Below are 72,089 nucleotides of genomic sequence, written 5' to 3'. Positions count from 1 at the left end.
AATGGATTGATATGTTTCAGAAGTTGTTCTTGCTTTCCTGTTTAAACCTTAACCCTGCTTTTTCAGGATGTGGCATGTGCCACTTGCATTCTTCAAAGAAATCCATTCTTCAGGAACCAGTCAGTTTAAGAAAGTTATGTTAAGGTCTTTCAATATTCCTTGCTTACTCTGGTTATTTTAATGAGAATGGTCCCTAACGGCTCATATATTTGGATGCTTGGTCCTAGTTTGGGAAGAATTAAGAAGTATGGCCTTGTTGGAGGAGGTGTGCCATTCCCACACCTCTTCCCTCTCCTTCCCCTGCCTACTGCCTGAGGAGCAGATATAAGCTCTCAGCTACTGCTCCACTGGCACGCCTGTCTGCTTGTTTCCATGCTCTCTGCCATGGATGGTCGTGAACTTTAACCCTCTGGAACTGTAAGCCCCCAAATTAAATGCTGTCTTTTACAAGTGACCTTGGTCATGTTTCCATGACAATGGAAAAGTAAGTAAAAAAACCTACACGTACTACATTCTGCAGTAGGTGAGGACAATTTTATACATTGCCTGTCCAACCAAGGATGAAAAACAGCACTTGAAATGAAGCCATTAATAGAGTCTCTCTACTTCTATTTACCTGTTTTTGATTTGCTTTTAATAATTATCACTCCAGCAGAATTCCTTCTGTCTTCGTGATTCTCTTGATCTATGCAAGGATGCTTATTTAATAAAACTGGACTCCCCTTTGACTGATGGCCCCATTTTATTTGTTTACTTTGCATATATTTTTTAAATAGGGCTGTCTTAGTTTTGATTTCTACTGCTGTGATAAACAATTTGATGAAATTCATGTTGAGCAGGAAAGGGTTTATTTGGTTTATAGATTACAGTCCATCATCAGAGGAAGCCAAGGCAGGAACTCAACTCAGGGCAGGGACTCAGGGCAGGGCCTGGAAGCAGGAATGAAAGCAGAGACCACAGAGGAATTCTGCTTATTGGCTTCCTCCTCATGTGATAGTCAGCTTGTTTTTTCATACAGCCAAAGTCCACCTGCCCACGGATAGCATCAGCCACAGTGGGCTGGGATCTCTACATCAATTGTTAATAAAGAAAATACCCAAAGACGTGCCTACAGACAATCTGATGGAGGCATTTTCTCAGTTATGGTTCCTTTTCCCAGATGAAAATGGCTTATGTTAAGTTGGAAACAAACAAACACACACAAAACCATGACATTTGAGATGTAAATTATGTGCATCTACACTAAGGTAGTCTCAACATGTTTCTTCTATATGCATGTGAACTCCTCCCCAAACAAATGTAAAAGAAAATTTAATCTTAAGAAGTATCTTAGAGTTGGGCTAGACTTCTAAAGTGGCACAGACTTCTAAAGCCAGTCATTCTAATTATGGGGGAGGGGGCTGGGTAAAAAAAAAATCAGCATTTTAAGGTCAACCTTTGCTACATAAAGAGTTCCATAAGGCTGACTTGAGATATACGAAATTGTGCATAAAAACAAACAAACTAAAACAATAAAGAGAGGAGGGATGAAGAAGATGTGGAGGAAAAAGAGGAGGAAGAAGAGAAGAAGGAGGAAGATGTGGTGGAGGAGAAGGGGGAGGAGCAGAAGAGGAGGAGGAAGAGGAAAAGGAGGAGGAGGAGGAGGATTGAGACTGGGTGGTAGCTAAGACCTTGGGTTCAGTCCCAACATGAGAATGATGATAAAAATCTCCAGGTATATTTGAAAGCAGTGCATGCACACTTGTCAGTGGGAACATGACCTGAGTAAAAAGATGGTGCTTATTAGTAAAGACCAGCCTGCAAAAAATATAATTGTGAGAACAAAAGTTATTAGTAGGAACAGAAGAAAAACTTAAATGTGTAAAGGAAGATAATTCTCTGCATTGTTTTGAAGAAAGGAAACTGTAGCAGTCAGATGCCACAAACCCTGATCTGTGCTAGAACAAACTCTTTTGCCTAGGTTGTAATATCTCACCATTCTAGGCTATGTAAGTTTCATTCTCCTGCTTAACCAGTTCATCATTACTGGCCAAACTCAATTTCTAACAGTTTAATATTTTCCCTAAAAGTCACTTAAAGGTTAATTTCATTTTGTGATAATTTAAATGTCATGCCAGAAGATGAAAGTGTGCCTATCTTGACCCTTAGACATCATGTTTCTGTGCTAGGCTGCATTGGAAAAAAATATTTTTAAAAAATGTTTATGTGTATGAGTATTTTGCCTGCATGTATGTAAGTATGTGTACCATATGTATGCACGGTACCCACAGGAGCCAGGAGAGGGCACTTGATTCCCTCATACTGGAGTTATAGATGGTTGTGAGCTGTCTTGTGGGTGCTAGGAATCGAACCTAGGTCTTTTCAAAGAGCAGTCAGTGATTTTATGAACTGGGCCACCTCTCCAGACCTAATAGGCTGAAATTGTAATACTGCCTGCAATGGTTGTATCTTGATGGCTTTGTGTTTATACATGTTCCTCTTAACACTCATGGCATTAACTGAGAGGTAAGGGAATAAAACTTTTGTTTACTGTTGTTTCTTTTAAAATAAAATTGCAGTCTCTGCTTCCACCATTGCACTCTGAGTGAGCTGCTTGCAGAGCTTACATGATTGTTTAAAACCCTGTGCTTTCTTCCCAAGTAATCAGGACAGTCAAAAATCCATACCCAAACTGATGTTTTTTGAAATACTGTTCAAACACAGTTCCACTTCTGTGTCTTTTCCAAACCAGCTAGGGGTCTGAACTGGCTATGGGCTGTGGGCTGCGGGCTGTGGGCTTGGGGCTGAACGCTCCTGCCTGAAGGGAACCAACTCTGTTCCTCGCCTGGGGCTCCAGGATTCATTCCAGTATCCAAGAGCCTGGCGGAAAGCACTCTTGTCCTGCTCAAAGGTCCACCTTCTTTCCAGGTGAGCTTGGGTTTTTCCGGGTCCCTGCTCTCAGTGCACAGGTGTCCGGACTTGTTCTAGCGTCCCAGCCCGGCGGGGGAGGAGGAAAAGAAAGGCTGCTGTGTGCAGAGCTGGGATTTTGAGTTCAGACAGGGCGCTCGGCCACGCGGGCTGTTCATTGTTGAGAATCGGGACCTGTTGCAACTCGCCGCCCCCTGGTGACACGCTCGGCACCGCCCGGGAGGTGCGGCCAGCTCCCGCCCTCGCAGGTGCGCCTCCCTCCGCCCGGCTTCCTGGGCGCCACCTTCGCAGCGGCGCGGCGGCGGCGGCGGTGGCGGTGGTGGAGGGTGAGTCTGAAGTGCGGGGTACCGAAGAGGCCTGCGGAGCGAGGGGTTGCTATCCCGGGTTCTTCCTTCTTTATTGACTTGGGGAAGAGGGAGTTGGAAAGTTTGAAAAGTGAAGTCTCTGACTTAGGAGGTGCGGTCTAGAGGACAGGCACCGCCCACCGGGATCGGTTGGTGTATTTCCTGCTGAAGAGAAGGACCCTTGGGGAGGATTGGAGAGGACGAGGGTCTGGGGGTCCTGGGGAGAGCGAGGGAGGAGGGTGGAAGTGGCAGGGCCAGGGGTCCCAGGAAGCCCAGAGCTGGGCTGCAGAGAGCTCAAAGGCCAAGCAGAAGTTGAAGAGGAAGCGTTTTGTAAGATCCACTTTCTGCTGGGTGATAAACCAGTACTTTTTTGATTCCAGTTGGCATGCCTTGGGTATTTGACCTCACGGAGCTCTCCAAGATGATTCTGATACATGGGAATCTGCTCCTGTAGGCTGTAACTTTAAGAGGAAAATGTTGCTGCAGGAGATGGCTCCTGGAAGCCGTCTTGGAGACTTCAGGCCTGTTTTGTCTGATGTCTTTCCTGTGATTGAGGGCAGTGGAGAGGGTTTGCTAATTGTTGGAATTGTGAGTGTGTTAATAGTGCTTCTCAGGACAGAGACAGGAGGTTATGGCAATGCTGGTGGCATGTTGGCTACGTTTAGTGTGATAAGGTTATAGACTTCAAGGTCTCTGATCTAGAGGTGGAGACTAAATAAATACATATCAAGAGACCAGGACACTGACAAGAAGACGCTCTAGTTGCCAGCAGTTGAGGCGAGACTATAATTTCCCACAGCCCATTTTCAGACTCAACCCACTAAAATCATTCCAGGTTACTGGCAGGCACCTCCCTTCTTTCCCTTTCTCATCCCAACAAGCCCAAGAGCCCAAGGACATCTGAGTGATGCTGAATCAGTGCTGACAGGCAGCAGGGAAAGGAGACAGGTGATGAGAGGTGCTTAGCAGAGAAAGCACTTTGTAGTTTTCCAAAGTAAAGAATGGGGGTGATTGCAAGGTGGGGCGGAGATCTATCTGCCTTCTCCTGGCTTCCACTGTTAGTTCCAAGCATGGTAGCTGTCCCCACACCTTCAGATTGTTAATTCCACCCGTTTGCTTTTGGGGCTAGGGCATTAGGGGTGTACACGCCTATTAAGAGTGCTTGGTGCATCCTGCAGAGCCTGCCCAAAGGGATGGGTGGATCTCCTTTTTAAGCCTGGCAGGTGGAGACTGCAGTTGCCCAGAATTTACTGTGGGAAGGAGCTCAGTTGAACAGTTGGCGAAAGGGATTGCACAGATGCAGAGACAGACCACACCCCTGGTGCTGACTCAGTGATGCCTTTTGCGATTGTGCTTGAGGTTATTTCATAATTTACAAAATTCTTGGGGTGAAATAATTAATTTATATGATTTTTTTCTCTTTGTCTGTTCCTGTAGTCGCATTTCTTACAGTGTATGGTGCGGCTTGTTCACTGAAAGTATTTATTTTATTGTATATGCGTGTGTGCTACAATGTGTAGAGGGGAGGGGACAGCTCTGGGGAAGTGGTTCCTGAATAAACTCAGGTAGTCCAGGCTTGCACCGCAAGACTTTTGCTGGCTAAGATGTCTCACGGCCCATGAGTGTTTTCTCAAGATGACATTCTTACCTTGCAGCCCTCCCCTGCTTACACCCTAATCAACTATGCTAAATCATAACAAGTTTCTAACATGTAACATTATTCTGCATTGACCTAGAGAATACTGTGGAGGGAGAAACTCCGGCCCCAGTAAAGCAGAGCTCTCCAAAGCGTGAATCTGGTCATAGAACACCTTTCAAGAAGTGCCCACTTAATTGAATTTGACTAATTATTTGTAAAATGACAAGTTACCCTTGTCTAGCTAGTTGGGTAAGTGTGCTTGTCTGCCCCTTTGCAGTTTGTCAGATGTGAGTGTCTGCAAAGAAGCTCTGTTAAATACAGTATCACTGACGGATGTGAAATGTACTTCTGGCCCATGAGTTTACTCTGTGCGTTGTGTTTTAGAGCTTTATTGGTGAATTTCTTATCTGCAGATCAGAATCAGTCTCTTTCTCATCAAACACCTCTAAACAGAAAACAAGGCTTGAGGATGCTATGAATAAAATTTTATACAAATATCACTTAAGTCCAATTAAAATCAAACTCAGCATTTTTTTTTTCTGAGAAAATGTATTGGAGCCTTCAGAGGCAGTGCGATTCTCTATGATATTGGTGGTCTCTGTCTTGAAGTAACCCAGGCCCCATAAGTAGAGTTCTTCAGCACCTCCCAGAGAGGAGGGTACTGCCAGTCATTTGCCAGGCTGTTTGCTGTGCTCACCTGAGACAGGAGCTGTGGCAATAGAGGCTCCAGTGGCAGGAGTTATGTGTGGAGACAGAGTGGAGGGACAAGCTGGGGAGGGTTTGCATTAAGAAACCAGGAAGTCTAACATATATAGAGGGAGACAAAACGGGGTTGGGAAGGATCTTCAGTGGCTGTGATTCTGTGGAAGGTGAATGGAGGTGAAAAGATCGCGCTTGTGTGTGTGCACCCTTGGGTGCTGTATTCCACCTTGCGAATTGCATGTTCACACGGAGAACAGAGGTAAATGTCGGGTATCTCCCCTCTTGATTTTCACCTTATTTTTCATATAAGATTTCTCACTTAACCTGAAGCTCATAAATTGTGCTCGACTGTCTGACCAGAAAGTTCTGAGGATCCCATTGCCCAGCATGGTGGTTTCAGGGTCTCTACTACACTTGGCTAATATTTTGGTGCTGGGAATCCTGCTTGGTGGCAGGTACTTGACCCTAACCAATGGATAATCTTCCTACCACCAGGTGAAAAGACGCTAACAGCAGGGATATTCGCTGGGCATGTCTATGCTGGGGAATTCTTTAGTTACATGATCATAGATGATTTTAGGAAATTTTTCCTCTGGGGACATCTAATTATTGTGTGATTTTTATTTTGTTTTATTGTCTCATTGCCCCTAGAAGAGGGGTAAGATACCCCCTGGGGCACTTGGTGTTTATCATTTGAGTTGTATATCCTATAGCTTTTAGACTGCTCATCCCTGGTGAAAGTAAAGTAGAAATTAATGATTAGCTTTCCATGAATACTAGCATAGTATCAAGTGTAGTCTCCTGTCCTGGCAGGCATAGATTCTAAAGAGTTTATACAAACATCTTACAGCGATGATGACATTAAATGGATAATATTTGTGCTCTTCACACTGTCCATTGATTAAAAATATTCACCATTGTATTCCAAGCGGTCCAATCCCACCGAGAACTAGAAGCAAGACATCAACAATTCTTGGATATCAGGGCCCTCCCAGTTGACAGACCTGAGAGTGACGGTGCATACACACAGATGAGTGCTGCAGGTGCTTGTGGGTATTTATGGATTCACCAATCACTCTCCAAGTGACCATTCACAGATTTGGATCAAGTATTTAATTCTACTGACTTTCAGTTTTTCTACGGCTGTGTAATATTTGTGCCATGTGATCACTCCTTTGCCCCACTGTGCTCTGAAGTGCTCTGTGGTCACTTCCCGCTGAGGACACACTGGAATGTTGTGAGCAGTCCCCTGACAGTGTCACCAGGGTGCTCATGATTTCTCTTTTTCGTGTCATATATTCATTTCGGAAGGTTTCGGTGCTAGCTAATCTCAGCTTGCTTCTGTGGTAGCATGAACATTGTTCACTGGGGAAGGAAAGGGAAGTTTGGGAGCATCAAAGAGTGGCATCTCCCACCCCAGGGCTTGTGATAGGATCATCCAACATGGGATTTTGTTCTGGGCTGCCACTGACACAGAGAATCATGACTTTATTTTTTTGCAGCTCAGTGCTCTGCGTAGTCACTCCACATAGTCTCGTCTGACTCATTTAGCAGCTGTTTCTTGATGTTTTGAAAGAACTGTGTTTCCTTGAATAAATGAAATTTCTGCTTTGTTTGCTGGGGAAATGTGTAGCATAGCTGTGTTGCTGCGTCCCCTGTGGTTTGTTCTCAGTCACCACACTCTTTTCCCATTTTCTCCCTCTATAGCTCATAAAAATAGCTTCTTGTCTTTCTTGCTCCTTTTGTTCTTTCTGTTCTGCTCCTTTCTCATGCTTTTCCTATTTCTCTCATTTCTTGTTCTATCCTGTCTGTTGTTTTCCCCCTTGCTCCATCTGATGCCTGTCTGTCCTCTCTATCAGAAGATGATATAGGTTTTCAAAAGTCTACAACATTGTACAGAAGTCAAATGCAAAGCAAATTTTGAAAATTGAATTTTGCCCATAGAATCTATAATATATTATATAAAAAAGAGCTGTTCTTTGAATGTTAATTAAATATTAAACAAAATATTTACAGCATTTTGCATATTTAAAATGGTGATTCCTTTCTTTCCCAGTAGAAAGTATCCACAATGACTTTCTGATTAGAATTAAGGCTCTGCTTCATTTGGCATGGCCAGCCAATTCTCTCTGTGTTTAAATTATATTCAACTTATGAGGTGAATATTACTAAAATATGGACTTTGGTTTTTCCATTCCCCCAAAGCTTAAAAGTTCTCCTTGCATTATAATACTCAAATAATTGTGGAACTAAGACAATGAAAGCAAATGATTGGGAAAGACACAGCATGGCATGCCCACAGCCTAGTGTGCAGTGAGTTAAAATATTTGGCAATCGAATTATATGAAATAAAAAGTATTTTATGTGTCAGTGTTTATGTGAAAGAGTCCAGGCTGTTCACAGGTAATTTACTGAGGCGCTATTAGCTGTTGAAGGAAGGGAGATCCATTCTTTTATGAATATGTGGTCACTGGTAGATTTCACATGCTCCATTGTAGGACCCTGTACCCAGGCATTTGTAGATGGCAACTAATTAGACTTAGGGGGTTGTCAAAAAAAGAAACAAAAACAAAAGAAATAAAAGAAAAGGAGAGGTCAAGAGGGGGCCATTTTGGAGAAGAAGGTTGGAAATGGAAGTGAGGATCAGATCATGTTTCATTGTAATCATTTATAAAATTCTCAAGAATGATGAAAAATTAATACATATTAATATATATGTTTAAAGTGACAAGCCGTAAAGGATATAAGGATAGTTCATTTGTATCTATTGTTTAGCCTTTAATATTCATCACAACAAGCCGGGCGGTGGTGGCGCACGCCTTTAATCCCAGCACCCGGGAGGCAGAGGCAGGCGGATCTCTGTGAGTTCGAGACCAGCCTGGTCTACAGAGCTAGTTCCAGGACAGGCTCCCAAACCACAGAGAAGCCCTGTCTCGAAAAAACCAAAAAAAAAAAAAAAAAAAAAATTCATCACAACAGTAGAACAATGATGAAATAATTCAAAGTTTTAATATATATGTTCAATTTCTGTGTTAAGCCAAGAGAAGAAAGAGACTTCTGACTCTCCATTGGAAGAAGAGCTCTGTGGAAAGTTTTGGTCTTGCAGCAGTGGACCTGTTCTTACTCTCTGGGAAATCCAAAGCCGTGACTCAATTCTGCTGTTAATGTCGAATCCTCCAACAGCCTGACATTGCAGCCTCTGTGGAGTAGAGTCACTCCACTCTGCATGTTAAATCTTGTGTGTCAAAGAGCTGAAATATGAAATGCAAGAGAAAAAAAACATGAAGGAAACCTTTCCAAGGTCATGTGCTGCAAAATGAAAATTCCAAAATATGTGACCAGAGCCTCTGAGAATGCTAATTAGGTGTGCTGCATGCACATGACCTGGTTGTGAAATCAGAGCTTTGAGTGGCAAAAAAGTAAACAGAAAAGCAAGGCTTGACACATTTGCATAAAAATGTATTCACCTAGGCAAGGTGTACAGAACAACAGCAAGGATCCAGAGCTAGAGAACTATTTAAGTTCTCCTCTCCATCACTGCCAGTCCGACCTGGGCATGGAAGCAGTCAGAAGTAAAGCAGCAGCATCCAGATGCTTTTTCTATTGTGGATGGTTTAGATCTGTGACATGAGTCTACGAGCCCCAGCTTGGTTACTCTTTGGTCTCCTGGGGCTACTCTCCAATCAGGGACTCGCAGGCCTACACATCCAAGCTCAGCACCAGTTTACACACTTGGGCTGTAGTTTATTGTCTAACACCTATGTGTGTGCGAGTAGACAATAGACAGATGAAAGAAGCCAATAAGGTTGTTGAGAAAACAGGTCTGAAAACAAGAGGAAGCTAGTTCTCAGATTTTCGTTGAGAGTTTCTGGGGGTAAAAAGTCAAATGAAAGCCACTTTATTTCAATTATGGCATATACGCCTCAGCAAGCTTGATTAAAAGTCAGTTTTGAGATCAGTGACTAGGTAGGAGCAGTAGACCCTGGCTGATGTCCCTGTTACATGTATGATCAGTTTCCCATGTCTTACTGTGGGAAACTTAACATTAACATTGATACTTTTCTTGGCTTTTTAGTTGTCTAAATTTGTCTTCACTGACATAATTTCCATGATTTATATCCATTTCAAGTTTCTTTTTAAGAGCCTGAGGTTGGGTTAGGGGGATGGATCAGCAGCTAAGGTTACTGGCTGCTCTTCCAGAGGACCAGGGTTCAATTTCTAGCATCCACAGGTGACTCACAATTATCTGTATCCAATTCCAAGAGATCCAACAACCTCTTCGGGACTCTGCAGGCAACAGACACATGCTGCCCAACTCTACATGCGTCTAAAACACTCTTGTTCTGATGAGCCTATGCAGGTGACAACTGTTTCCCATATTTCAAAAAGTGAGGTGATCAGAGTAAACATGGAATCAAGATGGGTCCCCTTTAAAAAAGGGGTCTAGGGGACCCCTCTAAGGAGATTGGTAATGGTCACTAAGAAAGCATTGTAAACACAAAGCATTCCAGGCACATGGAAAAACTGGTGCAAAAATAGTGATTAGCTGGGGTGGTAAATAGAAGGAATTTATTGGATATCCAGGAAGGTGCCCACAAGTCAAGGAACATATGGGTGGGAGCTCAGTGGAACAGACAGCTACAAAAGTTTTGCCAGCAGTCCATGGACCTAACACTGGGTGAGGTTTTTCTGGGGTGAACAGTGAGATGAGAGAAAACAGGTAAGCAGAACTCCTTCACCTAAACATTGGCAACTGGGAAACAGGTACCTCTGATGAGCTTTGAGGGAATCCTTAACCTTTTCCAGAACCCAGCTTTAGGATATGTGTCAGTGGCTTCCAGAGACCTTTGGCACTCTTGATTATCACCATCATAAAATCATTTCCCCACACCTGCAGTGTCTCAGGGGAAAAATGTCCTTCATCCTGTTCTCATCTTTGCCTGTTTTCATTTTAGAGAGAGACATGTTTCTTAACCTCCAATCTGGATTCATAACTGGAGGATTGATTTATCTGATAACTCAAAACATCACTTGCTATTTCCTCAAGTTGCAAACTAGTCTTTTGTTTCCTTTTGGATTGTGTATTGGGATTATGTTTCCTACCCATGATCCTCTAGTACCATCCTTCCCCCTCCACACCCCAAACAAACTCCTTCATACCTAGTACTCTGGTGACTACACCATTAAAGACAAAGACATTCCCTTCTCCAGCAACCATCAACTTTCATATGCTCCTCCGGAGAGGATGGGGCTTAGTGGTCAGCTTCTCTGCCAGTAGTGGAAGACTAGTGCGCACAGTCCTGCACAGATAGCCATAGCTGCCATGTGTTCGTGGCTTACACAGCAATGTCACATCTGGATGATGGCTTTTCATGTCACTCTACCCCATCCTCCAGCTCCTAAATTCTTTCTGCCTTTTGCGGGGCCACCATACTGTGCCTTAGTATGTGGTGGGGGTGGGGGAGGGATGAGTATTGATAGAGATAGATTGCTTAATACTCAACCTTCATCAGTCTCTTATTCTTAGCGTGTTAACCAGGTTGGAGTTTCCGCATTGACCATCCTTTGCAAAGAGGACTGCTTCAGGCTGAGAGTTTGATTAGTTTGTAAATGTAAACATAAGTATTTAGAAGGCCGCTTAGTAGCAAAGCAGTTGGTTATCTCTAAAAGGATTGTGCCACTATGGCACCAATGGGCATACTTTGCACGGTGAGTAGGTATTGCAGTACTTGTATTCCACAGCTAGGCAAGAGCCCTGATAAGTTTTCTGTCCCCCAGCATTCTGCACGACATCTTTGACACCAGGAAAACTAGGCAGTAGAGGGTTTCTGTCCTACCCAGTCCCACAGTCATTCAGTCCCAAAGAAACACACAGAGGCTTATATTAATTATAAACTGTCTGGCCTAGTAGCTCAGGCTTATTATTAACTAGTTCTTACAACTTAAATTAACACATAATTCTTATCTATGTTTAGCCACGTGGCTTGGTACCTTTTCTCAGTGAGGCAGTCTCATTTTGCTTCCTCTGCATCTGGCTGGTGACTTCTCTGTGTCCTATGACCAAAGGGTGTGGTGAGAAATTAGAATCTGAACTCCAATACAGCTTTCTCCAATTAATGATACACCAAACTACAAAACTGTAATTAATTTTAATACTCACTCTTCCTTAGGAAATAATTTTATAAGAAGCAAAACCCATACAAGACACAAAAAATGACTCATCCTGACACCTCTTGAGAATCCCTACTTGTATTGAAAGCAGAGTTTAGAACTTTCATTATGATTAACATAAATGTACAAAAGCTGTTTTCATAAAGACTTTAATTAAGACATGAAAATACAAGATTTCAGGAGCCCCCCCCCCAAATATGCAATATCTCTATTTTTCTAACAAGGTGAAGTTGCAACTAATACTTGCCTTTTGAGACCACCCTATTGATTGCTTTTGAGTGCCCAGTGTGTCTGCATTGTTCTTTTGGAAGCTGTGTGTTTTGTATTACTTCAACACCTCCACTTAATAAGCTGTGTGCTTGAATCTTAAGAAGTTCTGCATCGATGGTTCAATGTTTAAATTTGGCTGCAGTATTTTCTAATGTGTCACACTTGAGTCTCTAAGGTAGTGTGTTATTATTCTAGTATATATCATTAGCCTAGCATTTAGCAGTTATGTAGTGAGCATTAAGAATTTTGCTGGACAGACACAATTGTTGCCCTCACAAAGCACGCTGAAGAGGACAGTTGGGATGTTGCTGATGGGTAGGGAGGGCAGTGGCAACTCTGTGCCTGGAGTTCCTTGCTAAGTTCCAGGGAAGCGCAGCTCTTTCTTTCCTCCCTGTCTCCGTCTCTCTCTTCCTCCCTCCCTCTCTCCTTCCCTTATCCTCTCCTTCTTTCTCCCTGCCCCCTCCTTCCTTTCCTTCCTTCTTTTTATTTTTTGGATTTGGTATATCCCAATAGCTTTAGCTTTTGGACACTCTGCACTGTTTGCATCACTGTATAAGAATTATTTAACAGCTTTATATGTAGAGTTCTGAATCACAGATTACCATCAGATAAATGCCTGAGTTAGTTCAAAATAACTTCTGAGGTACTTCTTTTAAAATGTATTTTTCTTCAGTGCAAAAATAATGTATATTCATTAATAAACGTTTTGAATTATAAAAAAAAGTGGAGAGGGGTTTTGAAAAATAAAATCTCCTGTAGAGAATTTAGAGAAATTCTCCCATACCACTTAAAGAAAACCTCCTTTGTGAGCTGGGTGTGCTGCTACATGTCTGCAGACTTACAAAATAGGAGCTATAAATTGGAGGACCCTGAGTTCAAGGCCAGCCTCTGCTTAATAGCAGGTTCTATATCACAAAGTCAGCCTGGACTACTTGATGTTAGCTGTGATCTAGCAACTATATATATATATATACATACATACACACACACACACACACACACACACACACACACACACACACACACACATATATATATATATATATATATATATATATATATATAAATAGAGCATATTTCCGGAAGTCAGCCTTACAGATAGCAGCAGTTGCTTTGCCAGCAAGAAGTCTTTCCCTCTGTGGCAGACTCCCAGGACAAAGGTACTTCAGGGGAGGAATACTATCTCCCACAGGCCAAGGAAACTTATCTCCCTATCTCCAGCAGCTGGTCCTTCCTGTAGATTCTGGGCTGTGTTCTCTGTCTCTACAGGGAGAGGTAAGCAGTCTACCTGAGTTTTTAAATCAAAAGTCTAATTCTTGGAGAATGACAGGCACATAAGAACTTAGAGGCCTCAGATACCAAAGGGCTGAGGCTTATCTTTGGACTGTCCAGTGAAGACACCTAAGGTTTTCTTCCTCCATACTCCACCCCCCACACACACACAAATATTCCTTAAACACTTTCCCAAAGGGCAAGACAACCCCTGCCCCCTTCTCCAAACACCGTAGTATATATTCCCTCATTTTTTCAGGGTAGTCCTGTTACCTTGGAAGGGTCAAGATTTGAGGGGCACAGGGGAAGGGCATCCAAAGATGGAGGCCGAGGCTGAGATTACAAGTCCCAGAAATTCTCCTTCATCCTCCACACCCTGCCACACTCTCTCTGGCATTAACTAATCCTTGTCCAAAAGAGCCTTCTGGTTTATTGTCCTCTATCACATATGAGACCTGTTACATTAGAGCCTTCCTCAAAAAAAGAAACAAAGTGAAAACCCACCTTCATTTTGAGAATTATCTATTGGGTTTTTAGAGAACTTTTCTTGAATTACAATTTTGCTTGTGTATGTGTGTGTGTGTGTGTGTTCTATTCAGCCCACTAATCTACAGCAAGCTTTTCTGAGTGTCATTAAAGGGCTTCATGCAGCTGCTGGCCTTCCTGTCTTGTCTTTGCATTCTGATGCTATGATGTTTGGTTAACATCCATAAACTAAGAAGCAGGCTAGAAGTGAAACTTGCGGCAATTCCTCTTTGGGAGGTGTTGACTTGCTAGGGGTAGAAGTGGAATGAGACAGGCCCCCAAGGCCTCGGAGCTCCCTTTCCTCATTGTCCCTTATCTTGCCCTGTGCATCTTTTTCATTTGGCCGTTCCTAAGTTCCTAAGTTGCATCCTTTGCGATAATTTAGTGTGAAAATTTTCAGGTTGATTTAAAAATACTTATGAAAATGTAAAAGGCCCAGAACATACTAAACAGTCTCGGAGAGAAAAGTGGAGAGCTCATATTATTTTACTTTAAGCGATAGCATCCAAAACCTCTGAAACTGACATACAGATCAACAAAGACATCCATGAAAGAGAAACAAACTCGGAAATTGATGGTCTTTTATGCAGTATGGGATTTTCAATTGACAGATCAACATTGCATGCTTTGAAGAGTGTAGTGAGAAACATGTCTTTCCAGTAGTCCTAGAACAAATGGATACACATATAAAAACAAATACAGTCTTTTGTGTATACAAAGTTATTTCAAGATGATAGTAAACCTAAAATGTAGATGCTAGGCCATCATCTGCTTAGAAAGTGTTCTGCCCAGACGTAAAAGCCCATTCTGTGTCTTATGTCAGAATTCCTTGCCTTTTGGTCCATTTTCCTTGTCCTTGATGCCCTTCAGCTCATGAGGACACCAGAGCGGCTCATTTTATAGGCAGAACTTATTGCGTAAGCAATTAATATGTTATTCTCTAATATGTCCTGAAGTGTATAGAACAGGTTTTACAAAAAATCCAAAATTTATTAAATTCAGGGAGTGACAATCCACAAAATGATTGCTTGCATTCTTCTGATTGTAAATCTTGTGTACATTTTTAAAATGTTGAAGGAACTAATGCCTGCTGGGTGAAATGTCTTAGGTCTAGAAGCAGATGGCCTGAAATCTTATCTGAGGTCATGGGATTTAGAGGCCTCTGGTCTAGATAACAGGAGTGTTTGGGCCTGAATATTTAGGACACAGGGGAAGGCAACAGCTGAAGGAGGCCTAGCCCAGCCATGGAGGGTCACTGCATAGCACACACAGACGGAGGGAGAATCCAGCTTGCACCGTGAAGCTGGGATTGTGGGAGACCTCTAACTGGTCACTAACAGACCTGAGTTCTCACCGGCCATGAGTCACTGAGGTACTTTGAATCGGTGACACCGGCCAGTTCCCACAGAAAAAGAAAGGCCTTAGTAAGGAAAAAAAAAAAAACCCTGAAAGGTACGCACTAAATTTATATGTAGATTAATTTTCTATTTACAAAAATTCACTGTATAAAATGATGAGTTTTATTATTTCATTTTACTCTCTGTGTGGGTGTGTCTGTGTGTGCATATTTATGTGCTTGTTTGTGTGCAGTGTAGATCTTTCTTCAAGGAAGGCCCTCTACTACCACCACCACCACCATCATTATCATCATCATCACTGCTATTATTATTGACACAGTCTCTTCTGTGAAACTCTCCACAGGAGTTCAGATGGCTTCCATGAGCCCCAGAGGCCTGCTTGTCTTTGTCCCTGCCACGAAGATCACAGGCACAGGCTATGCTACTCAACAGTTTTTAGCATAATTTTTTAATACTGAGCTGTGATTGAGTTATCTCTCCACCCCTGTCATTTTGCTTTCTTATTACATGAAATTATTTCCAGGTTACTGCCTAACATGTTTAAACAGTGTTTGATGGCAGGTAAAATGGTGAGGAGTTCAATCTCATTTAATCTTTACGAACACTCTTTGAGGCTAAAACCATTAAATTTACCCATTTTCCTGGAGGCAACTTTCAGATTTCTAGCCCTTGCAACACTAATGTGAGGTTTTAGCAGAAGTCAGAGCTAAGCCACGTTACACATTGTGCCATTTCTATTTTCTTATTTGGTCCTTAAAATAATTCTGATTCTTTATTTCATATAATTGGTCACTTTCTGCATTAAACATTTTTAATTTTTAACTAGTCTACATTAAATAATGAACTTTACAGCTTGTATAGGCCTGTATTTGTGTAACTTTTGAATGTTGATTCACACCTCTGAATTTATTGTAGTTGACCTTGGTACTGTTTTATTGGGGCAAATGGGGACTTATATATGTTATGAAAATGTTCTATTACTGAATTAAACTCCACTCCAACCCACTACTGTTAATGTTTATTATTTTGCCATGTTAACACCATTTTTAAAAAATTTTTGAGTCTTATTCTGACATCTAGTTCTAAAGTTATATCACTATGTTTCTATTTATTCAAAGTTATATAACTATGCTAATATTTGTTCATTCAAATATTTCTACATTTACCAAGAACAGAGGACTTCAGCATAACACAACATATGATGGCATCAGGACGGCCATGTTCCATTCTTTGTAGTTGATGGAGCGCTCAAAGTTTGGTAGACAGAAATTCAGGAATGTTTTGGAAATGGGTAAAGGTTGGTTTACCTTACTTTCATTCTAAACTTTGTGTAGACAAATCCTGTGTGCCCTTTATGCAAGTGTTTGCTTTTTGTTTGTTGGCTTGCTTGCTTCTTGTATTTTTTAGGTTTTCGAGACAGGGTTTCTCTGTGTAACCCTGGCTGTCCTAGAACTCCCTCTATAGCCCAGGCTGGCCTTGAACTCACAGTGGATGGCCTGCCTCTGCCTCCTGAGTGCTGGGATTAATGTTGTGCACCACCACTGCCTACCTGGTTCATTGTTATTCTTATGAATGAATTGTGGGAATTCTTTAGTATAGACATGGACTTCCAAATATTGTTCATGTTTTAAAGTTATCAATATTTACTAAAGACTTTCGCCCCTAATATCTGAAATTGCTACATTGGATCAAGCATGGCAAATGTGCTGAATAACAGCCAATACTAATAAACCAGAAATTATATTGATGTAAAAGCGATATTGCTACCCCATCTTCCAATTAAAATACTTAAGGAAATTAAAAAATAATTAGGTATTGAGCCACTGGGATTTGCGTTGGCATGAATGAATTGATACTGAGATTCTCTTGCTTAATATTTCTGGGACCAGATGATAACAAATTCTACTCTTTGGGATGTTTGCTCCTAGCACCTGTGGCAGAGTAGGGTCTGCCTCTAGTGGTCCTGAGTGCTGATTAACCTGTGTTTTTGAGCTATTTCATCATAAGTGCAACAATAAAGCCACTTTCAAATATAATGACATTGGATGCCAGAAGTACAAATTGACTTATACTTGACAGCTTATTAAAATAAGTTCATAATTTAATTGCAGCATCTTGATGTTTTGTCATTCTAAAGTTCTAGTAGTCAAATTAGAAATGAAACACAACCCTTACAAATAAAGTTTTAAAGGCAGAAGGGTCTAAAATTTTCTTTTTATATTCTCCTTCATATAAAATTTATTGAATAGAAGACCATTGCTGGTTTTTGCTTGACAGAAAGATTGTTCAATATGAGTTGTCAGTCAAACAGAATTTGTGCATGGAATTACACAATACCAGGAATCATTTTTATCTATTAATATGAACTTTCTCTAAGTATAACATGAAAATATTATTTAATATTGTACTTAGAATATGTTCAATCTTATAATTTTTTTTAAAATACTCAAAACAATCATTGATATTAAGTTGTCAGAAGCATAAATACTGATAGATTTACATGTATTAATGGCTTTATATATTGGTTCTAAATAAACTTTAATATAAATGATTCTAAATAAAGCTAAATTTTCTTGCAATTGGTTTATGGTTAGAATTTGTCCAATAATACAAATGTGTGATTTCATCCAGCACTTTAGTCTATACAAATATGTTAATAGTTTAGAATAAAGTTGCAAAAGTTGATTTAAAGTTTGTCATTAGTTTTAAATCTACCTCTGTACAAGAAACAGGTTATTGTGTTATAGATTTAAAGGCGCATGTGTTCACGGCCTTCCCATTTTCGTGACACATCTAAGCTGGACCCGCCTTTATGAGAGCTGTGTAATAAAGAGCAGGTGGAACCCACTGGATCTTTCTTTCTGCTCGTTCTCATGTTGTCCTTTTTTTTAAAAAAAAAATTATTTATTTATTTACTATGTAAACAATATTCTGTCTGCGTGTATGCCTGCAGGCCAGAAGAGGACACCAGACCTCATTACGGATGATTGTAAGCCACCATGTGGTTTCTGGAATTGAACTCAGGACCTTTGGAAGAGCAGGCAATGGTCTTAACCCCTGAGCCATCTCTCCAGCTTCTCATGTTATCCTTCTTGTTAACTGTACAGTGCTTGCCTAAGTTCTCCCTTCTGAGTTCACCCATTTTGCACTCTTTGTAAACTTGCATTTCCATAAACTGTTTTACTTTTTTGGTTGATAGATCTTCAAATGTATTACAGCATCTCAAAGCTATAAGATGGGTATGCACCCACAGCTGCCATTTTTTCCCTTTTTGTTCACATGGCTGTAGGAATTCTTACTCCCATGTGTTTGTTTAGATATTTGTGCTTTTCCTTACCCCAGTTTTCTTTATCAGTACTCCCTTCCTACTTGAAAACCACCTCCAGACTGTAGCCATTTCTTCACTTAGTCTTCATCAAAATGCTCCATGCACCACAGAAAAGGATGAACAAAAAGCCTTTGGAACTTTAAAAATTTGATTTCAACATTCATATTTGTGTGTATGTGTGTGTTTTAACTGAAATTTCACACAATGTATTTAGCTAATGGTTTCCCTTCCCCATCCTCCCAGATCCTCCCACCTACCCACCCAACTCCAAGCCTTTGTTCTTTTTCTCTTTAAGAAAAAAAAAAAGAGAGGGGTAGGAACATCATGAAAAAGCACAGCACTCTCTCTCTCTCTCTCTCTCTCTCTCTCTCTCTCTCTCTCTCTCTTACACACACACACACCTGAAAAAACATGCAAACACAAAATCAGATCATAAAATATAAGCAAAAAGACCAAGAAGATAAAGAAAAATCAAAAACAAGCAACATGAAATAAAACATCTACAGAAAACACTACTGAGTTCATTTTATGGTGGCTTTCTACAACTGGGCATGGAGATTACCCTCATGTGTGGTTTATAAACCCAGTGAAATTCCATTAGAGACAACTAAATTTTCCCTTCCCAAACAGTTGTCAGTTGGAGATAGCATCTTGTTTGGAGATGGATGATCATGCCCATTTTCCCCTCTAGAGCTGGGATCCTGACTTGAACATGTATAGCCCTTGTGTGCGCTGCCACAGTCTCTGAGCTCTTATGTGCACCAGGCCTGTTGGGTCTGGAAGACAGGTTCTTGGTTCTTAAAATCTTTCTGCCTCCTCTTCTGCAAAGCTACCTGAGCCCAGAGAGAAGGGATTAAATGGGTACATCCATTTTTGTACTGGGGGTTCCAGGATCTCTCATTCTTTGCATGTAAACCAGCTGTGGGTCTCTGCATTACTACCCATCTACTGCAGGAGGATGCTTCTCTCATAATGGCTGAGTGGGATTTCCCAGAGTGACTTGTGAAATCTATTCTCTGGCTTATTTTATAGCCTTTGTATTAGCAGAATTTATATTTTGAATTTCTATTTGCTTGCCATAAATGACACTTCAAATATGATATCAAGAGTACTTAAGCTTTTTTGATGCATAGACTTTAAGGGTATGTTTTTCTAGAATGAATCACTTCACTAACAGTGAATCTCAATACTCAGTCTAGCTTTTCTGCCACATTGAGACTTATTTTTACCAACTCATTATTTCTATGTTAAAAGGATACATGCTTCCTAGCTGTTTTAATCATTATTAATAAAGTACTCTTCAGTTTTATGTTAGAGCCACACCTAATTAATTTTGTACTCTAATGAACCTTTCGAAATGTTCAGCAAAACTCTTCCAAATGAAATCCCGAGTCTGTAACTAAGCACAGGTGCTCTTTTGCTTCAGTTTGCATTTGTGGAAGTGATATTACTTTCTTATTTTCAGTTAAAATGGTTTGTAGCTATTCCCTTCAAGATTATTCCTTGTAAACAGCTCTTGTGATAAACTAGTATCATATACTCCAGTACCCATCTGCAGTATAACTGTTCTCAAAGAAGGATATCAAACATAGTATTATCCCTAGTCTTGTCTGTAATATCCAAACTCAGGTCACGTGACTTTTTGCACTTTCCCACAATGGCCTTCTACTTGGCATTTCATGTTAACTATTAGGCTAATCCCTAGCATTTCATGTTAACTGTCAGATTACATGTTAACTGTTAGATTAACCCCTAGCATTTCATATTAACTGGTAGATTAACCCTTAGCATTTCACTTTCCAGACTAGTTCATAGTGTGGTTTTGTTCCTTTATGCCTATCCTTCAATGTAAACGATAAATTACAGTTTTCTTTGTGGTCATTATCCTTTTAACCTCCGTAGCTTATCAGTGTACCTATAGTCCAGCAATTAATTTTGAACAATTGCAATATTTTCATATGCATAAAAAACAAGAAATGAATGATGTTTTTAAAGAACTTTATGTATTTTACCTCTGAAATGGGTAGCAGGCATCTATAATCTATCTACCTACCTACCTACCTATCTATCCATCATCTATCTATCTATCTATCTATCTATCTATCTATCTATCTATCTATCTATCATTTATCTGTCCATCTGTCAGTCCATCCATCCATCCATCCATCCATCCATCCATCCATCCATCCATCCATCCATCTCCTCACAATGAAAGTCTCTGCAGAGGGTGGATCTTTTGAGCCTTGCTCATCAGCCTGTATACTCACAACTCCTCTGTGTACCTGGCAGAGTGAATCTTGAGTGAGTATTATGAGCAAGGGTAATGGCTTCCAGACTTGCCCCTCACAGACTGAATTGGAGTGGGAGGGCAACTGAAAAGATCATTAAAGTATAGAATGTTAAAGTAGTTCAAAACCACAGCTAAAGCTGCTCTGGTGGGATCAGCTTTGTAGTTCTTGTAACCCAGGATGCAGCTGCTCTGTAAGCCCCACAATGAATATCAGGACTTCAAATAGCTGAGAAGCCCCTAATCTGACTGAGATGAAGCCCAGTGTCTCTTTCTGAGGAGCAGGAAACAAGGGAGTCTGATGTGGAGCCTTTTACCATTGGTTTGGCGGAACCGTGGCAGTCTCCTGATCTCCACACCTAACTCAGTTAGTCTTATCTTCTCAGCTCAGTCTCTCATTCCTACAGAAACCTGTTTTCCCGCATACCTAGATTTCCTCCCTGACTTCTGAATACCCTCTCCATTTCTACTTTGTTCTTCTGACTGTGCCTTTGGCCTTGTCCGGAATGAAAGTATCTTCTGCTGCAGGATTTTTCTTGTAGCTTTAGCTGCAGCTGCAACATGCCTCCTGCTCAGGGCTGCCCATAGCTTTTTTATTTTATACTGATCTCTGCTTGCTTTTATCTTAAACCAGTGACTACAACATGATTAATTAATGAGCATAAATACTAACCCATTTGGCCCTCTGTAATGCATGGCCTATAGTTTTATATGTATAACAGTTTTATATGTATATCTTTCTATGTACTTCAACTAAATAGTAAATTCCTGGAAGACAGATATTCTGTGCTTTTCTTGAATATTTCATTCAGCATATCAACATGTTTGTGTCAATGACTAGCCGGGCATTAATCCTATTCCAATACTATTTTAATGTCAAAAAATATCCTACCTCATCCAGCACACCCTGCTCTCACATATAAGTTGAGTGGATGTTCTGTATCATCAGAGAAGACAGGTCCATTATGTGACATGAGACACTTAATTTGGAAAGCCTTCAGTTTGCATAGGAGATCCATATAACTCACTGTGATCTGTGGTAGCTATTGAATTGTGACTCTATTAATGTCATTTTGGATATGAAGTGTGTCAGTTCAGTACGTAATGTAAATGTAAGAACTCAAACAGTACTTAACGTAAATGCAGTCAAAGTGATACATGACATATATCATAAACATCTGCGCATAGAATTCTAACTGACCTTGGCTTTCTTATCGCACACGTAGGAACCTCTGCACAGATGAACATTTGAAAGTATCATCGTCAAACATCTGCAACCATGGAGACCTCGTCAATGCTTTCCTCACTGAATGATGAATGGAGATCCGATAGCTACATCGAGCCCCACTACAAGGAGTGGTACCGTGTGGCCGTTGATGCTCTGATTGAACATGGGATAGACGCTTACCAAGAATTCCTCGTCAAGGAGAGAGCTTCAGATTTTCTAGCTGAGGAAGAAGTTAATTATATTTTGAAAAATGTCCAGAAGTTTGCACAAAACACAGAAAGTGGTTCTGATAGCTCCTGTGATGGTGCCTCATCGTCAGGGACTTACTGGCCCACACAGTCTGATGTGGAGGCTCCAAATCTTGATTTAGGCTGGCCATGTGTGATGCCCGGATTCTTAGGGAGTACGCATATAGACCTCCTCTTTCATCCACCAAGAGCGCATCTACTTACAATAAAGGAAACTATTCGGAAGATGATAAAAGAAGCAAGAAAGGTAGTAGAATATCTTTTTTTAAATGAAAAATATGAAATGTGGACAAGTGCAATGTTCTATGCACTTGTTCTATGATGGGCACATATGTTAACATAAAAATCTATGGGTGTGGCTCATTCCTGCTAATTTCAGAAAATAGACGTATAGATATATATAGGAAACTCACACACTCATCTCTTTCAAGATTTCTTTGTTTGTGTGTGTGTGTGTGTGTGTATGTATGAACACTTGTACCCATGTATGTGGGTACCCATAAAGGCCAAAGAAGGTGTCATATCCCCTTGCTAGAGTTACAACCTGTTGTGAGCTTCTCAGTACGAGTACTAGGAACTGAACTTGCGTCCTCTGAAACAGCAACAAATGTTCTTAACTATTCAGTCATCTCCCTACCCACTAGATCCCCATGTCTTATGTGTATCTGAGACAGTAACAAGAGGTACTTTAATAGAAAGATGTTTCCATTAAAGAAATAAAAAAAAAAGTAATTTCTCTCACAATGCACCTGAGAAGCCTTTTGCCATTGGAGATGAAGGTACATGGGCTGGAATAAGATAATTTTTGACATATTCATATGTTTTAAGCACTTAGAAACTTTTCTTACTCTTTGAAAAATATGTATATTGGTGAATCTTTGTTTGCTATAGAACTAAAAACAATTGTTTTGCTCTCAGAATGGTTCATTCTATTATTATATAAACTAGAGTTCTACTTAACTATTTTCTGAATTATACATTAATGTATAATATAAAATCAATATTATGACAATTTTTTTTCAAGCAAAGTTCTGAAGCACTTAGCAGTCTAGGGTCTTGTACTCTTTATCAGTTACTTATATTGCCTTATTAATCATATAAAATTTATTTTAGAATTCAGATAAAGCTACAGAAATATCTTTTTAATCAATGAAAATTATTAAGAGTTTCTTGTGTTTGTTTAAATGTGATGATCTCCATGAAAGATATTTTTAAGACTATGGCAGCAATTCTTATTGTAGGAGGCTACTTGTTTGTTTCCCTGCCACCTGGCAGCTCAGAGTCAAAATAACCACACAGAAACTGTATTAATTAAATCACTGCTTGGCCTATTAGCTCTAGAGTCTTATTGGCTAACTCTTACATATTAATTTAACTCATCTTCATTAATCTGTGTATCACCTCGAGGCTGTACCTTATCGGGAAAAGTTCCAGTGTCTGTCTCCAGTGGAGCTACATGGCTTTTCCTGACTCTGCCTTCTTTCTCCTAACATTCAGTTTAGTTTTCCCTGCCTACCCTATTCTGCCCTGTTCAGGCTTAAGACAATTTATTTATTAACCAGTGGTATTCACAGCATACAGAGGGGAACCCCATATCAAATTCCCAAGTTTAGCCGGGCGGTGGTGGCGCACGCCTTTAATCCCAGTACTCGGGAGGCAGAGGCAGAGGCAGGCTGATCTCTGTGAGTTTGAGGCCAGCCTGGTCTACAAGAGCTAGTTCCAGGGCAGGAACCAAAATGCTACGTAGAAACCTGTCTCGAAAATCAAAAAAAAAAAAAAAAAAAAAAAAATCCCAAGTTTAGAAGATGTAGGCCAGTCTGGGCATGGTGGCACATGTCTGTACTTTTGATACAAAAGAGACAGAGTCAACAAGACCTTAATACCATCTGTGGGGCCATCCTTATCTGTCTGGTAAATTCTGGATCAGACAGAGTTAGTCAAACACTGACTCAAGGTTTGTTTTGTTTAGGGAAAAATGGACAAAAATAATTTTATTTATAAGTTATCTATTAGGTCCATGCTGTATAATAGAGAAATTTAGGAAAGAAAAGGAATTGAGGAAACAAACAAACATTCTCATTTATTTTCTATGTTGACATGACATAAAACGGCTTGAAAAATAGTTTCATGAAGTATAAAATAATAAGGACCTCAGAGTTCTCAGTGACATTACAGTTTACAAGACATGTAACTAATACCTAAAAGTTGTACAAGGGAGACACATACCTGTCATCCCTACAACAGGAAATCATGCCCCATTCTTATCCTTTAGAAAACTGCTAATCAGTGATAAACTTTGTTTTGGATTTTTTCAAAGGATGAATTTTCTTTATTAGTAGCCAGTATATTGTCATAATATGGCGTTGGGATGACCTTTTATCGTAATTTTTTTTAATAAGATAGATTTAAGTGGTAGAAACAAATTTCTTGCTTCAGGCCTCCTTGGGAGAGACTTTCCAAATTTTATAGAAATACAATGCTAAATAAATAAGGCTGGGAAAAGGAACAGCAAAGCCAGGAAGTGGTCCCAAAGTAAGTTACATCCATGTTTACTATTCCATTTGTATTTAAGCTAAGACACTCCAAAGTGGAATTGTTTTGGGGGAGATTTTGTTTGTTTGTTTTTACTCTTTGAGGTCCTGCCACCCAGCTCCCAAATAAATACATGAAAACTTATCATTACTTATGAATGCCTGCCCTTAGCTTGGCTTGTTTGTACTCTCTTTTCTAACTTAAATTATTCTGTTTCTCTTCTTCTACATTTTGCCTCTGGGCTTTTTGCCTTTCTTTATTCTATATGTCTTTCTTTCCTTCTTACTCCACGGCTGGCTGGCTGGCTGGGCTCTGGTATCCTCCTTTCCTTCTCTTCCTCTGGCTCCTCCCTCTTCTTTCAAGCCTAGATTTCTTCTGTTTATTCGCTCTAACTGGCAGCCCCACTTGTCCTTCTCTTTTGCCTCTCTATTGGCCATTCAACTCTTTATTAGACCAATCATGTATTTTCGACAGGCAAACTGGCACAGCTTCAGAGTTAAACAAATACAACATAAAAAAATGTAACACATCTTTGAATCATTAAACAATTATTCCACAGTGTAAACAAATATAAAACATCTTAAACTGCTATTCCATAATAAATAAGTTACTTATTATGCAAAACATCTTACATTCAGGGAAAGCATGTAAATTCAGTGTCTGGCAGCTAAGGTCTTTATTCGAGACCAAGCTCACCTTCCCATTCTTGGATAAAGGGGTGATACTTCCACTGTATCTTGTCTGTCTTTACTCATAACAAATGTGTGTGCCTGTATGTGACTGTGTGTGTGAGACTCTGTGTATGTGTGTGTAATATATATTTACATACACTTTTATGATTATTTTTTCACTTCTTTTAGGCTTAGGATTGAACGCAGTGCCTCACATGCACTGAATGTTCACCATCTGCCATTGAGCTATTGATCCCTACTTCTGAGTGCTTTTGAATATTACTATTAAACTTTTCTAGCTTGTTATACAGTCTATGAATCACTTTGTTTTTCTAACTAGAATATTATTTTATAGCATTTAATAATCTAGATTTTTAAAATTTATGCATATCATTTCTTATCATTTATTGCTTAGAAGTTGTTTTATGATCCCTCTACTTTATTATTTTGTATTTGTTTATTTTGTTCTCTTCTGAATTTTCACTTTGGAAAAGACAGTTGGAGCTATTCTCATACATATTCTGTAAAGTAATGTATTTCAACTTCCTTCAACCCTTTCTATGCTTTTCTGTGTGGCTGGCATAGTTATATGTGTATTGTCTTCATATATTCTGATAGCGTCTAGCATGACTTTTCCCAGGCAATTATTAAGATCTACAGAAGTGTTCCCAAGATTATATATATGCATGTATGGTAATTACTGCGAACTCTTGTGAAACGTTCCTACTGATGACTTTAAGCAGTTATCTTTCATGGAGTGTATTTTCTACTTACTCTGTGGTATGCATCCAAGGAACTGTTAACTTCTGATGTTCTTGGATCTGGGTGTGTTTAGAAAGCTGTTTGCATCTCTGCTTCCTCCTGAGTCCTCATGCTAGGACCGCTTATTTCTTGAGATAGAAATCTTACTCCTAGGAATCTGGAATCAGGAAGACTCATGAGCAGAAGTGTAGTTTGAATGAGGGTGGAGTCATTCCTGCAGCACCACATCACTAAGGCTCAGGTCTCGGCTCCACCCTGAGTCACAGTTCCTGGGAGTGTTTGTTTGGCCTTGTTAGTTGTTAGTAATACATAAGAATATTGCTCATCCTTGGGCCCCACAGATGCAAAGGCAGAGGAGAGCAGATGATGGCTCTTGGAATGAAATGAGTGCTAAATGAGGTATTTGATCACCAGGACTCTGCTCTACATCAGTCAAGTATTATTCCTTTTCAGGATCAGTATTGTCACTTATTTCATAAAAGACATAAAACAAAATCTTTTTGTGCATTTGAAAATTCCAGTAGCCCTTTCTAAGCCTCTGACAGTTCTTACCAACTCAAGACGTTTCTAAAGTATAAACCTCCTGGCTGAGTTAGTATACAATGTGAGGGAGCGGCATTGTGTCACAGAGTTCTCCCCTTTGCGTCACTTTGCAAGCATGTCCTGTCTAGCTAAGCAGCTCTTAAGTATTTATCAGCACCTTCATTACACTAGGATCATCCCCCAGTGATCTCAGTCTCTGTTGAGAGCTTCCTTTCTGCCTGATCTCTGTTCCGACTCTCATTGTGAATCCTTTCATTGAATTTGACTCAAAATTAGTTCCTTCCTGAAAGTCATATTCTGCGTCGTCAGATTTAATGCCATCATTATTCAGTGGCTTTGAATTGAGTCTCTTTTCCTTGAATGAGGTGCATTCTGTAGAGGTGCATATTTATGTTTGAAGATATATGTGAAAGAAAAAGAGGAATGGAAAAAAGAGAGATGTGGTTTATGGAGACAGGGATTCTCTGTGTAGCACTGGCTGCCTTGGAAGTTGCTCTTTAGAAGGCTGGCCTTGAACTCAAAGATCTATTTTCATCTGCTTCTAGAATGCTGGAAGTAAAGGTATGTGCTACCACTATTGGTTGAGACTACATTTTATAGGAACAGATTTTTAGCAACTTTACAAAGTTAGATGTTTTCATGATAACAGCGACGACGACGATGACAATAATGATAATGATGATGATGATAAATAATGACAAAAAGTAAGAAGCAGGTGGCATTCCACCAGGGAATGAAAGAATATTGACAAAGAAGAGATAACATGTCCTGATTATAGGTAGTCCTCTTTAAAACACTACCGTTTTGATAAGCAAAAGACCTTTGTATTCACTGAGGCTTCATATCAAAGGTTAGTTTTCAGTCTGGGTGTGGTAGGATATATGTGTAATGGGCCTGTCTACATTGTGAATTCCAGACCAGGAAACACTGCACAACTAGACGCTAACAACCAAATCCAACAATAAAAGCAACAAAACAAAATGAACCACAACAGAAATAACTTGGTTGGCCTTCTTGATACTACAGGGCATGGCTTTATTTTGCCTGCCAGTTTTCTCAGTGAGACAGAGTGATGCAAGTGTGCAAGGGAGCCTTGCTGGGATGATAATGTGCAACATGACATTTTACATTGTAGGACTCTGCTATTCAGTTTTATCATTCAGCATATACTTTTATATCAATTATTGGGATCTTTTAAGTAGTAACTCCTAGTGATCTAGAAACACTTGAACTTTTACCATCAGGCCTGGAAATGACATTTTCTGAAAATTTAGAGTAGAAAAATTATGATCCAGCTATGTGTGATAGCGTACATCTTTAATCCAAGCACCCAGGAGACTGGGGCAAAAGTCCTGACAGGAATTCAAAGACAACTTGGCATACATAGTGAGGATCAGGCCATCCAGCACAATGTAGCAATACCTTTCTTTCAAACATAAGTTAAAAATAAAATTGAAAAAGTAGATAAGAAAGAAAAAAATAATACATAACTTATGTGATAAAATGCCACGAAAATAGACATTGACAAGTTTATTAGTTCTATAATGGTATGTATTGAAGATTCGTTTTTCTTTTCATTATTTTCAGAATACTTTTATCCCTTATGGAAAACACTGTAAATGAAGTAAGAAAATAAAATTCAGTCAATTTACAGTTGAAAAAATTTCTTACATATTAGCTAAATAAGGAAATGTAAAAAACATCAGTGTCCCTGAGTGTAGGCAGAGACTGCTTGTTCTTTTCCCAGGCACCCGGACCTAAAATAATCACTCAGAAACTATATTAATTAAAACACTGTTCAGCCTATTATCTAGGACTTCTTATTAAGTAACTCTTACATCTTAAATTAGCCTATTTCTATTATTTTATATTTACCACAAGGCTTGTGGTTTATCGGTAATTTCCACCAGGTAGGCATCTTTATCCTTTGGCAGATACATGGCATCTCCTTGACTCCATATTCTTTTCTCCACTATCTCTGCTTGGAATTCTGGCCTTGCTGTATTCTTCACTGTCATAGGCCCAAGCAGCTTATTCATTAACCAATCAAAGCAACATGTATACAGAAGGACTTTCCACACCATTTCTCCTTTTCTGTCTAAATAAAAAGAAAACTTTTAACTTTAACATAGTAAAATTACATATACAAAATAGGTTTCAAACAAGAATTACAGTTATAATATTTATATCTACTTTATCTTTTATCATAACTAAGGAAAACTATAATTATAACGATTCTTTAACTCCATCAAGGACTCCAGAAGGATATAATATTACCTAAGTAAACAGGAAGTGCATTGTAAGCAACTTCCAAAACTCGAATTGACAGAGACATCTAGCTGTCTGAAAAGTCACCAAAAGTTCTTCTGTAATGTTGGGGCATTCATCTTCAGTCTATAGACCCATAGTATATGGCAGATTTTTCCATGAAGCATGAAATTTGAAAGGCTGTTTCGCCTATCTTGTCAGTTTGTCAGTTACTTTCTTCTGTGTCCCGCATAATATCTGGAAGTTTCTTCTGTGAAACAGGAACCCTGAAGGACCATCCTGTCCTTTGGGATGCTCAGCAGTCACTTTTCTATGGGTCCTGCAAGTCTAGTTCATACAGCTCAGCATACCATTAAACAGTCCATCAGGAGCTTTTTTTTTTTTTTTTTTTTTTTGCCAAATGGCTAATAAACTCCATAAGTTATGCCCATCATCTTCTTGAAGTAGACTGGTGCAGCTAGGAGCAGATTTTTCTCATTGTTATGAAAAGTCCTAAGTTCTTAAAATATTTTAAATGCTGTATTCTGTTAGTCTTTGAAAGGTTTGAAGAATAATTATGCATCTGAAATATATCTATTTCTACACATCTAGTAAATCTAACTAACATGACTACAAGCTTGACTATTAAAGATAACTATCTATTAATTTGTATTTTTAATTATATGTTACTTTTTAAATGAGCTATACAAACATAATACCTTAAAAAGAGCAGAAATACATATAACAAAATTGACCTTAAATTTGTATCAATAGACCAATATCCATACCAATGCAAAGTATTCATCTTTATAGCATATCCCCTTTAAATATAAGCAAACATTTTAAATAATATTAGGGAATTTTAGTATAGTTCTCTCCAAACTGCTTCCTGCTTTTTGTTGGGCAAAGTATTTTTGGGTGTTCATGGAGACATTTTGGGGGGTTCTTGATTCATCAAATCACATTAGTCTGGAAAAAATCCATAGGTTCTCATCCTCTGTGGAGACAAAAGCAAAACCTCTTGTCCAAAGCAACATATCCCTCGTCCCAAATTTTGAAGTCAAGATACCTTTAAACTATATATGTTGGTTAGCTTAGCAGCCCGTACAATGAAATGTCTCTCTGTACTGAGCTCATTCACAGTCAAAAATTTCAAAGAAAGAACAATAATATACATAATCCAGACTCTATGTGTATTTTTTAATCTTTACGTGGCTTGCTTTTCTTTACTCCTTTAATCTAAGACTGTCTGTACTATATCTCTTTAAATACTTTAGCATTTTTAAACCATTTACTTTTTTATAAGTATTTTTCTTTATCCCAAGAGACATTTATCCAACACCATGACACATTTAGAGGTCTTTTTTATTTGAATTTGTCTTTATTGTGTGCCTAACTGCAATTATTTTTTTACCAGGAGCACTTTTTTTCTTTTTTAAATGCTAAGCAGGAATGACTAGGACCAACTCCACAGCCCTGCCTGCTGGCTTTGCCCAGCCTAACATTGCAGAGGCATGTTCACTGCCTCTGAGAGCCTTGCACACCACCCCAGCTCCAGGGTAGCAGCTGGTCTATGTCACCATTAAGAAATTTGTAACATGCTGCTCACAGACCCCGTTTAAGTGCTCTGTCTCCTGAAAGAGCCAGAGCTGTTCATGCAACTAGCACAAACCAGGAAGTCCTCCCCTAAAGAAGCTGCACAGCCTTTGCTGCCAATGATGAATCAGAAAGGCCTCTCTTAAAGGAGCCATGGAGCCCCTGCTCACTACCAGCAAACAGAGCCCATTAGAAAAAAAAAAATGTCGCTATGAAGACACTGTGTTAAACTCTGTTCTTTTCTTTCTAGAATTCCTTTCAAAGCTCTCTCAGACTTTATGTGGATGTATTTAGTCCCACATTGGCACCATATGTCAGCAATTACAATAAAGTAGTCCCATACTAGCTCATAATGGAGTATAATAAAGGATTTTTTATTGAGGGGCAGACCCACAGATCAGCAGTCCTCTGCACAAGTGGGGAACAGGAACTGGATCCAGCAGCCAAGGGAGAGAGCCTGTGCATGTTTCTATATATGTTTATATAGTACACAAGGCCATGTCCAAAGTGGGCCAGCATCTCAAAGGCCATTGGCTGAAGGAGTTCCTACAGCACCCAAGTATGTGCTTGTGTGTGCGTCTGTATTTTAATGCCTTTCCCAGATTGTTAAAAAGAATGTTCATTTGTCAAGTACTGGATACATATACATATTGTGAATAGTACTGGATACATATACATATTGTGAATAGTATAAAAGGAGCGCCTCTGCTTTTCTCGCTTCTGATTTTGCCATAATCAAATGGTAGAACTTCTGCATAGTGATGCAATAATTTAACAGTATGGAACACCCTGGGTACAAGTGATAAGGGGTTTCCTGTTGTGTGGAAATTTTAAAATTGCTGGTAATATGGCTGCTTAGAAAGGCCTCTGGCTTTTTATTACAGTGTAGCACTGGCGATTGAGAGCAGCATTAGTGATAAGGGGGGCTACTTCATGACTCTTCCTCCACCCATCTCTTACTCATTAGTAACCCTCTCAATAGCAGTTCTGAGATGAGAGTCTCCCAGCAGGATTCCTTTAGGAATGAGGAAAGTCTCCTAACTGTGCATAAATGTTTCCTACTAAATCATTACTTGCCTTCTGAATTCTAAGAAGCAGAAAATGCAGTTCCCTTATTCTTTCACAAGGCAAGACTTTCCTTTCGGTCTTACCAATTTCACACTAGTAATCGTTTCGATGTTTGCCTCTTGGATTGGAATGCAACGAATATCTTAAACAAGCAAATAAATGTGAAAGGCAAAAGCATTGCCATTTGGCTAAATATCAATCCAATATTCACTACTGAAAAATCCATAATGGGAAACATCAACCTCACAGGAGTCATATTTCAGCTGGCAGGCACTCGGGAGCAATTGATAGTAGAAGCAAACACGATGCTTCTGCTTTTGCGAACAGGAAGAGAGAGGTAGAGAAAGTAAGTCTGAAGACACTCAGCTGATCAGTAACCGTAAGCACTCACAGTCGCCGTGGTGCATCATCCTGTTCTGCCTCCAGAGCTCGGCTGTGGTGAATGTTTATGCCTTTAGAAACTTGAAAAGGCAGCCTTGATCACTGAATCCTGCAAGTAGACTCAGACCTCTGGATCTTCTTACTTCAAAGTTTTCTATTCTTCTTCTTATTATTATAATCATCATCATTATTATTAGGTTTGTCTGATTCTCTGTGTATGAGTATTTTGTTTGTGTGTACATATGTGTGCTACCTGCCTGCCTATGAGCAACAATGTGGGTGCTAGGAACGGAACCCAGATCCTTTTCCAGCACTGATTCCTCTCCCCAGTCCTATCCTCTAAAATTCTAATGGCCTGCGACACCATCTCATCGTGGGCTCTAACAACGGATTAACTCATAGGGCTGTTCCACTAGTTGCTCATGTGGAAGCTCTCGGCTGTGTGTGTTTTCATGTGTTTTCTACCCATTTTATTGCCTCTTAGCTGTTGGTTATTTGACTCAGTCTTCTCACAGGCCTGGAGGATTAGAGTGCCTTTGGGAATTTAATATGGAAAACATGAGGTATTTAAGGAGGGCTTGACAGTTATTGTCAAGATAGATCACCCTATTTCTGATAAGTTCTGGGGCTTCATGGTGCTGCCATCCATTTTCACTTACTCCATGTGAATTATTCCGTGTAACCCTCTGGGCTCTCATTAAAAGCCCAAATGTGTGCCAGGCTCTCCTTTTCCTCCGGAAAACCGTGACTGCAACCTTCAGCTTCCTAGAGAGCATCCAACTGCTGTTAGGGTTTCACCTTCTCTGTTAGATCTGTTAGATTTCCTTCTTGTTCACCATCCTGGGTCGGATCTGGTGCGTATCTTAACTGCCTAGACACTGAATTCACATGGAATCCCTTTTCTGTGTGGTCAGAACTCTTTTAGGATTTTTTATTTGGGTAATTATGAGCCAACACTATTTTTTTATCCTCTGGACATTACTTTACTATCAGGCCTCAGTTCTTGCCCTGTGAACGAGCAAATGAGAGCTCTGTGAGGTGAGACAGGGACAGAAGATGCCTTTATCTAGATCTTGGTCCCACAAGCTTTTTTGACCTTATTTTTTTAAGTTGTTTTTCCCCACTCAGATCAGTTTTTTTATAAGATGGTTGGTTTAATGCAAACTACTGTAGTCTAAACTACATGTGAATTTAATAAAAAAATGCTTCTATCTTGCATGCTATTAAAGGGGTTTAAAACACAAAAAGTGAAATATCACTAGAAAATTCACCAGACAGTTGTCTAAATTTATGTTAGCACTAAAGTATAGATATTGCTCATCTGGGGAATCTTAAAGCTTACATATTTTACTTTCATGTTGAGTATTTTCAGCATTTGTGTCAATAGGAGCCATTCTGCATTTTGTTTTCCCTTCTGTCTTACGCTTTTTTCTTTTCTTTCCTTTTTTCCTTTTTTTTTTAAGATGGGGTCTTGCTATACAGCCCTGACTATCCTAGAACACACTCTGTAGACCAGGCTGGCCTCGAACTCACAGAGATCTGCCTGCCTGTGCCTTCAGTGCTAGGATTAAAGGTGTGTACCACCGCCTGATTTGCATATACTTTCCTCACTTCTTTTTTCTTATGTGGGGCACATCAGAAAACGTATTATTTTCAATGTTGTCTTAATGAAATTCTGTGAATCAAAACTACGTCTGCTAGGCTTCTGTGGTGAAAATGGCAAAACTAAAAAGGGGTTATTTAGACTCCTCTTTCTCAATTTTAGAATCTTAGCCCACCAAGTCTTTGAAACACACTGCAAAAGTTTAACTCTGAGAAACTTAACAGAGTTTGTGCACTTCTAAATCTAAAGATTTATTTATTTGTTCATTAAGTTTTGGTATGTGTATGTGTGTGTGGCTGGGTATGTGTATATGCATCACATGTGTGCAGAAGACTGTGGAGGTCAGAAGAGGGTGTTGGATCTGATTGAACTGGAGTTGCAGGTAGTTGTCAGCTGCCATATGGGTGCTGGGAACCAAATAGACCAAACCAGGAGCAATCAGTTCCCTTAACCACCAGGCCATCCCTCCAGCCCCATGCTTCTATATCTAACGGCTAAAACATGTTTTCAGATAATGCTATAAAATTGAACAACCATGTGAAATTTAGTAGCAAAGTGTTCTGACATATCTACAAATTTCACATTTGCTCTATTTATGGTAAATATAATTGTTAAAAAAGTATATAACCCCAATTTTTTTAAAACATGAAGAAGATCAAAATTTATATTCATCAATTAAACAAAATGCAAGAATCTTTTAACATCTTATTAATTGTAGTTATTTTACAAAATATTTTAATTTTGGAAAATAAGTTTCAGAAAGTGTCATGTTTCTAGAATATATATAAATTAATTTTTTTCCATTCCATGTCAGAGTGAAATTAAAAATTGTCAATTAGAAGCAAATCAAAATTTCTTCCAGTCACATTTTTAAGGTTTTATTTCAGCTGATAAAAACCTGGTATTAAAAACTCTGCAGCTCATTGCAGAATTAAATATTACTTTGTCTGCTGCCTTCCCATAGTTTTGTAAGAGTAGACCAATGTTGTGAGAGGTCGCTTGCTTCTGGCTACCCCACACCCATAGACCTGGAAATAATCACACAGAAATCATATTATTTAAATCACTGCTTGGTCCATTAGCTCTAGCTTCTTATTGGCTAACTCTTACATATTAATTTAACCCATTTCTAGAAATCTGTGTATTGCCACATGGTAGTGGCTTACCCAGTAAAGTTCCATCCCACTCTGGAGGGGCTACCTGGCTTCTCTCTCACTCTGCCTCCTTTCTCCCAGCATTCAGTTTAGTTTTCCCCGACTACCTCTATTCTTTTGCCCTATCACAGCCAAGACAGTTTTTTTTTATTAACCAGTGGTATTCACAGCATACAGAGGGGACTCCCACATCAGACCAATCTTGATTCTGTCAGAAGGGTTTTAGGATTTATTTACATAGTTTCAGAGACATAATCCCTGGAGCGCATTTCATAATAATGCAAATGTCTACTCAGTTTTGAATTTTTTGAGTGATATCAAGAAATTGAAGGTCTTAACAATGTAACAAGGCAGGAGATGGGACCGAAGGAAGGCATTCACCATTGACCATTTTCAGTAGTCTGTAAAAGGTGGAGCCTGCTCTTCCTGCTCTTCCGTTTTGTTTGGGTTAGACTTCGTGACTCCTTTCCAGTGAGTGGAACTGGACATGATGATGTGATCTTGGGATAGAAGGCATTCTGATCTACTTCTCTCTTGCACTACACTCTGGAGGAATCCAACGGCTGCCTCATGAGGTCACCTAGCAGCTGACATAGTGTTTATTGGAATGAGGAGCTGAGGTCACCTACAAACTGTCATGTGAATGAACCATCTTGGAAACAGTTTTCCTGCCTACCTACCATAGATGGCTCCAGTGTGGAGCAGAAAGAGCCTTTTAGCACCTACCAGCTTTGCCCTTAGATTCCTCCTCCTCTTCAAGTATAAGATAAATATATTACTGTTTTAAGTTTTGGGGATAATTTGTTGTGTAGTAGCAGAGAGCAAATACAGCATATTTCCCAAGAAGTCTGGTCTTTCCTGGTGAGAAAATACAACTCCTGAGAATTATTATTTGTTAATCATGGAGTTTTATTATAATAATAGTCTTTTCATAATGTAATAATTTAATATAATTCATAATATGCTATATTAATACAATTATTTTACAACTATAAACTACCTAATAAATCATGTAAACATATAAAATTTTAAAACATTACCAAAATTTTAATTATTAACTTGATATCTTAATGCATTATGTTTTAAGATATTTACTGATATAAAGGTTTACCATCACATTACACCTAATTTTCATATTTCTCATTCTGATATATGTATAACGTATATGGATATATTAAAATATTAATAGTCTTTTAATACAAGTTCTATGCAGAGCCAGTTTCTAAATTTCATCCAAAGTCCTAGAAAGTACATTCCTCCACTAGAATTCTAGAAAGTATAGTATGTTCTATCTCACTTTTTCATTTATAGTTATTGCTAAAGGGTTAATTTTTGGATAAAAAGGTTCTTTCAGGACTTCAATTATAAAGTATGTATAATGCTTCAATTACCTATTAACTTGAGTCCTGTAAATGCTGTACCTGGCATGGCATGGTTTCCCAACTGTTCAATATCTGACATACAGATAGATGTGTCGTGAATTTGTAAGAGCAGACCCCACCTCTTTGGACAGTGATCATCTGTTGAATTTATGTAGACTGACAATCTCAAAAGTAAATTGGGGGAAGAAAATCAAATTCATCTAATTTTAACATTATGTGCATGGTGTCTGCCAAGAAGCATACATACGTTCCATGCATGGTGTAAAACTACAATCTAGTCTGTTCAGGTGTCAGATTTGAGAGGATTCACTTGAAGTGATTTTTAATTAAGAACCTAAGAAATAGAACTCTACAGGGGTTTGTCCTCAGCCATCTGGTGTTTCACTTAATATTTTTCTGGGTTATTTTTCTGGAGTACAATATGAAGCTTGTTCCTTAGGTGTTTTTATTTAATAAATGGCTCAAGAAAGAGTAGCAAATCCCTAGAAGTCAGGATTAAAATAAAAAAAAAAATGATTTGTTTGGCCAAAAAGTATTGGAAACGAGCAGGTGCAAACATGTTATTATACCTTTCAGAAAGAACTTTTAGCTCATACACAGGCATGAAACCTTCATTCGGAGTAAGTTTACCTGATTTTATGTCTTAACTCCACCCTTAGCTTTATTATATATTGGGGGTGGTGCTGTAAGCCTCAAAAATACTTAAGTTGACTTTAAAATGTTGTGGGATAGGCATGTTGCCCAAAAATAGAAAGTAAATCTCTCATTCCAGAGGTTAGGGTTTAATTCAACTAAGGCTGGTGGCTTTGAAAGTGCTTGATTGTGTAGATTGTGGCAGAGAAGAAAAGTGAGGGAACACAAATAACATCTGTGCTGGATAATTTCATGTCAATTTAACACAAGCTAAATTCATCCAAGAGGAGAGAACCTCAATTAACAAAATACCTCTGCAAAATCAGGCAGTAGGCAAGCCTAAATGGCATTTCCTTAGTGACTGAGTTGGACCAGCCCATTGTGGGTGGTGCCATCCCTCGGCTTGCTGTCCTGGGTTCTATAAAAAAGCAGGCTGAGCAAGCCATGAGGAGCAAGCCAGTAAGCAGCACCCGTCCAAGACCTCTGCATCAGCTCCTGCTTCCTGTCTTGATTTCTTATCCTGTCTTCCTTCAGTGATAAACAGTGATGTGCAAGTGTAAGCCAAATAAACCCTTTCCTTCCCAAGTTGCTTTGATCATGGTGTTGCATCACAGCACTAGAAACCCTAGCTAGGATAACATCAAAAGCCTGATGAGAAGGGACATTATATAGAGATATTGGAGAAATTATTACTCTTCAGTCTGGAGAGGATGGGGTTGATTAAGGTGGAACCGTTGTGAGCTGAGGACCACAGAAGGATACTCTGGTGATATCTCAATATTTCCTCAATCTAACAAAAGTTACATTATTCTCCCTGTGTGTCCTTGAAATGTGTACACTTATGTTTATATATGAAGTTTTATGCCCTTGCATAGCTGTGCCAGTTTGGCTCTTTCTGCATTCTACTTTAATCAGTATATGTAGTGTGTGCTCAAACACACTAATTCCTTTGTGAAGACTGACCAGTTACTCATTCTGAAAATAATCACCTGATGTTTAAGTGTTTACCTTCTGTTTAGTGTGTGTGTGCTATGTATAATGGCTGTTTCTCTAGGAACGGTGGTTCTCAACCTGTGGGTTGTGACTCCTTTGACAAACCTCTATCTCCAAAAATATTTACATTACAATTCATTGACAGTAACAAAATTACAGTTATTAAGTAGCACCAAAAATAATTTTATGGTTGGGGCCACCACATGAGGAACTGTATTAAGGGTTACAGCAATTAGGAAGGTTGAGATCCATTGCCCTAGACTATACTGACCGTCAGTGTTGATAGTCTTAAAATTGACATTTTATTGTAGTACATGCAAATGACTTCCATGTAGTAGTTTCTCAAAGTTGTGGACAAATAGTATACATTTACAAGCATTTTATATTAAAATTGGCAAAATGAAAATGACAAAATATGTTGATACTTGAAGTCTCATTTTTATTACTGTCAGGGAAACCCACTAGGTTTGAGATTACATGTGTCAACCAAAGTCCTTGGAACTTGTCTATAAAATTAATTTGCTTATTAAACATAACTGAGAATCATAGAATTTCTAGCTTGCGAAATCTTCATGAAATAATAGGAATTCAAAACGGTGTGAACACATTTGACACAATTGTGCCCCTATTCACCTGGAAGCCGCTGTATTAGTCCTTACCAGAATCCTTTGTGTTGGTTCTGTTACCACTGCCTCATCCTTTCAAGGTCTTTTATATGAGACCCTTTAGGCAAGTCACTACTTTTCAGCATAGCTGGGGTATTTTCCTCGCTAATCTTCTATTATATTGGTACTGCAATAGCCAATGGCCTAACTTAATACGGGAACTCCAGACCTAATGTGATGTATACCCACACACGTACTATCTGGACAGTGGTGAACTCACAGGTGGAATACAAACTTAGATATCATGATTAGTCACAAGTAGTTATAATCTCCTTGCTGATAATGAACATCATTATGTCTGTAATTGTGTGTTCTAAGTACTTTAAATGTTACAAGCAGGCAAGCCCAGGAGAGTTCTCATATCACTACCTCCATGTAGACAGAACATACAAGTGGCCACTCCTTATTTTTCAGGGGAGTCAGCGTTGGGGCTGGCTGGTCTTTGTAGTCATATATCATGGGTTGGGAACTAGGACAATGGCCAGAAAGAATGAAGCACTGTCCACGATCTCTGTTCATGTCCAACATCTTCTATACATTCGCACTGGAGTGTCCAGAGACCCTCAACTTAATACGTCTTTAACTGAGCTACTTATCTCTACTTCTTAACTAGGGATTGAATTTGTTTTCTTAGTAGGATAATGTTACCACTATCTAACCACACATTCAAATTACTAACCTTGAAGTCATTTGTTTAAAGTATTTTTCTCCCCTTTATCTTCCCATAACCTCCTGTGAAGTTTTCTCTGGACTAATTAATTCTATTACTCACATTCTGTCTAATTGGTTCTATATTAACTGTCATTGTCACTGGAGTTCTTAGGGTCCAATCCTGGATCCTAGTACCCTTAAAAGGTAGGCTTAGCTCACTGTCCTCAATATGCCAACTAAAGAGACTCGTTACAGTGAAAATCAGATAACGGGGATTTTTTTTCATTGTGGCCACAGTTAGGAGAGGAATAAAAGAAGATTCTTTGTCTGTGAAAACTGAGCTTTTTGCTTCTTTGGCTTCTTCTACAGTGCAGAACAATCTCAGGTATTTTGATAAGACCTGGTGCCAGGGAGTGCTCGAAGTATCATCTTTATGCCTCATGTCATCCAAGCACAAAGTACGTAGACCCTGTCACTGCTTATCAAAGTGTGTTCCCTACTCCAGCACCACCAGAAGCACCCAGGACTCCTGAGAAATGCACCTTGAACTACCCCACACCTTCAGAATCTAAAACCTGGGGGTAGAACACCAAGGATGGCACTCAGAGTCCCACATCACAATCACATTTTTTCTTGTTTTTTTTTTTTTTGTTGTTGTTGTTGTTTTTGTTGTTGTTGTTTTGTTTTTGGAGACAGAGTTTCTCTGTAGCTTTTGGAGCCTGTCCTGGAACTCATTCTGTAAACCAGGCTGGCTTTGAACTCACAAAGATCTATCTACCTCTGCCTCATGAGTGCTGGGATTAAGGACTTAGGGCATGCACCCCCACCTGCACCACCACAGCCTATCTCCAGATCAATAATTTTTGAGAATCTAATTGATGTTGTGTCAAAGTATTGTCCCCAACCAGCAGAGCTACCGCTACCCAAGAATGATGATCTGGGACTCCTGATCCCTGTGCTTCTACTTGAATGTTGTGATTTTCCCTGCTGGCCAATGTTTTGACAAGTGTTTTTGATCAGATGAAATTTGGGAGTAGCTGTGGGTCCCATCGTAGCTGCACATCAGGATCACCGTGGGATCTTTTAAAATTGCTAATGCCTGTCCTCATGGCCATGAACAAGATCTCAAAGGGCCTCTTATAAAGTTCTCAAGAGAATTTGACCAGGAGCTCAGACTGGGAACCAGGAGTCTCATCCTACAGAACTTCAGTAAGAAAGGGAAGGGGTAACTGAGAGCCAGGCTCCAGGAGGCTCCAGGAGGCTCCAGCTGTATTTCTACTACTCTTGAGACAAGAGTTCAGTGGGGTGAATGATAGAGGTACCCCACAGCAAGCAGCAGGATTGGACAAGGATAGGAGACACACCGTCACATTTCCACATGTCAGAAGTCATGTCAGGCATTGCTTGTTACTAGCTATCCTCTTACTGTGTCCACTCATGATGAAGGAGCCAATGAGTGCCTGGTGCCAAAAATTCAAATTAGATATGTAGAAAGTAATGACATTTATAATTTCAAAAGTGCACTTCCAACTGCAAAGGGAATAAAATATCATTAATCCTAAAGCCAAATAAGAGAGGTCATGGCCCAGGAAAGCTGATTCAGGTTGCCCCAAATAAAATGTTCCAACATGGTAGGAGTTTTGTCAGCTTTCTATAGTAATAGAACAAAGAAAGTCATAAATCAAAGTACTTAAAAATACATTAATGAGAAGTCCAGATAGGCAGGTCATAGCAAAGCAGAAAGACTCCCATATAGGCCTCAGATACTATTTGATGATATTCTTAGCTTTTGAATGGCAGAAGCTGGGGGTCTGTTTGTACATTCCAAAGAAGGATTTCTCCCAATAGTAATGAGAGTGCTCCGTCAAACACCAGAGTTCTGGTTCTTTTGTGAGTTAAATAGGGCACAATGTAATATTTGTTGCTTGTTAGCTGTGAACCTGTAACATTCCAGCTCTCCATAGCTAAAGTTCTAACTAGTCAACCACTCTTCTAAGACTGTAACACACATGGCTTTCCTTTTATTGTCTTTATATAAAAAGCACACATTTGAGCAACTGAGATAACTCAGTGACATAGTACTTGCTCATCTTTCAGAGTATCAAATTTGGGTTCCCAGCCCCCACATCAAGTGTCTCACAACCAGCTGTAAGTCTGACTCTAGGGGATCTAGTGTCTCTACTTCTCTGGACTTGCATGCACATGGTGAACATAAACTCATACAGGCATGCACATGCATACATAATAAAAATGAATAAATCTTTCTTTAAAAGGATGCATGGAGACAAGAACAAAGAGCCAGTCTATTTTTAGATCACTGCCTCTCAGTGGAATGGAGTGATGAGAGAAGAAGGGGAGACTCCCAGCCTCCTCTGACCCCATGCCAGCACATCAGAGTCTCTGGGGGGTCCCTACTACATTGCTCTATCTCTTTGGTCTCAGCATGAAGATCAGTTGTAATGTGAGCTTTTCCTGATAGACCTATGCCCTTTCTGAAGATTAAAGAGGAAAGGGGGGCATAAGAAAGTATTGGTGGAGGACAGCCATTAGTCTTTTATTTTATATTTATCAAGTATAAATTGTATTTATACCCAAAATGGAGTTAATTTTTACATAAAGTCAGTGCCCACTATTCCATCGCTCCTGTTAATAGTTGGTGACCAATGTGTTATAAAGCCCTGCTTCAGATTCATGTATGTCACTGACAAAACATGTGGGAACACATATTCACACACACATACACACACACACACACACACACACACACACGTGTGTGTGTGTGTGTGTGTATATTGCCATTGCTTGTCTTAGGAAGACTTAATAGATTCTTAACAGATTCTATAGCTCACAGCCGAATATTTGGAATACTTTAAATATTCCCTTAAACAGGAAAGTGAATGATGCCAGGACTGATGGCTGTGCTAGGCCTTCCCTTCTCCCAGCCCTGTGCTACTAAGAAGAAAGTATGTGGGTACTGAACTGCAAGCACCATGGCCCCAGGTGCAGCTCGCTGGTAAGCACTTGCCAAGGGTAGCGTGCAAAATACTGAATGTAACTATAGTTGTGTATTTGCACATTAAAAGGCAACTATAGGTCAAAATTTACATTTTTTCAATAGAACGTGACAGTTCTTTGACTCTGGAAGTCTTTGTTAAGTTAACAGCAATCTCAGATATTCTTCACTTGTGGAGGAAAAATGGGGCAACCTGTCTATCATAGCCCAACTAGGGTTTTTGAACAGTCTGAAAAGACCCTGAGGCTAAAGATAATATTTCAAAATATACTTGTATTGGTCCTCCTTTCAGGCTATCACCCTTAAATACTGTTACCTTCTCTGAATTTGTTCTTCAGACATACCTACACTAAAACATCAATGCAGGAGGGAAACCTAGTAAACACATCCATGTCCATGTAAAAAAAGCAGTTAGTAAACTGTCTCTGATGTAGAAGTGGTTTTCATACTTACAAACCTGTCTCTCTACCCATGGTTCTCCTCTTTCTCAGTAAGTTTTGCCTATTATAACATGGTAAATAGACTTCAGTTTTATCCCCCATGATGTTAAAGAATTTCCTAAAATAGGGAAAGATTTTAATGAGTCACATGTTGACAGAGAAAAGCATTTTAAGATGCTGCGTTGACTCAGCGTGGTATGATGCAGAAGTGTCCTGCAAAGTCATAGGGGGCTCTTCTTAAAAACAGCCTTGCTTTCTTTATGTACTCCTGGGATTTTGTTTGTTTGTTTTTAATTTACAAAGCAAAGGCTGTCTCTTTTTAGAAGAGACACTCTACAAAATGTTTCATCTTCACAGACATCTAGTGGCTTAGGATGCAGTGACCAACCAAGGACATAAACTGGCATGCAGCCATTTATCAAAAAGTCTACCTTAAACAGAAATGGATTTGCGGAGGGGGTGGAGGGAAAGGTAGAAGAGGAAATAGGAGGAGAGGAAGATGGGAAACTACAGTCAGGATGTAAAATATACTAATTAATTAAATTAAAACAAAGGTCTATCTTAGAATAAAACCAGTAAGGATCACCATCTCCCAAGAGTCCTGAGGTGCCCTGTAGACTGAATCCATGGGAGCTGCCTTCCGTTTAGAAGTACTGTTGTCCAGATGTTGTTAGTCTAATGCGGATCACTGCTACCTCCAATAATAACGTTAACACACTCCTTTTCACACCTTTCCCCTGTCTCCAGCCCTGACCCGATACTTCTCACACTGTCTGACAAGCTCAGTACATACTTTATCATTTAGCACCAGTGTGGCACCGCCTGTGCCTAGATTGCCCACCACTCTTGTTCTGTGGCTCAGTCAGTGTGATCCTGACTGTCATGATATTACACTATGAGGGACTGCAATCTGTACATTATTGTCACTAGAACTACAAAGCCAAGAACTTTTGGGAACCAGAGTCTGGTTGTGGCATGCATGGCTCTGGTGAAAAAAACAAAGTTGGCAGACTAGGATTGCAGGGCAAATAGTGAGAAATGTATGGACTTGAAAATCAGTGAAGAGATACAAAGAAAAGCATAGCCAGAGAATTCCCAGATACAGAAGCAGTGGAGTGAAGGTGGGAACCAGCCAGGCACACATGAGGAGCGCCTGAAAGCACCTGATAATGATAAGTCATTCTTCTCTCTTCAAAGAGGGAGAGCTGGAAGAATGGATGCTGAATAACCAGGGACTGTTTACTTGTTGTAGGGAAAAGTAAAACTATTGAGCTGATTGGAACCACTCTTGACCCTTGTGATACTTCTCAATAGCTTTCACATCAGCCAGGTGCCAGAGACACTCTAGTGGAAGCCAGTTTTCCTTTACCATGAACTCCTTGGTATGTTTCTGATTGTGCTGCACAGACCTAAATAGACATAAAACATTTTCAAGTGATATGTATTATGTATACATATGTATATGTACGTATATTTAAGGTATACAATGTGAGTATTGTTTTAAAGAAGGGCAAATATTTTACTGCATTTATTCATTTAGTGTGTGTATGTATGTGCACACACACGTATGTACTTGCAGGTGCATGCACTGAGGTGTATGCATGGAAGTCAAAGAACTTGCAGGCGTCAGTTTTCTCCTTCTACCAGGCATGTCCTGGAGATTGAATCAGATGGTCAGACTTGACAGCAAGTACCTTTACCAGCTGAGCCATCTTGCCAGCTTCCTGTGTAATAACTTAATATATGTACTGTACAATTATTAAACAAAGTTAATTAATATATTACCTCCATTCTTATAACCTTTTGCACTGAGAATTTTAAGCTTTTCTTAATAATTTAGAATATAATTATAATATATTGTAATGCAATATATTATATAATAATATAACTAAAATAATTAAAATTATTGACAATTTAATAAAACAATTAAATATTTGTTAATTAATAAATGTATAAATAATACAAAATATTATTATTAAGTGTAATCACTGTGCTGTACAGTAGATCTCAAGAATGTGTTGAGATCTCTCAAGAATGCGAGGAGAATTCTAGAGAAGCTATACAGCAAGTTAAAGACCAAATATGCGAGAATTTAATCAATCAGGATAGATTTCAGATATCTCAATCTTTTATCACGAACTATTCATGCTGTATTACAAAGCTTGCCTACTTACTATATATGCATCTATTTACATCTAATTTTTGAGATGTCTTATTGTGAAGCCCTTTCCCTGTCCATGAGATAATGTCTTATTGTGTAGGCTTTCCCTGTCCTTGAACTCATTATGTAGATCAGGTTGGCAGGGAACTCACAGAGATCCAACTTCCTCTATCACCTGAATGTTGAAAGTAAATGTGTGTGCCACCACACCTGTCCACTTCTAATTTTATTTGCACTTGTAAACATGTCAATCCTATGTGGAGAAACAAATGCCTCTTATTCATTCTGTTTATATTAGCTATGACCTTTGCACTTTGATTTCATAATTTAGATTCTCAAAGGGTAATATATATTTGTATATGTATTTCCATTCCTCTCTCATTTCTCATTCATCTTAATATACCTATATATATTCTATGTTTCTCTCCTCTCTCTCTCTCTCTCTCTCTCTCTCTCTCTCTCTCTCTCTCTCTCTCTCTCTTTCTCTCTCTCTCTCTCAAAATATTATAAGCCTAAGACACACAAAGCTAAAAGTACTTATTTAAAGTCCTGTTTAGGAAGTTTGGGAGATGGCTTGTTAAAGTGCTTGTCACACACACAAACAAGAGGTCATTTAGTTTGGATCTCCAGTACATATGAGGGGAAGAAAAAGAAAACACAGATATTTACATTAGGATTCAAAACACTAACAAAACTACAGTTATATAAAGAAGATTTTGAAGCCCAAACATCACTTTCCCTGGGACTTGTCTTCCTACTGTGGAGAAACTTGCCCAGTGGAAGGCACCAGCCAGAGAGGGTGTCAGGTATTTATTTGTTTTTCTTTGCTCTCTTCCTGATTAAGCACTGAAGTTCTCTTTTGCTGACTTTCTTAATAATACATACAGTTCTGTAGATAGGGATTTTTTATTTTTTCCATAAATGCTTCAATTATGAAAGCTGCTTGAAAAATTTGGATTACTTCCGGAACTCTGAACGGCAGAATCTTGCGAACCAAGTAGGTTTCGATGCTCTGTTTTACATGTTTGCAACAGATTTTTGACTCCTCTTTGTCTGTATGCTGTGGTCTTCACACTTCTTTGAGAGAAAGTCTTTTCTATGCAGGATCATCCACCAGTTTTTAATGAGAAGAAAATACCCCATAATGATAAATTCATAATACACAATAGTACATAAAATAGTTTAAACCATATAAAAATGAATGCATACCAACATGAAAGAGGAAATTGGGCTTTTGAGATACTGGACTTTTGTTTCTTTTTCTATATAATTTGCTCTTAATAGAATCTACACATTCAGGAGAGGTAGGCACGGGGAAAGACACCCTGTATAGTGAATATTAGAAGTATTTTTTAATAATGTTTTTCATGTCTTAAGAGTGTTACTATGCACTTGTTTGGCTTCCTAGAGTTGAAATACCCATATTTTATATATGTGGTTTGCAGTCAGTGTTAAAAATAAACAAAAGGCAATCTGGCATGGCATTGGGTCTGGAACAGCAGTGAGGTTCTCTCTGAACTTTACAGTCACTTTATGAATGGAGGTGGAATCTTTTTTACATGCTCGTTAATTGTAAATTAGTTTAAAACTAAATTATTGAAAATTATGCAGCCCATCAGGTATTGAATTCAGTTTCCAGGCTCACCGCTGCATTTCATCAGTTCAATAACCCAAGTTAAAGGGCAGATTTCTTACTGCAGTGCTTCACGTTTTAATAATTTAAATAATTTCCCTCTTCCCTGACTTCTTAATGCTTTCAAGAATATCTGTATATTTATACTATACCCTTTGATTTATTCGCCAACGAAGTCTCAAATAAACCAGATTTCAGGGGCATTACAATTGCCTCAGAAACATTGTGCTCAACCCAATCAAGATTGCAGTTTGAATGTGCAGCTTTTAAAGTGTTAGTTGTGCATATGTATGAAAATTGAAATTATTCACCCTTTGAAAACTCACTTAGAGGTTAAGTAAGTTTCAAAGTTGTATTTTATATTGCTAAAGTGGTGAAATTTGATGATTGCTGCAAGATAATTTTTATATAGATTTTCTTCCTCATTATGTCCTCATCATTTGCTGTCTTCTTTAATAATCAGCCTCCACTACGGTAACGGCTTAACTGTGGGCTTTTGGTGATTGATATAGCCCATTTATTTTCAGATAACATGAACGTAGAATGCCAATGAAGGGCAATACATATAAGCATATAATTTCTCTAACTTTTTAATAAAAAATTTGATCTAATCGAATGAGAACATTTGGGATGTGTGCTCTTATTTCAGTGTTTGTTGGTGCAGTCTCTATATGTAGAATAACAGACTAAAAAACCTTTTTAACCACAAACATATTTTATGAACCAGTTGAAGGAAAGTAGTTATAGTTTATAATTTTATTTATTTCTTTTTTTATTGATTTTTATTGAGCTCTACATTTTTCTCTGCTCCTCTCCCTGCCTCTCCCCTCCCCTCTCCAGACCTCCGCCAAGGCAAGTCCCCATGCTCCCAATTTACTCAGGAGATCTTGTCTTTTTCTACTTTCTACTTCCCATGTATTGTGAAAAAAAAAATGAGAATTGGACAGTGAGATTTTAATTATAATCTTGGTGACCTGAGAGTAGAAGCATAACAGACTACAAGATGTGCACCGTTCAGCTGCACGCATTCTCGCACTCTGTGCCTGTGTACTGTTCGTCTGTAAAGAGTGTCTGTCCTTAGATATTCAAGGACTTAAGAAACTTGAACTGCTGGTGGGGTTAGTTACAGTCTAAGTAGCGTGGAGAAATGTTTCCAGTTTAGCTTGATGATCTCCTGAAAACTGTTCCCCTTACTTTCTAACTTTGAAGACAACTTTCCCTGACCACCAGAGCCACACTCTCAAGTTCCAGGGGCATCTAATTTAAGAAAGCTGATGCTGTGAAGAACAGATAATAGAGATAATAGACGAACCAGACGAAATACAGAGAAAATTAAGTGCATGTAAATTGTAGTAGTTTGATTATAATTTTATTATAAAAATGGTATGTTTCTTTATAGTTTTATGAATTAATGCCTCACATAACTATTCTCCTAGAAAAGACATGATATATATCATATACACCCTGCATCTCAACAAAATTATCAATATTTGATATTTGTCATGTAGACTTCTCTCAAAAGCTGGGTATATCTGAGGAAATACAATACAGTTTAGTAAATGAATTACTGTTTAATCCAACATAAGGATTTTATACAGAAAGTTTTCACAAACTCTAAAATGATTTTTTTAAACTTTCTGCTTTTGAATATTTTTTCATAACTTATTCCCATATAAATTTAAATTGATTTTGTTTCTCATTTTAGTGCCATGTTTATATACATGATTAATTAAATTTTAAATGTTTGTTGTATTCTTCCCTCATTGATCACAATTTGAATAGGTTTTTGGTTCAATTTAATGATTTAAAATGATATTCATTACAATATATTCATTTTCTCCTTAATAAGTTTCCTTTTAAAATATTATTGGTACAATTAAGTAACAAGTAATTAAATTAAAAAATGTTTATTAATTTTAATGAATGGATTCTAGTCTCTAAAAAATGAACTGTTTTAGCACATTGCCTTCTCTTCAAGCGTCATTGAAAAATATGGTTGATGACCATGTTCATTTTTACTCTAAATTTTGATCCCAGATCATAGTATTTATCTACAAAATTAAATAAAACATAATATTAAAATATTTGTGATAGATTATAGATTTGTCATTTCAGTTTTTCTGAAGGTTTGACAAATTTAATAGTAAAATTAAAAGCAAAGCTTACAATGTGATATGCAAATATGATACTGGGTTCTTGAACTCTGTGATAGAGTGTTGCTATAGAACATCTGTTTCCTCTGCCATCTGTACACCTTGAGATATTAAAATACAGTAACAGGCACTGGCTTTGAAGAGCCATGTGTGTGTCCTGATTTCCTGGTAACATCGGTGATTTCTTTGGAGTGTGCAAACAAACTCAACTTTCCCCTTATGTTTTATGCTTGCCTAGGCTTTGACTAAATATGGCCCTCATTCTTCAGTGCAACACCACTTAAAAGACAGCTTGAGATCTGTAGTCTTAGCAACAATCCTTACATTTTATTTCTTAAAGTTATTCATTTTAACCAGCGTAGATAGTCACAAACTTGTGCATCTTAATGGAGGACTATGTGATGTATATATTGCATTATCAAATTCAATTTACTTAACATGTATTGCTTCACTAGTATGAAGGTATTAAAAGTCCCTTGCTCTTGAAAATATAAAGCACATGATAATATCTGTAATCACCCTACCATGTAATAGCATATTAGCAATCCCCACTCCAGTCTAAACACAGCGTAGTACCCACTGCTGGCTTTCTCTATCCCTTCCTCCCTCTGTATTCCCTTGGCTAAGGCACCTCCATAACCACCCATTTCTGTGATGCTGACTCTTTTAGATTCTGCATGTGTTAACTGCTTTGTTGTTGTTGTTGTTGCTGCTGCTGCTATTGCTGCTGTAACCCATAGCCCATAGCAAAGTATCTAAGGAAGACTTTATCTTGCCTCATTGTTTCCAAAGGGAAGTCTCCAATGACAGTGGAAGAATGGGATCAGGCACCTGGAGCAGTAAGCTAAGATGTCACCTTTTGGTCCACTCATAGGAAGCATACAGGTCAAGACTCTGGGTTTTCAAGGCCCATCCCTAGTGACACACTTTCTCTAGCAAGGCTATATCTCCTCATAACCTCCCCAAGACAGTGCCACCACCTGGGGACCAAGTGTCTGAGCTTATGGTGTGCATTTCTTAGAATTCCATCATTTTATGGCTGAATAGTATTCCACCATATGTACATACCACATTTTCTTTCTCCATTTATCAGTTAGGGAAACATTTAATTTGTTCCCATTTCTTGGCTGTTGTAAATCATGTTGCAATAAACACGGGAATATAGATGCCTGAGAAGCTGATTTAATTTCCTATGGTTGTATGTTTTGTAGGGGGGTAGAGGGGTTCTTAGATAATGTAGTAGTTCTACTTTTTCACAAAAGTTTTATTGATTTAATGTTTGGCAATTTTATACACGTTCTGGTCACACTCAATCTTTAACCTCTCTCATCCTTTTCCTACTCATTCCCAAATCCCCAGGTCTCCACCACATCTTTCTGCAATTTTTTTTAAAAGATGTTTTTACTTATTTATTTGTGTGTGTGTGTATGTGTGTGTGTGTGTATAGCCATGCATGTTCCACAGTGCATGTATGGAGGCAGAGGACAGCTTTCATGAGTTAGTTCTGCGAGTCTGGGGACTGGATTCAGGTCCTTAGGATTGGTGGCAAGCACTTTTATCCACTGACATCTCACTAGCTCTACTTTCCTGTCTTTTGTTCTGGTTGTAATTTTGTTTCGTGATGCACTGGGTCCCAACAGTAGATGAGGTGGAATCTTCCGAAGAATGTGCATGAATTTTGAAGCTGGATGGCCATGCCTTTGAGAAGCAGTCTACAGTTTTGTTGAAAATTCCATGCATTTCCCATGCAATTCTTCTGTTCCCATAATTCAAAGACTTGGTCTTTTCACATAGAGTCTAATTTCTCCTGCATTCACCTCATATTCTTTAAAATTTTCCCATTGAATGAATGACCCATTTCCTCTTTCTTCTCTTCAAGCCCTCGTACTTTTGTTCTCTACATGATGTGTTCTTTTGGTGAGGCTTTTCATGAAAATTTCCATTCCCCACATCACTTCAGCCTGACTTTTTCCCACAGTTCTCCCTTACTGAAACCAACTTTCACCTCCTGAATTGACTTCCTTATGTCATTCACCTGTTTGTTTTTGTTCTCTTGGAGTACTTCATGATGTCTTTGTGTTGATCAAAGATATTTCTTCTTGTTCTTTTGTACTCTTTGAGGGTTCTTTTAAGTCACTGTCTTTTGAATCTGCTCCTACGAGATTGGTGCACTTTGGAGGGTAGGTATTGCTTTCCTTTTTGTGTTGTGTTTGTTTCTACACTGGGACTTTTGTGTCTGGCGTTAGTGTTAACTGAGGTTTTCTTCTTCTCTTCTTCTTCTTCTTCTTCTTCTTCTTTCTTCTTCTTCTTTTCTTCTTTCTTCTTCTTCTTCTTCTTCTTCTTCTCTTCCTCTTTCTCACTTTTATCTTCCTTTTAATTCAAATTACCCATTTTATTTTTTGTATAGGGGTTTGCAATGTTCAGGAGAGATCTAAGGTATGCTGGCCTGAAATGTTGAGAACTGATAACATTAGTCTCCCCCTCAGAGTCAGCAAGTTCTGCAAAGTCAGGAACTGTGAGTCATGTCATGGATCAGCAACAACTTTGGGTAATCCTTGCATATGTCACCTTGGCTCTCCACACCTAGATACCCTACCCTAAGTCAGCTCCAACATGCTACCCATTTCACTGCCCCATCTAGTATTGTGGTTCTATGAACCTGGGTACCTTATCCTTGCTTAGATAAAGTTTGCTCTCTGCTTCCTCAGCTGTTGCCACTTGTGGGTTCCAGTGAGGTAGGCTATCCAGTATGGATGAGGATTCATTCATCTGCCCTTTGCTTCTGTCTTCTTCTACCAAGTGATCTAGGTCCCCACTCACCTGGGAATCCTTGGTAGTTCTACAATTTAGTTCTTTTGGTCCACACTGTTTTTCATAACATCTTTTTTGATTGTTTTGCCACCAAAAGTATGCATGTACTTTTCCTCCTTATTTTTCCTTCATATTTTTACTACCACTTGTTTGGATTAATATTTTGGTAATAATAATTCTTATTGCTGTGAGGAAATATCTGAGTATAGTTTTAATATAAATTTCTTTGATCATTAGTAATGTTGAGTGGTTTTTTGTACTTATTAACTATTGGTATTTATACCTATTAACTATTTTTTACTTATTAAATATTTGTGTTACTTTCTAGTAAATGATGTTTTATTCTGTTGCCTACTTCTAGGTCATGCTATTTGTCTTTCTGCTCTTGAAATTTGAAGTTTTCTACATGTTCTGGATGTCATTAGCTTTTCAGGCATGTAGTTAGCAAATATATTCTCCCATATTTTATATTATTTCTCCATTTTGATTTCCTTTGTTCACAAATGTTTTGTGAAGTTTTTTATTTTTGCTAGTGTTTTAGTAATCAGTGTCCTTTGTCTGTATTTGAAGAGCTTCATTTTCACACATTAAATAGGAGAACTAAGTTTATATTTAGTATCTAAAAAACTTACTATTCAAAGCTGATTTGTAGTTTGGGGTGTTGTCCAAAATCTCTTGCTCATTCTATGCTTCTGACTTATTTCTGGCATGCTTTCTTCAGCAAGTATTATATTTTGAGGCCTTATATTTAAGACTTCTATCCAATTTGACTTGGATTTTGTGACTGGTTAGAGAACTCTATTTCTAGAGCGTTCCTTTTGTGCTCCTAGAGCTGGCTTGCACCCAGCTGGAGGCATTTTAATTGGTTGGTTTTTGGTAGGTCAGAATCTGCTGAGGTGCTTCCTCCTTTCCATTTCTGTCTCTCTAGCCTTTGCCTTTCTACAGTGTTCCCTGTGAGGTTTTGTAAGGCGGGCTATGTGATCACACAAGCTAGATTATCTTGATAGAAAAGAGAGGCCGAGGGTCTTGAGGGTTTTTTTTCCCCTCCACTCCCTGCTTTGTCCTAAGACCTCTGACACAGTTGGTTTGGGAGCCCGTGCTAAGTATACTTGCTACTTCAAATTTCAGGAAAGTCAATTTGGAAAAAGTATGAAGAAATTAGAACATGTGAAATGCTTGAATTTTTGAATTCAAAGAAAGGACTATGGGTCCTTTGCAATTTCATTTATGCCTTCTCTCTTCCCTCATAATTCATTTTCAAGTCTCCATTGAAGTTATTTTCAAAGTAAGCTTGCTTACTTGTATAGATCCTGTGTTTGCTTAAGTTAAAAAAAAAGGTAAAAGCAAAAATTTCATGTTTGCACTAGGCACTTTTGATCCTATATTATGCAAGTAATGTGGATAATCCTTACTCCAAGTCTCCTCTGAGTTGCCATACATATGTATCAATTAGTGCTTTCTTTCCCTTCACTTCTTCTGTTAATTTGTATTATATATTCTATACTAGATTTTTCTCACTTTTGCCAATTACTGATGGTTTAGACTTTTGTAAATAATGTACAGTGTATCTTGTTAAGTTATCAAAGAAAAATGAAATACCTTTCTTTACATACTCTAGATCATTTGGAATATAGATATGAAGTTTGGTTATTTTTATGTAAATCAAGCCCTGTTTACACTACTTCAGACATCACTATCAACAGTAGAAAAGAGTTGCTGCAGCTTAGAACTTTAGAACTTAATGCATGTAAAATCTTCTCTAGCCTAGTTGATTTATTGTAGAGAGAATCATTTCAGTGACTTTTCCCCATTTAATTTATGACAGACAAATCGAAGTGTTGATATACAGTTACAAGCTATTAGTTCTTACTTAAGCTGTTCAAGAATAAGGGCCAGAGACATTTGCTCCCATATCAGATTCTTTTTGTTTTTTGTTTTTTTTTTGAAACCTATTAGCTCATAATTTTTGACAGGTTTTTGCAGACTTAGAAATATATATCTCTTAAGTCATCATTTTCCTTGATTTCCATTACACGATTATTAATAATTTTTAGTTGTGTTTTAATTTTATTCTAAATACTTTTTATAAAATCGCATGAACCTTTTTATCTTTACAAAATATTTTATTTCTTCTGCCAGAAAAAGAAAAAAATCTTCCTGTCTCACTACAGATGATTACAGGGAAGTCAGAATCCCTCTAAATGAAGCCCTTTGAGAGTGCTGATAGCAACTAAGTGACTGCAGATCATTCACCCAGACTTATTAGGCAAATAGGTCCTATGAAGATATCTTGCTAGCTGGTTTCATAGAGGAAACCAAATAAGACTCAAAAGAAAATCCTGGCAATCATGAACCATTTTTCTGAAAAAAATTCAGGCATTTGTCTTCAGCATCACAGTGGACACTTTTCTTTCCAACAAACTTTCCATTTAAAAACTGATTTGCACTATGCATGTGTGGTGGTTTGAATGGAAAAGGCCCTCATACAATGATATGTTTGAATGCTTGCTGCCTGGTTAGGGAAACTACTGGAGAAGGATTTGGAGGTGTGGCTCTTAGAAAAGGGTAGGTGTGTCCTTATTGGAGGAGGTGAGTCACTGAGAGTGGTAGAATCTTCCAAAGCCTGGGACAGGCCCAGTCTGGCTTTTTCTATGCCTGCTGCCTGTGAATGAGGAAGTAAAACTCTCAGTTTCTGCTCCAGTGCTATGCCTGCCTGCTTCCTGCCATGATTACATGAACTAACTTTCCGAAACATTAAGCATGCCACCAGTTAAGTGCTCTCTTTCATAAGAGTTGCCTTGTTCATCATGTCTCTTCATGGCAATAGAGCCATAGCTGAGATAACTCACTTGTCTTGGCACAGTTATAAAGATTAACATCATGATCTCATTCATAAAGAGAGTTTTACAATCTGTAAATAGATAAATCTGTAGAATAGGTGTTTTCATTTTGTATATCCCAATCAGATACTTTTTCCTAGTAGGCTGCAATGAGCAGTATTCTCTTTTCAGAATTTGTATTGTATTTCATATATCAAACCTAGATATGATATTTCTTTGCTTCTTCTTTGTAGTCATTGTGGTCATTTTCTAGAGCACAGTGAGCATGCAGTATGTTCAGGTCAAACTGAATATACATCACTTCTGGTCAATGTTCTGGATCAAGACTAATCCCCCTCATGCTATGTAGCCTTCTGCAGCTTTGTAGAGCTCATGTAATTTCCAGACACTGAGTTAGGGGACAGAAAACAGATGTCTGGGAAGGTGCCAGACTTGGCTGGCCACAGATAAGCTTGTTGAAGATGTATAATCTAGTCTAGGTCTTGACTTAGTCTCTTATCTGTCACACAAGAAAGACTGGTATTTGTTCTACTCTCAGTATGATTGAATCATTCACTGACTGAGTGATTTCAATTACTTTTCCGAACAAAATCCTATGAAATGGGCTTTTGTCCATTTTCAAAGTCTAAAATAACTTGTTACATGAGAGTTCCTGGTAAATTAAAATGACTTCATATATATTGGTTAAAAAGAATATTTTGGATAGTAATGTTTCTTTATTTAAACTGTTTTCTAGTCAAAAAGTACTTCCAGACCATGTCAGAAATATATTTTAGAATTTGTTTTATAAAATATGAATTATTTTTAAAATCTTTCTTTCATTAAACACAGTACTATAAGTTAACACTCATGGATGCGAATTGAAGACATCACATACTTGAGATCATGAAGAATATCCTCAAGACAGCAAATGAGATGTTTTTCTCCTGCTTTTCTCTTCCTGTGCCCCCCCCACAACAGTCCATACATAGGAAAGCAATGGGAGGAGCCAGAGAAAGTCTGCTTCCCCCAAGCCTGATTGCACTGCCTTTTACAGATGATCTCGAGAATATATAAGACCATCTTATATAATTTAAGGATGATCTAGTGTTGTGCCTAAATGTTGTATAGGAGTAAATAAAAATGGTTTTGCTCTCCCATGATTCTCCCTCAAGTTGTCCTGTCCATAGGGAGAGAACTGCACTTCGTTTCAAGCAGACCCTGTTACTGGAATTTCTGTGCTGAGCCTGTCACACCACTCCTCGGTGTCAGAAAGCCCTGATCCCTTTTATCTGCTGCTCCATGTCCCTCAAAAATGCCTTTCTGCAAGCTAAACCAAGTTTTACAAGGTTGGGGACTTCATCTTACTGCCAATGACATTAGAAGTTGTCATTAAGTGTGCTTGGCACCGAAAGTGCTAAGCCAATTAAACCATTCTCTTTTTCTTCAAATATGATGCACTCCAGCTTAGAGGCCTGTTTTTAAAGGTGTTTCTTTCTTAGTCATATTGATCTTTGACTATTTATATTGTTGATGTTAATTTTTGCTGTTTTTGTCTATAAGTTAATTTCAGGGACACAGATACATATAATACCCTGTTCTTCATTCCTGTCTTTCATCATTTCCTAGATAGTCTTCTCTTCCACTCTTCCAACATCTTAATTCTTCAGACAGTTTCTACAATCCCACCTTTGCCTAGATGCCATCAAAGAAAAAATTTAAAACTCCCTTGCTATCTTTGGTTTATAAACAACTGCGGAAAGCATGTTTGGATTTGCCTTTAATTGTGGAAATGGCTGAGATGTTGATGTCCATTATCCTAGATTGACATGAAGATTGCCAAGTTACAGATTTGCATATATTCTGTTTTTATTTGTATGCATTATCATACTTTAGAAATGACACACGTATTTATGCATTTCTAAGTGATGTGCTTAATTGCTTCCTATTTTCTTTGATTTCTACTAAAACTAAAGCAATTTCATAATCTTTATTAGTTTTCTAAAGCTGTCTCATATTTTTGTCTTTAACAGGTCATTGCCATAGTGATGGATATGTTTACTGATGTGGATATTTTCAAAGAAATAGTAGAGGCATCAACCCGAGGCATATCTGTATATATTTTACTTGATGAGTCCAATTTTAATCATTTTCTAACTATGACTGAAAAACAGGGTTGTCAAATTCAGCGTCTCAGGGTAAGAATTCTATTCTTTTCAAATACTTTTGCTTACTGTTTTCATTCTATTCAAATTTGAGTCATGTTAAGATAAATTAGTGAAAAAAATTAAAAGAAAAAGACAAAACAATGGAGACAGAGTGATGTTTGGAAGAAGATTGGAAGGCCTGTTTGTTCTGGAATACGCTTTTTGAGAGGATGTCTGGGTATACTTGTTGCCACCAGCAACAGTTAGTGACTGTCTCACATATACAACTCTGAAACCTCTGGCAAGTGATCCTGTAATTTGATATGTGTTGCTTTGTCAAATCGCTTGAATTAGTGCTTTCACTGACATTTGACTTATGTCAAGATTTTTATGCTATTATAGTCAGAAAGTATTTCTCATAGTGAAATCTAGTATCGTTTATGAAATAATTCCATGTAAACAGAAAATATGTTCATTTAAGCTGTGTTAAAAATATTTTGGAATGGTTCTCTTTTTTGAGTATTTAATTGTAGGGAAAGGTTTGCAATTCTTAATGAATTTTTATGTGTTTTAAAAGTTTGTTTCAATTAATTGTTTTGGTGCCAGGCAGTAGTAGCCTACACCTTTAAACCTAGAGGCAAAGGCAAGTGGATCTCTGTGAGTTCAAGACCAGCCCGGTCAACAGAGTGAATTCCAGGACAGTCAGAACTGTTACACAAAGAAACCCTGTCTCAAATCAATCAGTCAATCAACGCAATGTTTTTGATGTGTTTACACTGTTATTTATTTTGCTTTTCAAAATGTCTCACTTCTAGATGTAATTTTACTTTATGTTTGCATATAATTGTAGAACATTCGAGTACGGACAGTAAGAGGCCAAGATTATCTTTCAAAAACAGGAGCAAAATTCCACGGGAAAATGGAACAGAAATTTTTGTTAGTTGACTGCCAGAAAGTGATGTATGGTTCTTACAGGTAAGAATATAGTGTTTATTTTAAGCATTTTCATACTTTCAAATAAGTTATTACATTGAAATTTTAGCAGAATCAACTTATCTGTATCTTAGAACAAAGGAAAAGAGAGGCTGGAGATATTCTGAACACTTGTTACTCTTATAGAGGACCTGAGTTTGGTTCCAAGCACCTACTGTAGAAGACTCACAACCACCATTAACTCCAGCCCTGATGGTGATCTAGACCCCCTTCTTGCCTCTTCTACAACTGCACTCAAATTTAAAAACCCACACATGGATACATACACATAATTATAATTTATTTTTAAATCTGTTTTAAAATTTGAAAAGTTTAGAATCTATAGTGTGGAGATTTGGAGACATGAGCCTTGCTAACATCTTCATGTGACTTAGGCTGTAACTTGGCTTCAGGTTCTTCATCAAAACAGTAAGGGTCTTAGCTAACTTTTAAGGTGCCTTGCAACTCTAAAATAATCAAAGTGGACTAACTCCTACAAGGGTAATGTATAATATGAATTGAGAAACAATCACTTAAGCCAGTTTGGGTAGTGTATGCCTGTAATCTCAGCATGCAGGAGGATTGCCACAAGTTTAGTGGCAGCCTGGTCTACATAGTGAATTCATGTTTTAGCTAGGGTTATACCAAGATCCTGTCTCAAATAACAAGACTAGAGCTGAGGTGATTACTTAGCCTATAAGAGTGTTTATTTCCAATCCTGATGCTTTGAGTTTGATCCCTAATACTCCCATGATATAATCAATACTCTGATATCCATATATACACTGTGGCACATGCATACATATGCATGCATGTGCACACACACACACGCACATGCACCCGCACACACACACATGCACACACACATGAACAAAATAAATAATGAATAAAATAAATATCAGACACCTATAGAAACAAAAAAACCACGCAAAATAGTTGCTCAATAGAAAATTAGATTTTAACACTTTGAAAAGTCCACCAGGAGATGTTCCTGTATCTGAGATGTTCAATATCTGAGAAAATCAGAATCACAACCTATGTTGGTCAGGTGAAGTATGAAAAGAGGCCGCTTGTTGGTTCCCAGCCACTTAGCCCCGAACTAATTACACAGAAACTATATTATTTAAAACACTGCTTGGCCAATTACTTAAGTGTATTGCTAGCTAGCTCTTACATCTAGAATTAACAATTATTTTATATTTTACCACGAGGTTCGTGGCTTGCCGGCCAGGTTCCAGCGTCTGTCTCTGGCAGGGCTACATGGCTTCTCTTCCTGCCTTCCTTCTCTCAGCATTCCCTTTAGTTTTCCCTGCCTACCTAAGTTCTGCCCTATCAATAGGCCAAGCCAGTTTCTTTATTCATTAATGGTAATCACAGCATACAGCGGGAAATCCCAGATCAGTCAGGCTGATCTGAAGTGAAGGCATTGGCTAGTAATTGCTCAATAATATCTGATAATGTATTTTTCCTAAATTTGATACCAGTGTTTTTATATAAACAAGCAAATAATAACTCCAGGAAATGCTTCTAAAGCGCAGGTCACTAAGTTATTATAGGCCTATCATAGAAGACATTGGCATGACTCCAGGGAGCTATGGAAGGGAACAGACCAGAGCAGCAGAACCTTTGCCCTTTGATAAATCTAAACATCAATAAAGAAATAACCTTGAAGTCCTGAGAAAATGCCTCAACTTGTACTTTTCTTTGTTTATATGAAATTAGCGTAATCATGGGACATACTACATGGCCTGTCTGTGCAATTTCACCACTCAAACGATAATGCTAACTATTATTTTAGGACTGTCTTTTAATCATTATTTTCTGCTTGTGTTTGCTGTAGGCTCAAGGAACTCCCCCTCCTTTAAAGCTGTTTGGTGTTTCCAAATGAAATCTTGTAAAGACCAGAAATTATAGCTAGAACTTGAAATTAATGAGTCATTTTAAAGTATCATTATATATGTATATATTTGTTCAGACATACTTAATTTTAAAGAGTTTTTAATTGAGTTTTTAATTAAGATAGAGTTTACTTATACATGGTATTTCTTATTTAAGTACATCCAATTGCTCTGTTTTCACCCTTTGACATGACATTTAACAATATTTTTAATACTGAATTTGCCTCTTTGTTGCACCAATAGGAATTGATAGTAAAATGTTTTGATGACTGGAACTGAGCTACTTAGGTCAATATGGGTAATTAATTAAATAATTGATTAAATGTACTTAATTTTTTAAAAGAGAAAAGAATAACCAAACTAAGCTAACCCAAATCTAGAAAGTCCTTTTAACCCTAGGTCATGGTGAGGAGTGGAGGAGAATACAGTCTCTAAGAGCAGAGAATATTATGGGTTCATAGAAACCCTTTTCTAGTAACTCCATTATCTATATTATTTCAAGAACCTTTTAAATACACTTCTTTTAAAAATTATCAGTTGTCAGTCATTGTCATTTTGTTCTCCATTTTCCCTGTATCATCTGTTGTACTGAGAACTCTTATATAGTACACTTGAGTATATTTTGTGCATGGAATGTTTCCTGCCTGGACCCTCACCTTCCTGTTTGTTTCCTTAAATGATTTTTAATTTCTTTTACTTTTTTGAGATTATTCAAAATTACAACATTTTCCCCATCCCATTCTTCCCTCCGAACCCTTCCATACACCCTTCCTTGCTCCCTCTCAGATAAGACTGAAACAGTGACAGGTCTGGGGAGAACGATGGGGCATAGAGTTCACAAACCGGATGTAGTAATCTGGTGAAGCTGGTGTATGCTGCAAACCAACACTGGACATTGATTCTGCACATTCTGAGAAGCTCAGCTCTGACAGTGTAGATTTGTAGCTTTTGCCTTGTAGATAACACAAGTCACCCAAAGTGACAGAGAAGCACAGAAGGTCCCTCCCAAATCGTACGACAGCCTTGTTGCTCATTCAGATTCACCTTTGCAACACTCAGCTGAGTATCTTATCTTAGCTTACAATTTATTACAGCATTCCGGAGGAACATCTAATATTCTGTTTTCTAAACTCAACTCTTGGGATTATTTTAGTTCATAAGCGTTGGGGTTGTACTTTAGTCTGTTTTCCTCCTTATAGTAAATTCAATCCCTGATCTTTCAAGTGTGTACTACGAACAACCACTAGAGAAATCATCCCCAAACACTTCTTTCTCTTACAGTTTATCTGAATTCGGGGGCAAGTCCTAAGTCACAAGCTTTCCAACTTACCTACATGCCTCGCAAGTTCCTCATGTCACTTCTTTATACCATATAACTATAATCTGGTGTGTGTATGTGTGTGCACATGCATGTGCACATGTGTGTGTGTGTGTGTGTAGGACTAAACAGCGGCAGTTTCTGCTTCCTCTGCTTTTCACTGTGTTTCTTCCGAAGACTCCCACTTTCTCTGGGGAACCCTGCATACCTGCTAATTTAACATTTATTCATTACTAACTATTTTCAGCATTGCTTCATTCATAGCTTCAGTTTGATTGAAAAAGAATTTTTTAAAAAAAATTATTTTTATTTTTCTACTTTTGACCTCATGTCAAAAAAAATCTTTCTTTTCTCTTTTTTCTTTCTTTCTTTTTATTTCTTTTTTCTGAGACAAGGTTTCTCTGTGTAGCCCTTACTCTATAGGCCAGGCTAGCTTCAAACTCACAGAGATCGGCCTCCATCTGCCTCCTGAGTGCTGAGATTAAAGGTGTGCACCATCACCTAGAAAATTTTTTTGACTGTTGATTTCCATTTCATTAATCTTAAGTCATCCTGATGGCTCACACATTTGCATAAAGAATTTTAGTAAATATTCCTCTCATACTATGAATTCGTGAGAAGTAACACATAAATTTAGCATCTCAAGATGACAAATCCCCAATGTATACAGTGTCATTTGTAATATTTTACTAATTTTTACTTGGTACATTTAGGAAATATTTATATTAGTATTTGTTTTCCCTATGTAAATATCACATTCTCCATGTAAATACTATGACATATATAAATATTATATTCATTCAGTATAGAGTGTTTATCTCACATTGTTTTTCAATAATCTTGAGTGTGTTATATACATTCTTCGATATAAATAATATTAGCAATTTAGTTTTAAATTTTTAAATTGTGACTCTTTCTATTTAACTTAGGTGCTCGGAGCCCAAATGCAAAAGCTGATATGAAATTTCAAGATTTCCCTCACTTCAAAACTATGTAGGAAAAGGGATTTAAAGTTGTATAAAATATGGTGAAATCATTATAAACTTCAATTTCACAGAAGTTGTAAACCTTCTTCAGAAGTCCCGGCTGGCATTTTAAATAGCATGTTTTATGGGGAACATTGTAATCCTGTATAGACTGAGTGCAGTGAGCTCTGTCCAGCAACCACTGAGGCAGCTGCCCACAGTTGCTCTATTTATAGCTCTCTGCATCCCAGATTACAATGAATAACTCACAGAGATCAGAGTCAAAAAGAACTGATGCTCAAATTCATGCATTAACACAGATCTTCTGTGCTTTATAGCATGTCAGGGCATTGCCACAATGATGCTATCCATGTCTTCGGTGTAAACATGAGGAAGGTAGACCCCGCATCAGGTGGCTACAGCTTTACATCCAAGTCTCTCATGTTTCTCTCTAATCCTGGATTTTCCCACACCTACTGGGGTGGAATATGCAAATTATAATTTTTTAACTCCATAACATTATGATAGATGTAGATTCAAAATATACAATCACTTTTCTTAGTGCTTTTGGAAAATAGTATACAAATTTTTGAATGGACTTAAAACCAGATGTCAAGTAGCCTTGTTACTTAAGAAGACGTATATGTATTAGTAGTAATGATAAAAAATATTCTAAATTATGCTAACCAAGAAAAACAAGAACAAGAATTCCGTCATTTTAAAATAACATTTTCAGTGAAACTGTATGGTGTCATTAATCCTTGACCAAAATTAAGTTTCTTATTTTTTTTTTTCTGTTTTCAGCTACATGTGGTCATTTGAAAAAGTTCACCTCAGCATGGTTCAGATCATCACAGGACATCTTGTAGAGTTGTTTGATGAAGAATTTCGAACACTCTATGCCAGGTCCTGTGTCCCAAGCTGTTTTGCTCAGGAAGAATCAGCAAGGGTGAAACCAGGCAAAGCTCTGTGGGAGAATGGCATTTACCAGCGGTCCATTTCTTCATTAGCTTCTGTTTCCAGCCAGAGAAACCTTTTTAGTAGACAAGACCAAATTCATAAAATAGACCCTAGTTACTACAAAGGCAGAGGGATGTACACCCTAAACGAACATGACAAACACAGCATTAGAAATCACGGATACAAGCCTCATTTTGTTCCAAACTTCAATGGCCCAAATACAATTCGACACTTCCAACCCAATCAGATCAATGAAAACTGGAAAAGGCATAGTTACGCTGGGGAGCTCTCAGACACAACGCCATACCAGCTGCTCAACAGAGCTCTGAATCGGACTAATAATGCGCCTGGACAGTGGAGAAGGCCTTCAGACAGTCTTAGTGTGGCATCCTCATTACGGGGAGGCCAGGCAAGCCAGAAAAATATACCTGCACAGAGTTTTGCTGATCGGCTTGCCCAGAGGAAAACAACCAATCTTGCAGAAAGGAATTCAAATGTGCGGAGGTCATTTAACGGGACAGATAATCATATCCGCTCTTTACAGCAACGGATGCCGACTCTGGAGAGCACCACAAAGTCGTTCCTGCGCACCTGGAGGATTGACTCCTACTTAAATGATAATTCAGAAGCCCCACCTGAATCAGATGGCTCCACTCTGGGTGACAGATTCGAAGGCTACGATAGTGCGGAAAACGTGAAAGCCAATGCAGCCTATACTCATTCAAGGCTGCGTTCCTCGTTGGCGTTTAAACCAACTTTACCTGAACAAAAAGAAGTCAGCAGCTGTACAACTGGCTCCTCTAATTCCACCATCATCGGTTCTCAAGGAAGTGATACACATAGTGAGGTCCAAGAGAGGTCCACAAATGCACTTCCCGTGACAGAAAAACCCTTGCCGGAGTCAATCCCCAAGCTCCCTACTCAGTCAGAGGTACCAAAAATGCACAGCTTGCAGGTTCCCGAAAGGCAACCAGAGATCTTAAACCGAACAATGAATGGCCGAGCAGAATTAAACAACTGTATATATACAAACCTGTGTGTAAATAAGCAGACAGAGAACACAAAAAACCAGGAAAAGGAGAATCTGCTCAAAAGGCGAAGTTTCCCGTCCTTTGAGCACTCAAAAGTCAATTTAGAGCACGGCAATAGCAAGAATTATGTGTATAGTACCCTTACCAGAAATCGAATTAGACAGCCGGGAAAACCCAAGCAGGATGTGCTGATGAGTTCTAAGAGCATGCACAATGTGACCCACAGCACGGACGACGAGGAAGAGGAGACTATCAAGAGAGACCCTCCAAGTGGCTCAGCCACCAAATCTATTTCCATTGCTGCTTTGCTTGATGTGAATAAAGAGGACCCCAACAAAGAGCTTACTTCTAAGAAAGAAGTTAAAGGCTCCCCAAGTTTTTTGAAAAAGGGGTCTCAGAAGTTAAGATCCTTACTTAGTCTCACTCCGGATAAGAGAGAAAATCTATCCAAGAACAAGGCGCCCGCGTTTTATAGAATGTGTAGTAGTTCTGACACTTTGGTTTCTGAGGGTGAAGAGAATCAGAAGCCCAAAAAATCCGAGCCCAGAGTTGATTCATCTCCTAGAAGAAAGCGTTCCTCCTCATCAAATTCTCAAGGCAGCATCCACAAGAGCAAGGAGGACATAGCAGCTAGCTCATCTCCAGGGGTAAATTCCCACACAGAGGAAAGTAGGAGAATAGCACCTTCTCCCAGACCTGTTGAAAGAAGGCTTTCAGAGAGAGCAGGAGATGCCTCTGCCCCAAGATTTAACACTGAACAGATCCAATACCGTGATTCGAAGGAGATCAGCGCAGTCACCGCCCCTCAAAGACGGCCAACCTCTTCTCCGGTACTAAAGTCCAGCGAGCTCCTGAGATCTCATTCAACCAACCAGAGAGTTTACAGTCGATTTGAGCCATTTTGTAAGCTTGAAAGCTCTATTCAGTCAGCGAACAGCCTGACAAATACCCATGCCAACCGCCCAGAAGTCAAAGCCACAGCAATGGGCAGCAGTTATGGCAGGTCCAGCCCGATGCTGAATTACAAGACTGGTGCTTATCAAACATACTCCCCCAACGAAAACAGGTTCCGAGGATTTATGCAGAAGTTCGGAAACTTCATCCACAAAAGCAAATGAAATACTTACATTTCAAATTGCAATTGAAATATAAGATGAATGTGGCTGTTATATTTATCCAAAGAACACTGCACAGATTTTTGTACCATGCCAAAAGTGTTCTGTATTAGAATTGGGGCACTATGCAGTGGTGTAAAGAAAAGTTAATGTTTTGTGGTAAAATTAACTGTACGTGGTTAACAGGCAAGGAACTATTCCAGTAAATAAATTACAAGGTTGTTTGTAAATGGTGATAGCATTTAAAAAAAAAAAAAGATGGGATTCATTGTTTTCTATCTACTAAAAATCTTAAGTATTTAATTAGAAGAAATTTCAGGGAAGAAATTACATTTAGATTTTTGATCATTTTTTTTCCAAAGTCGTCACTTAAAAATACTTCGTATTACTTGCCACCGGTGCTTTGTGATATAATTTGCAATTTTGTTTTCATTTTTTTCAGAAATATAAGAAAACAGAACAAAGTATTTTTTGTTGATCAATTCTGTAGAATAACCTGATATATTTTATGGTTTCAATATCTTTACTATGAAGCATTGCACAAAAAAAAAGAGTGTTATTTGAGTTATGTAGGCCAGCGTGTTTTATTGAGCCCAAGGTGTGTTTGCACTTAGATACATCAGTCTTAAGCATCAGCCTTGTAAACTACAGACACACACACACAGGCTTTATTTTATAACTCTCAATAACTGTGCAGTGTTCTGCTTTGCACTTTTTCATCAGCTATCCATTTTTTATAGCCATGCCTTAATTAAAATTTAAAGGAAGTGAACACAATATAGGAATCCTCCCTTTCCATCTATAAAAACCTTCTAAAGCTGTTAGATTCTGCCAAATCTTGTGTTAGATTGATAAGCCAAATGCAGAAATGTTTTGTTTGAAAACTTCACCGTTTTAAAGTTTGGGTTGAACGTGGTATAATGGCACACTCTTTCATGAGAATTAGATGTAGCAATGAGAACCAAGCAGTCTCTCACTATGGTACAGCCACGCTGGATAGAAACATCTCCATGCCTTAGCTTGATGGTTATGTAGGTCATAAGGTACCATTTACCATTCTTAAAGGAACAAAAATCGTCCTGTTTATTGAAGAAACTTGAACATGGTCTTGTTTTATGCATGGCATGTAGAATTCAAGAAGCAAAAGACAGTAAGGTTTCTCTGTGTAACAATACTGGCTGTCTTAGAACTTGCTTTGTAGACCAGGCTGGCCTTGAACTCATAGAGATCTGCCTTACTCTGCCTCCCAGGTGTTGAGATTAAAGATTTGTGCCACCACCGCCCAGCTTCAAATTGTCTCTTTTAATATTCTCAGGAGTACTAAGCAGAACACTGTGTTGTTTTGAAAATGCAAATTCGTTTGATACTATCAAATATCAACACTTATTATGGTGCTGAAATAATTTACCTTAGAAGAATCCTGGTAGGAGTGACTATAGAATGGAACACCTAGTATTTCCTGAGCACATAACCATAACCGGGTCCGGCCTTACAAACATGTTCTGTCATGTGTTTATGATAACATCACCACTATTATTTACAAATTATTGAGATTTCAGTTGAGATATGAGACTGAGATAATGTTCCTAGTCACATAGCTAATAAATAGTGGCTCTACATTATAACGTTTCTGCATGACATTAGCATTCTGTCCAACTAGTTCAATACCTGCCCTGTTAGAACTGAAGAAAGCATTTACTTCCTAACTAGGAATCCACCAGGAAAAGTTTAATCAAATTTCACCAGACAACAAGGGCACACTGGGATTAAATGGTTATAGTAAGTCAAGGTAGAAGAGGAAGGGGAGAAGCGATTCTGAGGGATTTCAGCAGGGCCAGTTTTAATTGCTTTGTGCCATTTTTATCTCTTTTTTGGCCTCTGACAATGAGAACAAAGGAGAGGGAACCAGAGTGGGTTGTAACATTTGGGCTTCAAGGAAGCGAAGACTGACTCTGCAGAGGGAGGGAGGTGGGGAAAGGAGCTCAGTAGTAAATGCTTACAATAATCATAGCAAGACATCCACTTAAGTAAAACTGCACCTCACAGAAGTTACTGTGCTTTTCAAGATGTGCTTGGCACCAAATGCTGGAGGTTGAATTTCAGCACAGTCTGTGAGTTAGTCCAGCATTCTGTGCCTAGTTGCTTCTTAGCTGCTTTGGGTTTGAGAACCTGCTTTGGAAGTGTTAATAATCACCTCGCTCTTTTGCTCATTCTCTCATTATAAACTGCAGAAATATGCTGGTACCTCTAGAGGAATAATATTTTATAAATAAGACTGCAGAATAGATGTTCAGTTTCACATCATTACAGTAGCTTTATAACCTCCTATTGTAATTGAAAAAATTGCCAAGTTTGCAATTCTGGTCTGATTCTGTCAGAAATGGAAGCGTCCTGACCTTGAAAACATCCACACTAATGATAATATAAAAATAGGATGCTGAGAACGACCATTTTTTTTTATCATGAGAAAGGAGCCAATTCATAGAAACTTTAACTCATAAACAGGCTTCTAGAATGCATAATTCCTTTTAATTAGACCAGAGGTTCATATGCAAAAGATTAGTGGCACAGGAATGTAGCAAATTGCATAATTTCTGACAGTGTGGTTAACTTGTAGAAACATCCTGTTAAATTGTCACTGGGCTCTTCTTTGTGAATGGAGAGTGTCGGGAGCTTTATCCCATCTGCCTGATAGATAATTTAAGCTTCTGCATGGCAGATTTATTTTCCTTACCCTTTTTCTTTGATTATCTCCCTTATGTCTGAGTGTGTATATAGCTTTCCAAAATGTCTTCACTGAGAAAGTCCCCACAATTAAGACTGAACAAACACTTAACACTTAAAATATATATAGCCGTTGTCACAGCTTTCACTAGATATTGTCCAGGTTTGGTGGATATAATTTCAAATAATACCTCTTATCTCTTTACTTCCCATTTTAATATTGGTGGAAAGCTGTTACTTAGATGTGTTTAGATATTAAACTTTGGCAATAAACTTCTCCCTCTACATAGGCTTTCGTTTCTAAGCAGAAACACAAGGACTGAGTATGATTCTCATGTGGTTTTTGGCAGGTGGTATAATAGCACCGGAGATACTTAGCCTAGTGTGTTTATATCCTTCCACTCTGACGGCATAGCCTGACCCTACTGTGGTTGCTGAAGTGTGGGCACATGTTGTCAATCTTTGTGAACAAATACAGACAAGGGCTGAATTGTGGGTGCATTCAGGTCCACTTTCCTCAAGAACCATCTTTGTACCACTATTATGCCACAGGTATTTTTGTTTTATTAATATCTGTTGACTCTTACTATGCCTTTAGCTAAGGGGTTTAAAGTAGAATAATTGTTTCATATTAGCTAAACTCATGATTAATATGGGTTGTTTTAAAAGTTACAATTTCAGTTTGGTTCTGGTATATTTTTTAAAAGTGATGAAATTATAAACAAATCAACTTATTAACTTTTATATAGAGAGAATTTTACAAATAAATATTACTCTAAATAACATTTTTGATTAATAAATGAACATTAAATAATTTTGTACAAATGCTATATTGTTGAGTTTTTATCATTATAACTAAGGTTTCTTCATCCAAATGCACTCTTCCCTTTAGAAATCATAATCAGGAATTTAGATGATAATTTATTAAAAGTATTTTTCAGGACCCAAAGAGATGGATCAATGAATAAAACACATTACACAAAACTGTGAGTGATGGAGTTTAGATCCCTGCCACCCACATAAAAGCCAGAGGGTGTAGGAGTATGCCTGCAGTCCCAATACAAAGGATTGGGAAGGGTCCATGGACAAGCTGAATAGCTAGACTTGCTCAATTGATGATCTCTAGACTCAATGAAAGGCTCAACATCAGTAAATGAAGCCCAGAATGATCTAGAAAATATGTGGAGTCAACTCCTGGTCTCTACATGCACATACATACATCATCCCATGTGCATACACACACACCTACAAACATGAACTCACATACACATTCAAAACAACATTTCTCCTAACTTTAAAACCTCTAAAATGTATTTGATAAACATATCTTTTATATACCATTTTATCCATAAATGATACACAGTAACAGTGCTTTCATTTTACATGTTCATTTGATCAACAGTGGGCAGTGTGCATGTGTGTTGATGATAGTCCTATTGTCTGGTATTTACAATGTACTTTTTCTATATGTAAGTGTTTCAATACACCTAATTGACTGTGTATAGTTAACCACAGCCCTCAGTAGAGTAAGTTGCTGTACAGATTTATAGCCTAAATTCTATAGCTTATGCCAGGAATCTAAGTTCTCTAAGATAACTCACAGTAGTGAAATACCCTAAATGCATTGCTAGCATGTATCTCCATGGCTACAAGATCCATGATCCATCTTCTTTGTTTCTGTTTCTACTGGAAGGGTTATTTTAAGTAATTTTTAGTGTAAATTCATAGAATTTTTAAAAGAAATTTTTATAGTTTACTTTTGCACACATTGTTAACAGATATATTTGTATTATATAATTAAATAGTATAATTTTCAAATTATTGAAAACTCAAAATACCATAGATATTTTGAAAAAAAGTGACAGGTCATTTACAAAATATTTAAAGTCTATATATTATAAGTTAAATGTTGTCTCCTGTTAAAGGTAAATATTTGTTGTTACAAAAGTATAATGATAAAGAAAAATTACTAATAAGGGCTAAGATTTGAACAATCCCACACACTTAAAAGTACAAACACACTTGCTTTAACTTGGAATCTAACCTCAAGCATATTTCGCGCAGAGTCTAACCAAGACCATCTGGACTCATCTGGAAATCAAAGATTTTGTGTTTTGGTTGGTGATTACTCTTCTTTTTTGGTAGAATGAGAAGTACTTTCCACATCAAAGACATTAGAACATAAGGGTGAAGGATCTATGTTGGCACCAGCTTATCCTCTCCATGTTCAGAGTTTTGTGGGTGTTGTCTTCAGTAATGGGGCCTTGCTGTCACTTCATAGAGAGCAAACTATTGCTTTGTCAACAGCCTGGGTTGTTTGTGGAGCTCCATGGGAACCCTTTGGCAGATAACTCAATTGGATGTAACCTACTCCTAGTCCTGGAAGCCTCATTTGGTGACAAGATGGCTTGTTGGGACTCCATCTTCCTCATTATTTGGGGACATCATTGGGATTGCCTTTATCTATTTTAGGAAGTTTTCATTGCACTAGGTTTCCACACCACTCCTCAAATGCCCCTCTACTCCAGCTGTCTTTCTCTGAATTTTCCTCCTCAACCCCATCTCTTCTTTCTACTCAACCTGATTCTCCCTTTCCCATCCCCAGTCCACCCATGAAATCTATCCTATTTCCTCCTCACAGGGAGAGCCATGTGTCGCTCCAGTCTCTTCCTCTATACCTACCTCTCTGGGTCTACAGGTTACAGCTTAGCTGTCATTTATTTATTCTGTTAATACTCATAGACCAGCATCTTATTCAGCCTTCATCAGAGAAGCTTCCTTTTTCAGCAGATGGGAACAAATAGAGACCCACATCTAGACATTACCCACAAACAGGCAGATGTTGAAATAACTCTAAATAAGATGTGTCCATTAAATCCCTACATTCAGAACTCAGGGATATGGTGTAAGAAGAGGCAAAAGAGTGTGGGAGCCAGAGGGGATAGAGAATACCAGTAGAACAAGGTCCTCTATATCAAATGAGCAAAGCTCATATGAACTCACAGAAACTGGGGCAGCAAGCACAAAGCTGACACCGGTCTGTACCAGGATATATATATTAGCTTTCAATTAGTGTTTGTATGAGACTCCTGAGTGTGTAAACAAGTGGGTCTCTGATTCTTGTGCTTCTTCTTGTGGCTCTTTTCCTACCATTGATTTGCTTTGTCTGGCTTCAATTTGATGGTTTTTATTTTTATATTTAATGTTTTATAAAAATAAACACTTATTTAAATTTTTAAAGAAGTTTTTTGCTTGAGATACAGATCATATGAAGGCAGAAGACAGAAGATGATTGGAATAGAATGGCACAGGCAACATGCCATTGAATATACTTCTCTTTAACCATCTCAACTGCCTAGATTATGTCTGTGTTCCTTGAGGCATACATAGATATGAACCAATCTATCAGGCACAGAGGCAGAGTTCATTTCCTCTTATTGGAATTCTAAGTACTAGTTTAAGATATTGGTCAGTTTTATTAATTTTTAAAGGACCTGCTAATTTCTTTTTAAATTACCTCTATCTCATGTCATGAACTTATAAGAATATTATAAGTCTCACCCATCACTATCCTCAAAAATGTCATACTTCTGTCCAGTTAATGCAATACTTCTTAAATTTAGTGTGGCAAGCGGGTTCTGTTACCGTATGCAAAACTATTAGTTACAAACACTTACACACTGGGCTTCATATTGACTCATCCAATTTGTTGTAAGGTACCCTCTAGAATTAGGCAAGCTCTAACCATACTCAGCCACTGTAAGTCAGGTTTTGCAAGCTTGCCCAATAAACCTCTTTTCGGACCTAGACATTATCTTGGTCTTGTGACTTCCTATGTCAGTGTAATGAACTAAGGATTTAATTTAATATGGACATTATTAAAGTTTCACTCATGTATTAAACAGTATTTTCCACATTCTAGAATTTAGTATTCAAGAATCTTACATGAAGTTAGTAAAAATAATGTAAACACATAAAAATGATACAAAAAGGAAGAAAAATGACAATGCACATGCTTACATATTTTTCATGTCTCTTGACTCTTAAATGAAGTAAAATGTATATGAATACCTGTTGCATCAAACTAAATCTGTAAAGTTTTTCTCTATCAAGAACTTAACAGAATATGCTTTTTCACTATTTTATATTTTAATTTGTTCAGTTAATTTAGTTTTGAGGTTCCCACTAATTTAAAAGTAAATGAAATGGGTGTCTGAGAATGAGTGTGTGGTATTAATCTGGATATAAACAATGTATTGTTTGCTGTTGACACCATTTCTGAAGGCATAGAAAACAAAATATTGTTTGTAAATAAAACTATTAAGAAATGCAAAATATCACTCAATTAAAAATTAGGAAAAAAGTCTACAATAAAATCCAATGAATGAATTTGGATATCCAGAGAACCCACAGAAGCTAAAGTTTCTCTGTAGTCACAAAGCTAAAGAATACTCAGAATGGGAAAATGGGACATCAGAAAAATAAACACAATTGAAGATGAATGCACCCAGAATAGAGGATAGGAATAACATACATTCTAGACACATATTTATGGCAAGGCTAAAAAAAATGTTTAAATACAACTTTTTTATCTGAGCCTCATTGTTTTATCGAAGTAATGTTCTGTTCAAATATATAGACGGGAAAAATATGTTATGTACTCCTTCTTAGGTCATGGCTTGTCTTTGTCTCTTTAGACCAATTTCAGAAGCTCATCTCAGTTTACTTTATGACAAGGGCCGCGTAGCAACATTCGAGCAATACCAGGG

At 38.2% G+C, this 72,089-nt stretch overlaps 1 protein-coding gene across 1 annotated transcript; it reads left to right on the top strand.

Annotated features, from left to right (window-relative positions):
- The first annotated feature begins 22,082 nt into the window (after nucleotides 1-22,082).
- Fam83b (family with sequence similarity 83 member B) lies at nucleotides 22,083-64,599 on the top strand. Its single transcript, XM_057768752.1, has 4 exons — nucleotides 22,083-22,526; nucleotides 56,224-56,388; nucleotides 57,188-57,312; nucleotides 62,295-64,599. The coding sequence occupies exons 1-4, from the start codon at nucleotides 22,083-22,085 to the stop codon at nucleotides 64,597-64,599; spliced, it is 3,039 nt and encodes a 1,012-aa protein (XP_057624735.1).
- The last annotated feature ends 7,490 nt before the right edge of the window (nucleotides 64,600-72,089 follow it).

This window comes from Chionomys nivalis, chromosome 4 (genome assembly GCF_950005125.1).
Source record: "Chionomys nivalis chromosome 4, mChiNiv1.1, whole genome shotgun sequence".
NCBI classification, from domain to species: domain Eukaryota; kingdom Metazoa; phylum Chordata; class Mammalia; order Rodentia; family Cricetidae; genus Chionomys; species Chionomys nivalis.
Note: the sequence above shows the minus strand (reverse complement) of the source record. Positions and strands in the feature narration are given on the sequence as shown.

What these genes read in the sequence shown, in the direction of transcription:
- Fam83b (XM_057768752.1), top strand. Translation starts at nt 22,083, where the DNA reads ATGGAGACCTCGTCAATGCTTTCCTCACTGAATGATGAATGGAGATCC. An exon ending in TGATAAAAGAAGCAAGAAAG is followed by an intron (nt 22,527 to 56,223) that starts GTAGTAGAATAT and finishes TGTCTTTAACAG; the next exon opens with GTCATTGCCATAGTGATGGA. An exon ending in GTGATGTATGGTTCTTACAG is followed by an intron (nt 57,313 to 62,294) that starts GTAAGAATATAG and finishes TTCTGTTTTCAG; the next exon opens with CTACATGTGGTCATTTGAAA.